Here is a 72,089-nt window from a genome sequence, read left to right on the forward strand (position 1 = left end):
ACATATACGTTCCTTCACACACACTATCACATGCATTTACATTACATGAGCTCTATACCCGGACTCTATCTCTCTTAGGAGAGAGTAAAGTACCTATGCTCTCATGAGATGATAATATCTGTAATGGCTAACGAAATACTCCCACTCGAATTGAATCTTTTTCGTTGATAGCCTATGATGGGTGAGGATTAGAATGCCTTGCTAGTCTATGATGGACTATGATGTAAGGAACAATTTGAGAACCTTTAGTTGTCAAAATCACCTAAACCTGCATATAATGTGCACTTAAGAGGCCACCTCTAAGATAGAGCCCTTCTTATCCATTGATAGATATAACCCGAAATAAAGACATAAGAAAGAATAATTTGTGACTTGCTAACCATTTTGATTGTCTAACTTTGTGCATCATTTTTATTGTCATATGTAACATTGTGCATCTACATCACTTTCATTTCATCCATGAAACTAACCATTTTGTTTGTCTAATTTTGTGCATCGTATCATTTCATTCTATGCATTGTTTTCATGATCACGTTTTAACAATATCATTTGCATCATTCTCATTTCATCCATGAAAATCCACATTCCATTCATGCATCAACATACTAAACATAAAGCATAGCATCTCATTTCTGATCATAATTTTGGTACTCAAAGTTCAAGGATAGCTCCACCAATCAAGAATCTCACACAATTAACTCACCAGTACAATACAAGAGCTCAAGCCAGACAAATGGAATAAAAAAATTTTAATCATCTCGAGAGGATAAATAAAGCTCAAGAGAAGCTAAAAATAGGTTAAATAGGATTTTGGATGCTTTGAACAAATTAAATAAGGGAAAGGGTATAAAAAAAAATACTAGCCAATAAGACCATCCATCACAAGAGGTGGATGACCTACTATACCCTCTTAGTTTTAGGCCACCTCAAGCCTAGTCCACACAAGACCCGTTACCACAATAGTTCACTCATTCTGTAAAGTACACATACTCTGAAATACCATAAACTTCAAACCTTGGATAATATCAGAGTTATATAAATCTTGTCTTTACAAAAAAGGTAGTAGAACCAGTTTAGATCCCTAATTTGAACGATCTAAAAGAGAACAAAAAGTTAAAATAAAAAAGGGATGAGTCATTGAGGGACTCAAAAACTGACTAGAAGATTAGTATGTTAGAAGAAAAGTTGCGAGCAGTAAAAAAAGTTAATTTTTATGGTTCTGTGGATGATATTAGGCTCTGTTTAGTCTTGATATAGTTATTTCTTTAAAGTTTAAAGTATCAAATTTTGAAAAATATGATGGTATAAAGTGTTCGAATACTCACATTATCATGTACTATTGAAAAATTATAGCCTATGCTAATAATGAAAAACTATTTATGCATGATAGCCTTACGGGCTTTGTTGCTATGTGGTATGTCTAATTGGATAAGATCCACATTCATTCTTGGAGTGATATGACCCATGATTTCATCAGTCAGTATCCACATATCATAAACTTAACCCCCGATCACTTGTCTTTATAGAATATAAAAAAAAGGTAAATAAATCATTTAAGGAATATACTTAGAGGTGGAAGGATGTAGCTTCTCAGGTGTAGCCTCTCCTAACTAAGAAAGAGACCATAGTGTTATTTGTTAGCACCCTGAAATCTTTCTATTATGAAAAGATGATAGAGAATGCAACAAAGAATTTTGTTGACATTGTGATCTCAGACAAAATCATTGAGAATGCCATTAAAAATGGTAAGTTGAAAGGAGGAGAAACCAAGAAAGCATCGAAAAGAAAGAGACCGAAACTTAAGTTATGAGTTTTGACAGATAATTCAAGGGATATCAACCATATCCATAAGGTTACTCCCCATACTATCTTACTGTGAATAATACTTCGTTCTACCCATCCCAACCCATACCATAACCATCTTACCCATCAATATATCAATCTATTTTTGGCCCTCAAGCTCCCATATACAGTCTTAACATTCAATCTCCCATAAAACCCCAAATTCATTCTGCTAGCCTAGAAGTGGTTCACGAGAGCAACGAATTACCTAAGAAAAACTTATATTTGATCCAATCCCTATGACTTATACGAAGTTATATCGAGAGCTCTATAACAACTACTTAATTACCCTCAACCGTGTGGAGCCACTCAATCCACCTTATCTCAAATGGTATGATCCTACAACCCATTATGACTACCTCTATGGAATTGCTGGCCATTTTATTGAAAATTACACTACTTTGAAACATAAGGTGCAATGGTTAATCAAGGATAGGATGATAAATTTTGATCAAGAAAAAGCAACAATACCTAATGTTAGTGGCAATCCATTGCCTAATCACAATGTCAATGCTCTGAGTGAGAATAAAAAATACATTGATCCTAAAAGACTTAAAGAGCTGCAATGAATTAAGGGGTAAATGTCGATAAAGATCTTTCACCTGATTGTACAAAGGTATAATTTTGATAAAGATGTTAAGGTTGGTTAAGAGTTGTTTGTCATTTTAGGATTTTTTTTTTTAAAGTAATGTTAGGATTTTTTTTATGCAATAGGATTTCATTTGTTATTATTTTAATAAAAGGCAAGGATAATGCATTTTATTACATTTTCTCTTTCATTCAACCATGGTTCTGTACTTTGTTACCTTTCATTCTTTTCATTTCCATTCTCAAATTTCAGATGATAAATGTTTAGACAATGATAATAATTTTGAGATTAATTTTGAGAACTCATTCACATTGATTTGATAAGAGTATTTAAGTAAAAAAAGCTAACTATTAGCAGATGTGGATATGTCTTGAAAATGTATAAAGATCTATGAGCTTATTTTTGTTTAATAGATAAAGTTCAAGGGAAGCATTCACATTTGAGATGAAAAATGATCATTTTTCTTTTACCATTCGAAAAACCATTCATTGCTACTCCTTTGAGCTTATTATGATTTTTTTTCTAAAAAACCATGACCAAAAATCACCCTCCACACTGAGAGGTATTTTTTTGAAAAAAAAAGAGATAAAAGATCGTAAAGGTTTCAAAAAGAGAAAGAAAAGCAAAATGAAAAAAAGAGAAAAAAGAAAAATGCCACAAATAAGTTAGGGTAAAGTAATGAGAATCTTTTTATGATGAATGGATGGAAAAATGAAAAAATAATGAAATGAAATAGAAAGGGGCAAAATACCAAGTTGTTTCAAATGACAAGAAATGATCTTCTGGTTTTGAACCCTTTAAACACATGTTTTGAGCTTATTTTATCCATTTCTTTCATGACCCTTCACCATGGCCTACATTACTACCTTTAAAAGTTTATTTGGATCAAATATGAATGCTTGAATTAAATGATCATATATTAGGCTAAGACATGCTTATAATGAGGTAATCGAATTGATACGTGTGTTAAAGATTAATGTAGAAGAGATATCAATAATAAAAATAAATAAAAAAATAAAAAAAATAAAAAAGATGAAAAAAAGAGAAAAAAAGACTCAGATTAAAAACTCAAAAAGGTAATTTGGGTAGAAAAATCTCTGAGTTAAGAGTTAGACACATGGATGAAAGGTCAAAGACATTTGAAGATCTCTTAAAGCTGACATAAAATTTGATGAGCTCAAAATGATTTTGGCAATTAATGTAATAAGTTTTTGAAAGAGAATCCTAGATTAATGTTCAGAGTTGTTTAAATATTCATTGTTTGGATATTGTTACTCCATTTGTGTCATTTATCCTAATGACATGCATCTAACTTATTTTTTCCCCATTTATTTGTACCAAACTTATTCTTCATTGATTATCTTTCTCTTAATTCACCTTGTGCTCCCTTATTGTTGCATCATCAGAATGAATCAAGAAAATGTATGATTGCATTGTGTTTGTCAAGAATTGAAATGATGATAAATAAATGATAATGTTCATGAAAGAGTCTTGTATTTCTTTGAAAATAAATCCAAGATGATAAAAGAAAAATGAAAAGATGGTAAAAACTTAAAAAAGATGATTTGAGACGACACACAGTGTGATCAAATGATGAATATGACGATAGGTTGGTCAACAAATGAAGAGAGTGTAAAAACCTAAAAAGGTGATATGACCAAGTGATGAATATAGGGATAAATTGGTCGACATAACTTGTGAGTTGTGGTCAAATGGTGAGAATAATGTGGACCAATGGATGGAATTTGTTCTAAAATGGTTAGTGCTGAGAAACCTATAATTGGTGACCAAGTGATAGGGGATAGAATTTATTCCAATATGGCTAGTACTGAGGGGCCTGTAAGTTGTGCTTAAATGATATGGGGCAATGGATGAAATTTATTTTGAAATTGCTAGTGCTGAGAAGCCTATGAATGATGATCAAGTGATGAAAATAATGATGATCAGTTGATGAAACTTGTTTCAAAGTGTTGAGAAGCTAAACAAGGAGAAAACGTGATATGGTGGAGTCTTGAGGATCATATTACCATATTTTGATTAGAATTTCGTAACATTGATATTTGCATTACATGCATTACATTGGCATTATTTTTTTGGAGAATGTTTAAAACTTTGGTTTGGATATGCATTATGCAGTAAACATTTGAATCATGGTTAAGAATATGGTATTGGGAGAATCTAAATTGCTGCATTTGCATTATTAAGAAAATATTTGTATTATTGATCATGACATTCATTGTATGCATAATTTTGAAAAATTATGAATCTTTTAATGAGAATTTTTTAGTTCTCAAATGATAATCTTTAAATTTCAAATGACAATCTTTGAAGTGTGAAACCCAAAATTTGTTGAATGTGAATCTTCGAACTCAAATGAGAGTCTTTGAATTTCAAATGACAATCTTTAAGGTGTGAAACCTAAAATTTGTTGAATGTGAATCTTTGAACTCAAATGAGAATCTTTGAATTTCGAATGAGAATCTTTGAGGTGTGAAATCCTAAGATTTATCAAATGTGAGCCTTTAAACTCGATTAAGAAGCTTTGAACTTTTGGATGTGAATCTTCAAAATTCAAATGAGAATATTTAAATGTTGGAAGTGAATTTTGCAATTTGCAAATGCGAATCTTAAGATCTTACAAATTTAAATCCTTATGAAACTGAAATTTTGATAATCAAATTTCAATGAATTCTTACGAAAATGAAAGGTTCTTGCAAATCTGAACCTTGATTTTTGAACTCAAATTGTGAATCTTTGAGTTTTTATTACAAATTCCTTCAGACACAATCTATGACTCCTCTGTTTAGAAGAGCAATTTATTTTCTAAAGTCTTTGTGTCTCCATTTATAGGAGCAATTTATTTTTCAAAGTTGTGGTGCCTCTGTTTAGAGAAGCAATTTATTTTTCAAAGTTATGATGCCTCTGTTTAAATAAACAATTTATTTTCCAAAGTTATGGTACTTTTATTTAGAGGAGCATTTTATTTTTTAAAGTCGTTGAGCTTCTGTTTAAAGGAATTTTGTTTACTTTTTAAAAATAAAAAATAAAAAAAAGGAAGAGTCAAGTTGATTGGGGTTGTCTATGTCTTTGCACAATTTATGTTTCACATAAAATATGCAAAGGGGGATAGCTGTAGACACCCTAATCTGTTCAGGGGTCTACATTTGATTTTTGTAAAAAAGGAAAAATTAAAAAAATGAAAAGGCTGAAAAAAATGAAAAAATAAGAGTTTAAATGGGATTGAAATTAGGAGTTTATGTGGGATTAAAAGTTGAAATTACAACTTAGAAAAGACTATTAGTTTAGGACTTTCGGATTACAATCTATAAATTCACAGACAGACAAAACAAATAGATCAGAAACACGCACAAAAAATATAAAAAAATACAAAAAGCAAACAGAGAGAAAAGAAAAGCAAAAAAAGGTGTTTAGAAAGTGCAGAAGTGGTATTTAGATTTTTAGGAATTTTTTTAAATTTTTAACGATTTTTTTCTGAAAAATTCCAGATTTCGATGAATTTTTCTGTGAAATTCAAGTTTTTCAACGACTTTTTCGATGAAAAACCCTCCAGCGATAAAACTCAGAAACCAGCGAGAATTCCATTATTGTTCTTCGTGTCTAGAGAGAGACAGAGAAAACTGAAGGGAAGAGAGAAAAAAGGGTGAAGCATCTGGCAAAAAAGAGAAATTTTTACCTTTTATACTACTTTAAAATGACACCGTTTTAGGGAAGTTGAAAGTAGGCAGGATCCATGTGTCACCCGAAATCTGACCTAACCCGTAGCGCTTCAACCCATTTACCTATTTTGCTTAGCAGTTGTTGAGCCGCTGAGCTGAGTCACATATCAAGCTGTCCAGTCACTTCTATCTCTCAAGCCGCTCTTCCGTCACGCTAAGTCGAGCTACTCCAAGGTTATTTTATTTTATTTATTTTGTTATTTATCTATTTTATATTTTATAGGTGAAATTTATATTTTGTTAAACATGTATACTATATTTTATAGGTGAAATTTGGCTAACCTCGATCTCTAAAACCTATAATATACAAAATTCAAGTGTATCCATATAAAATCAAATCATAATAACCAAAAAATCCAATTAATTAAGTTAGAATGTATATTACCAGAAGAGATGATTGGTTAAAAGCTTTCTCCATAAATTCATTTCCTATATTGTCGATAAATGATTAACCCATTTTGTAAGTTGCCATAGCTGTCAATTGTGCCTCCAATTCAGTAATTCATTCATTTTGCTAAACTATTATAGATTTCAATTCAACAATCTTAGATGTGCAAGGTTTAGGTTTTGTTTTGAAAATTTTGTTGGACAAATAAAGCTCACAACACCCTTAACATGGTCAGGTCTATCTTTAAAACTGAAAGCTAAGGTCAACTTATCTATGCCTTCACCAATTTTAATTTCATTGAATGTACATTTTATGACTAAGTCGTCTTTAAACACAAAATGTACATTTTATGACTAAGTCGTCTTTAAACACAAAATGCTTACATAAGTTAATATGATATATTAACATGCACAAGTGGGGAGTAGAAAACAAGATATTTTTAAACTTACCATCTGCTTAGCCTTTCATTAGCTGCTTCATTAGTATACTATTTAATTGTTTATGCATGTGCTTTTTTTTAAACATCTCATCTTGATATTTCGTTGCTTGAACCTAATGTTTCTTACAGTCGTATGAAAATATAAGTTTTGCAACTGAAATGTAAATGAATTTCAAATTCCCTAACCAAGTGTATAATACACAATAAAAAAAGCTTACAAGTTCATGTTTAACATTTGCATACCCTTTTCTTGATACTCAATGGTTATACTTTTTTTGGACCCTTATTTTATATTGGGCTTCTTTGATTTTTTGTGACAAAATAGAACAAGAATTACCACATATTAAGAACACATGAAACAAACAATTTTAATAACAATTGATCTTTAATAACTTTCTACAAAAAAAAAAAAGATTACTATGCATACATTGAATTCATCTTATAACCAAGTTAAAACAAATTTCGTCTATTCTACATCACTAATTGCATGTGAATATGTGGCCAGGGATAAGCCAAAAGTTTAAAATTGTCAACATTAGGTAATATATATTTTTAAGTCAATTTGCCTTTATGGTTTTTGAATTTCAAACCAGCAGATTGTAATATAACTTTCTTATACTTAGTCAGTACGTCAAAACGTTCCTATAAAGAATAAAATAATACATTGGAACAAAGCAGTGTACTTGCATTCCATAAGCAATAGACATCAACTGAGCAATAATTTTAATTTCATTAATATAACTTACCACAATCAATTTTCATATATAGTCTTTTTTCTTTGTTGGAATATTCCTCTAACTATTGTAGTTAATAGATATCGTCTCATTGACGAGACATTCAATATGGCTAATCATCTTCGACCCACACTTAAGATAGGTTGGTCATCTGCATTGAACTCGACATGTATTTTTTTCTCAATTACTTGAAACAATTTAGATCGTCCCCTAATTTTTTTTTTTTAACATGATGTGTCAACCAAACATTCTTCTTCATGTTTGGTTGAAGTAGACATGTGTTTTTAAAAATCCATCATATTAATTTATCTATATACAAATAAATATGGAATGGGATACTAGGCAAATAAAATAAGAACATTAAGAAAAAGACAAATAAAATAAGAACAATCTTCAAATACTTTCTTATTTACATTATTTCATAAAATAAAAACAATGAGAAAATGATTTGTTGCCTGAAATGATGACAACAGCAACGATGGCAAATATGGCTACAATGATTGAGATTCGACAATGTAAGGTTTAGGGTATAAAAAAATCAAAAGATGTCAAGAGACTCGTAATATGATTTTGGAAAAGAAGTTTATAAAAAAATATCAAACACTACATTTATCATTTGATAAACGTTGTGCTTGTTAAATCAAATATTTTTATGATTTGTTAAACACCACACTTCTAATGTTAGAAATGTGGTCTTTGTACATAGACTGCATTTATAGTTTTAAAACATTATGCTTGTTTAATTGTCAAACACTACGTTTATAATTCCATAAATGTCGTCTTTAATTAAAAGACTATGTTTATAAAACCAATATGTGGTGCACTTGTTTATAAACCAAAATGTAATGCTTGGTTCATTATTAAACATTGCTTTTTGTGAAAGAAACGTCATGTTTCTTATCAAATACTGCATTTATATAACAAAAACATCGTGGTTGTTTATAATAATTTTTTTATTTGTCAAAGATTACATTTATATTTTAAAAAACGTTGTCTTTGAACTTTATTATATGTATTTTTATTCATAATATACCACCATATTTTTAACATAATAAAAAATGAAAACCTTCTTTATTTTTGTTGTTTAATGGTTGTCACATATTTAATTTTAATAACATAATTGGCATTTTAAATGTTTATCAAGTGTTATTCACATGTAATGACGATTATTATAATAAAAAGTTTTTATTACGCAATTTGAGATTTTGTGAATCAAACATAGGAATCGAACATTCTATGACAGAAGAATCACCTCTTCCTAGGAATTCTCACTTCCTTGAAGATTACTTTCCCTTTTGAAATCTAAGATTTCAAAAATCAAACGCCTTTTAAAGGTTATTCAAAATATTTAAAGGCCAAGGCCCTTTCAGGCTTCACTTGCAATTCGTCATTAATAGTAAATATGATGAAATTGATGTGACAGTTCTGACAATTTAAATTATAATATGGTGAATCGATATAAACATGATATGAAAAAATATACGAAGATGATACGATTTAAAATTTTAATAATAACTATATAAGTTTAACAAAACCAAAAAATATATTTCATACTTTTATATCAACACGAATTATTATATATAATTTTCATATAAAATATGATATGTATACAAGAATTTTAATATTTTATATGATACAAATACACGAATCATCAGGTTTAAATGTAAAGACCATTACTTATGCATGTTGATTTTATCGAATTACACCTTTCATTTTGAGATATATCATAATAACATAATACAAAAATGATATAAAATAATTATAAAAATGATATATTAAAATTTTAACAAAAATTATTATGAATTTTTAAAAAAATCAAAAATATATAATTTATATTTTTTTTATATTAACACAATATATTTTTATATAAAATATAATATAAATATACAAATGATTAATATTTTATATTATATAAATACACTAGTTGTCCTATTTAATAGCAATGGACTGTTTTGTCGCGTAATAAGATTAGACTCTGCCATACCCAGGCGAAATAATGATGGCAAAACTGGACGAATCCTAGTAGCTACGTTACACACCTTTGTATTCTCCAGCTGAAGTTGCGCGAACAATAAATCTTACAAATTTGTGGCTAAAAAGGATACATGATCAAGTACAATACAACCAAAAAAAAAAAAAATAGAAAGAACGCACCCTTCACACTTTTGTCCTCAACTTTAGAAAAGCAACATGAAAGTATGGGAGAGAAAAAAATTGAAAATTAATTTATAATTATAATATTTGATTTGATTTGAATAAATTTTTTATTTGATTTGAATTAAATTTAAATATTAAATATATATTATATTTGAATTAAATTTTAAAATAAAAAATAAAAAAAATTAAATTAAATTAAATTATATATTTTTAATTGTATATAATATTATCAAAAATATATTTTGTGAAGAATAAAATATTATTTAACCCAACACGAGCATGACTCATTGTGTCAGTGACTAAGTAAGATTCTGCGAAAATCGTTCTTGATTTTCTGTCGTATCTCGCCTGCAAAACAGAAAAGAGTTTTGCTACTCTGTTACATAATTTTGCCATTGTAATATATCAAAGTCTGATCTTAGGTGAAATCCAGTAGGATAACTAACACCAATATCACAATAGTACCAGGGACTTTTCTCAATCAATAGACGGATAATGTTTTGCATGGGTGGCATGTTAAAAAAGCTAAAACCCCAATCATTATTAGCAGCAGGGACGGATGCACAGTGGGGGCATTGGAGGTAGTTGCCCCATTAAGATTTTTGTCCTTTTAAAAATATATTATAAAAATATTAAAAGAGTTTAATTTCTTTATAATGTTTCCACTAAAAATATATATAATATATATAATATATGTAAAAGTTAAACTTACATTAATTAGAAGTGATAGGTTTTTGAATAAAAAAATATTTTAAGATTATTATTAAAGAAAAAAAGCAAATGAATGGATTGTAAATAAAAATAATCAATTTTTCATTTTCCTCCGTCTATCCCACTTACAACTTTTAGTTTTTTAAACAAAAATAGAGACAATCAGAGAAGAAAATTAAAGAAGTAAAAAGAGGAAAAAGAAAGCCTTTAAAGTAAAGAAATAAATTACAAGTTGGTTATCTTCTTCTTCTAATTAGATATTTAAGTAAGTTACTTTTTTATATATTTTTATAATTAGTCAATCAATTTTTTTATATATTTTTATATATAATGTTTATTTATTATTTGAAATTTGTTATATTGATGAAATAATTTGATCATGTATTCATGTTATTGATAGCATTTATATTTTTTTATCATGTTTGAATTTTTTGTGTTTTATATTTTTCTTTATTTTTTTTAGTTATTTCTTATTCAATTAATAACTTTAAGTTTGACAAAGATTAATTTTTATATAGAGATTATAAAATTAGTTAGAAGTTTTATCCAATTTCTTGCATAGCAGTATGATTACAGTATATGAATTGCATTTTTGCTCATATATTTCAAATATAGGGTGAGTTGATTTTTATTAATATGCATAATTATATTTTGAATATGTGTTCTTATTTTTTATAAATTACATAAACTAAATTATTTAATTTAATTAGTTATGGAGAATATCTTATTAAGAGAAAATCAATTTTTAAAGAATCATTTGGAATTAATACTGGCGTCATACAACATTGGACAAAGCAAGTTCATGTTGAATTAAATTTAGATGATCTTTCTTCAAATCCTGGGTTACAAAAAAAAAATTTTGGATAATAATGCTAATAATAAAGACAAGGTTCAAATAGCTTATTTGCAAAAAGGTCTATGTCAACCTTATGAATATAATTTTTCTCAAAGAAAAATTGGAAAAGCATTACATTATTTTATTCTACGTAGTTCAAAGATTATGCTAATTGGTTGGAATATAGTATAGAGACGCTTTTTATTTGTGTTGTTATTTTTATAGAACATATATGGGAAAGCAAGCAGGTGGTGATTGTTTTGTTTCAAATTATTCACAAATTGAAAAAAGAAAAAAAAATTTGATACTCATGTTAAAGGTCCTAATAGTGCTCATAACAAAATTTGAAAGTGTTGTCAAGATTTGCTAAATCAAAAGCAACATATTCAATTTGCTTTTGCAAAATAATTTGATCAAGCATAAAAAGATTATTGAGTTCACTTAACTACGACACTTGATTATATTTGCTTTCTTTTATGTTAAGATTTGACATTTTGTGGTAGCGACGAAACTGAGAATTCTTATAATTAAGGAAATTTTCTTAAATTTTTTAAAATTTTTTGCCAATCATAATGAAACCATTAATAGTGTCATCTTGGAGAATGCACCAAAAAATTCAAATGTGATAGCACATGATATTAAAAAAGATCTTGTTCGTGCTGCAGCAATTGAGACTATTAATACTATCATGGAAGATCTTGGAGATCGATTATTTTTTATTTTACTTGATGAATCTCATGATGTTTCAATCAAAGAACAAGTTGCCATTACTTTGCATTATGTGGATTTTAAAAGGCATGTTATTGAACTTTTTTGGGTGTAATACATGTTAGTGATACAACTACTTTATCACTTAAAATAGCTATTAAAGCATTATTCTCTAAGCATAATTTGAGTATGTTAAGAATTCATGGGCAAGGTTATGATGGAGCAAGCAACATGCAAGGTGAATTCAATGGATTAAAAACTTTAATCATGAAAGATAATGCATATGCTTATTATGTTCATTGTTTTGCTTATCAACTTCAATTGACACTTGTAACTACAGCATAGAATCATGTTCAAATTGCTTTACTTTTCAACATTGTGACAAATATGGTGAATATATCAGGGCTTCATGTAAATGAAGAGATGTTCTTTGAGAAAAATAACTTGATAAAAGTTATTGAGGCATTACGAATCGATGAACTTTCTACGATAAGAGGTTTAAACCAAGAAATAAATCTTCAATAAGCTAGGGATACATGATGGGGTTCACATTATGAGACTCTGATAAATTTGATCCTTATGTTTAGTTCCATCATTGATGTGCTTGAAATTGTTGTGAAAAATGTGAATAGCTTAGAGTAAAGAGGTGAAGCTTCTACCTTATTAGATTTGACTCAATCTTTTGACTTTGCTTTTAACTTGCATTTGATGAAAAATATCTTGGGGATTACAAATGAATTATCCTTGGCATTATAAAAGCGAGATTAAGATATTATGAATGTGATGGCATTAGTAAAAGTAGCAAAGCAATAACTATAAACGATGAAAAATGATAGATAGGAATTTTTGCATAAAGATTTTTCTTTATTTTGTAAGAAAAACAATATTAGTATCCCAAATATGAATGATATGTTTGTAACTCGTGAAAGACCTTGATGCAATGCTATAACAATGACAAATTTACATTACTATCAAGTTGAGTTGTTTTATACAATGATTGATATACAACTTTAACAGCTCAGCAATCATTTTATTGAGGTAAATATGAAGTTATTTCTTTGTGTGACTTATTTAAATCCTTTGATTCTTTTACAAATTTTGATAAAGGAAAGTTGATTTGTCTTGCTCAATTTTATCCAACAGAATGTTCTAATGTGGAGCTATTAGTTCTTGATAATCAACTTGAAACTTACATTATTAATTTAAAATCTCATGTACAAGTTTGAAAAGTATTAGTGACCTTTTCATGAAACTTGTTGAGACAAACAAATATTTTGTGTATCCATTAGTATACTTACTTGTGGAATTAGTTTTGATATTATCAATTTCTATTCCATCAGATGAAAGAGTTTTTTTTGCTATGAAGATTGTGAAGAACCGTTTGTGCAATCGAATGGGAAATTCTTGGATGACTAATTGTTTGCTTACATATATAAAAATATATATATTTTGTAATATTAACAAATAAAAAGATTTTACATTGCTTTCAAAATATAAAAAATCGTAAAAAATAATTGTAACATATTATTTTCATGTATACTAAAATAACTCTTTTTATATGTTTTAGTTAACTTTTTTTTTTTTTTTTTTGCTATGAAGATTGTGAAGAACCGTTTGTGCAGTCGAATGGAAAATTCTTGGATGATTAATTGTTTGCTTACATATATAAAAAAAAATATATTTTGTAATATTAACAAATAAAAAGATTTTACATTGCTTTCAAAATATAAAAAATCGTAAAAATCAATTGTAACATATTATTTTCATGTATACTAAAATAACTCTTTTTATATATTTTAGTTAACTTATTATATATATTTTTCCCCCTACCGATTATAAATTCTAGGTCTATCCCTGATTAGCAGCCCATCGAAAATCCCCGTGATTCGTCCCAACGTGATGAAATGACCTCGCCCGTTTGATCTTTTCCGGTTGGGTTGATCCTTGAAAAAGCTCAAGAGCCTCTCACAATCATCATCGCGGGCTTTGGCGTTGGTTCAAATGTGATTGAACCAAAGATATTTACCTACCGCAAGCCCACCATAAAAAGGTATGTAAAAGGGCGAACCTGAATCTGGTTCTAATGTTACCGCATCGCGAAGGGACGTTCAGGGGTTTAAATTAACACAATCAAGCAACAAATTTTTGTTAAATATAGGTGGAAGATCATAGACAAACTTTACCTTCTTGACATGGATCGTCAAGGGAGGGGGAAGAGATGTTAATGGAGGGATAAGAGTCTGACGATTGGAAACGTTTGCGATAGAAGGCAAAGGAGAAGCAGAGGGATGAAGAGAAAAGGAAGAGAAATACCTGAAGGAGAAAGAATATTGCGGTAACGATTAAGACGAACCATTTAGGGTTAACTGAAAGAGAAAAGGCTAAGGTTTCTGTGCGGTCATGAGTTTGGGGTCTTTTTTTGGTGCCTAGCAGCAAGTTTCAGTAAAAGGTATGCAATGTTCAATTGTTCATGCAAGATTTGCTTTTGTTTGAATGTTTGATAGAAAATGAAAGAAAGATTACATTCATATTCATGTTCATATAATAAAAGAGGTGTATCAAACGCATTCAATGATTAGCATCTTATCCAACAACATGCTAATGAAGGGTCCATTCATAAGTAAACATAGAAATCAATAGAAATTTTGAATTATTGAAAAAATTATAAACATGATAAATTTAAATACGGTACAAAATGATACAAATATATATATATATATATGATTTAAACTTTTAAGAAAAATTGCATATAGATTTGGTAAAAATAAAAAATATGTTTTGTATTTGATATATAACACAAATTTGATAAAATAATTTTTCATGTTTTGTATGTTTTTAATGCAATACAAATACGATACAAATATACGAATTATTAAATCTAAGAAATTGATGTTTACAAGATAAAAAATATAAAAAATTGACATAATATATATATATATGTATATTGTTGGTACTATAGACTTTTTAATTGTTCATACATGGATGAGGTTATAGCATGAGAAGATTTCCTTTCTGATTTAGATGGATCTCATTTAATAGAAATGAATCAGAACACAACAATAAATAGTAATTTTTAAACATAATCTACAATCGCCTTCATCTTGAAAAGATAATAATATCATTCAATTTCCACTTATACTATATCAAATATGGCTACATGACTTTCATTTATCTGAATTAGACATATAATTAAATGATTTGCTACATATAAAACTTATGTTGTTTTTATTTATTTTTAGGAAATTTTACTTGTACAAATAACTTTTTTTATAAATTTATTATATTTTTTTGTTTACTAAATTTAAATTTTTATTTTGGATTGAAATGCAACTCTCTTCATTCAATCAAATTATGCCAAAGGTTTTTATATTTTGTGAAAATTTGAAATTTAGTCATTATATTGTATTTCATAAATATTTAATTCTTGAACTATTTTGATTTGATAATTTTAGTCAAATTACTAATTCTGTCAATTTTTGCCATTAAAAATATTGATGTGTTTGTTGACTTGATAACACAGGGTATTAACTTAGTTAATGTGATGTTGATTTGTAGATACGATAATTTAGATAAATGAAATTAATTGTTGAATTATGTAAATTATCACTATATTCATCGAAATTTGAAATTTAGTCCCTATGGTATAATTTCATAAAAATATCATCATTTTACAAGTTGAAATAATAATGTTGATACAATTAATAATAAAAATTATTTTTTTTATTTTTAATAAAAAATCAAGTCTCGAATTTTTTAAAAATTTTTCATATTTCAAAAAAAATAATTTAATATTTTAATTAAAAAAATGTATTTATGATTTGTTTAAAATCAGATTTAATTTTTTTAAAAATAAAAACTTTTTAAAAATTTTCTAGGTTTTTCAAAATATTAAATGCACATTTTCAATATTTTAATTTTTTAAATAAAAATAATTTCTTTTTATTATTTTCTTAAATTTTAACGTTTTGTTTTATCAAAATATTTAATTTTTTGTTTTTAATTTTTTGGAATTTTCATAATATTTTCTATATTTGTTATATTTTTATCCTTTTTAGAAATTTTCTATATTTTTAATTGTTAAATAAATAAATAAATAATAAAGAAGAGGGGTTTTTTAACCTTTTTTTATTTTGATATATATTGAGGTGGAAGAGCAAAAAATTTGAGGTAATAGTTTTTTATTTCAGTTTATTCTTTACTTGAATAAAATTAAAAAAAATGTAAAAACTTTAAAATTTATAATCTCTTAAAAATAAAATATTATAAAAACTTTTTAAAAAGTATAAAAATTATAAATATGAAAATTTTATAAAAATTTTGAAAAATTAAAAATACTAAAATTAAATATTTTTTTAAATAAAAATTTAAATTTCGAAAAAATACAAAAATTTTCAAAAAATAAAATTAAAAATTTTAAGATATTAAAAAAATAAATTTAATATTTTTAAAAATCCAAAAAATTTATAAAATTTAATTTTATACTAGAATAATTAAATTTTAAATTTTGTGTAAATATAAAAACTAAATTTTAAATTTTATATGAATATATTTACATAATTTAATAATTGATTTCATCCATCTAAGTTATCGCGTAAACATATTAACATTACATCAATAAAGTTAATCCTACATCATCAAATCAACTATCATATCAACATTTTTAATGAAAAAAATAACAAAATAAATTATTAAATTAAAATAATATAAAAATTAAATTTATATGAGTTACAAATTAAATTCTAAATTTTCGTAGAATACAAAGAGCTCTGATATTATTTGAACCTCTCCATTCTCATCCAAGCCCACTCCATTGGCTTACATGTCGATTTTACTATATAGCCCATGGATAATCGAGTCTAGCTGAAGCCCAAGGGGTAGGAAGAGGTAGTTGTTTTCCTCCTAAAGACAATTCTATATAATTATTATTTATTAATCTTTTAATTCCATATACGATTTATAATCTATAACCTGTAACTGTTTACAAAAGTAATCCCCATCTCCTTCAACTCCAATTTGTTATCCACGTAAGCAATGTCATTAAAAAATGCTGTGAGGATAGGTTTGGGGATAACGTATGTTTGGTTTAATTTTCGCCATTTCACAAGCATTTCCATGATTGTTCCCATAAGTTTCTAGTGGGAGAGTATGCCAAATAGCGGGAAGGCGGATTGAGGGATTTACCGGTGAAAAAAAGACGGTGGTGAGACAACAGCAAAAGGAATGAGGCCAGCATGATGAGGGATCTGGCAGGGTCATCGGAGAAGAGAGCGGAGCAGAGGTCGCTAAAGATGGCGGTGCTCAGCCTGATGTAGCCTTTTCTGATGCCAAAGGCTGGGTCATGATTGCGGTGGAAGTTATGGATGCATGTTACTAACACCGCCGTGTTCATGCATGTTGTGCTATTGCCTCTCATACATAGGAACATGCTCATCTTTAAGTAGCAAAATTGAAAAACTCAAAATTTTTGTTGAAATTGTAGAGATTTTGAATAGTGAAAAAGACTCATTTTAATTAATTTGTTGTTTGTTTACACATTTCTGAAACTCGTTTTAAACCCTAACGGGTAACAAGAAAAAGCGTCTCCGTTACTGGAATGCAAAGGTAACGATGAAATTTTAGTTTTTCCAAAGAGCAAAGGGAATGGCGAATAGTAATCTCCCCTGAAGAGTCATCAAGGTTCCTCTTTCGATTTTCCATCGATCTTTCCCGATTTCTCCAATTTGTTTATTTCTCGAGAAACGTCAATAAAATCTTAAACTTTTACATTTTTTGTCATTTTCTACTTTCTTTTTGGGTTTCCAGAGTTTGGTTTGATAGTTGAATTGTTTGGATTTTGGGTTACATGTTAACATGGTTCCTTCAATTTCTTATCTAAAACTCAGTGAATTTTCAAGCATCCTTGAAGATGAAATTAGAAGCTACCATCTCAAGACTTAACTGCTGCTTACAATTCTTAAACATCATGTCCATAAGTAAATTCTTGAGAGCCTTGACATTAAGACATTTATTTGTGTTGTAAAATGTATGGTGTTATCTCGTTTGTATCAACCATTTGCTGTGGTATGATGAAGTGTGGAAGAAATCATAATGCATTTCCTTTTTAGTATGATACAGTGCAACAGGATGCTTGGACTTTTATTCTTTTTGCGTATGGGTTGTTAATATTTGAAATTTTGTTTAATTGATTGCTTGATTCCCGGATGGCAGTATTTAATAATGTCTTAAACACACTCAAGTACCTTATTGGTGTGTGTTCAATAAGAAATAGCATATAAATGGAAGCTAAACCTGATTTTAGTTATTTAATTTTATGCCATTATTGATGAATGTTGGTTCATTTTCTGTAATTAGGTTTTGTCCTTTTTGACTTCTCTACATGTTCCAGATATGTAGTTGGATGTGTACCTCTGTATTCTTCCTTTATTTTTTTGCACCAATGCTAGAATTTCAATGTATTTCTCTTTTCTTGAACTAGCAATCAAGCAGCAGCATTTTTAAATTTGATTAAACTTAATAAATCACTGACTGATGCTGAGACAACAATCACATTGAATCCTCAATGGGAAAAGGTAGATTATATATATATATATATATATATATTTTTTTTTTTTTTTTTTTTTTTTTTTTTTTCTGGAGGGTGGTGATGGGGCCGATGGTGATTGCCTTCAGATAGTCATCCAATTTTAATTGTTTAATTTGTGTGTTTTGGTATATTTCCAGGGATATTTTCGGAAAGGATGCAAATTAGAGGCCATGGAACAAGATAATGATGTAAGTTCCTAGGTCCCTCCAAACTTTGATGAAGAGATGATGCTATTTGTTTATGATGCTGATATTCTAAATATTAAATTATTATAGGCTTTAACGGCCTTCCAAATAGCTTTGCAATACAACCCACGAAGTGCAGAAGTATCAAGAAAAATTAAGAGGCTTTCCCAGCTTGCAAAAGATAAAAAAGAGAGTTCAAGAAGTGCAAAACTTGCAATCTAATATAGATATGAAAAAAAGCTTGGAAACACTAAAGTCTGAAATGGTGAGTTCATTGAGCATAGTGTTATGATTTCCATGTTATATATGCGTAAAATGAGTTTGTATTTTCTTTGTTATTGGATCTTAGACGTGTAGCAAAATTTTATCTGGTGCTTTGTTTTTATTGGATGGATAGTTGTAGGAAAAAAAGGACTTACTTGTTCCTTGGCATCATCAGGTGCATAACCTATCAAAAATTATTTATTTGGCTCATTGGGTTGCAGTTTTGAGAGGTTTGAATGGGGTTGGACTTGCAATTGTCATACCCGCTATTCAGTCCCATGTTGTTGATTCAACTGATGAAAGTAACCATGATGTCGCTTTTGGGTGGCTACAACTAACAGGAAACATTGGCTCATCCTAGGTGGGCTGTGTTGTTCACTGACTCCACCAAAAACTATCATGGGGATACCTGGCTGGAGATTTGCTTTCCATTTGGTTTGGATAATCAATGTCGTAGTTGGTATCTTGGTCCATCTTTTGCTAAGGATCTACAATTTTCTGATAGCAATGATAAGCCAAAAAACATGTTTCACGTATGTCCTTTTCAAATCAAGTGAGGGACATAATAAAACAAGAAAAGTCAGTTATGAGAATCCCAACTTTCCAAATTATTGTTGCTCAAAGTGTTGCAGGATCATTCCCTCGGTCAGCTTGGTCGTTTGCCCCAATGTGGCTTGAACTTATTGGCTTCTCCCATGAAACAACAGCATTTATCATGACCCTTTTTCTAGTTTCAAATTTACTTGGTGGTCTCTTTGTTGGAAGGATGGGAGATATTTTAGTGAAAGGCTTGCCCAATTCTGGGAGAATTATACTTTCACAGATAAGCATAGGTTCTGCAATCCCTATAGCAGCAGTTCTGATGTTGGCATTACCTGATGATCCCTTCACTGCATTTATGCATGGTTTGGTTTTTTCAATCATGGGATTGTGCATATCCTGGAATGCTCCAGCAACTAACAAGTACATCTTCTTGGTCCATCTTACTTTTCAATATTTCCAATAACTAATTTGGTGATAAATTTATCATGTTTGGGTTTGACTGTAAAGACAATGAAGTCCAAAAAAATTGCTTTTTTATCGTTCATCACAGCACAATAATGCAAGTGACACTACTAGATATGGTGTCAAAATTAAACTATTTCACCTTAAAGACTATGTTTAAAGTAACATGGATTTGGCATGGATATTCAGTCAAAGGATAGTGATCACTGTAAGAAGTAGGACAAGAAAAATTACAAGTGGACTACATATCATTTTCTCTGAAAATATAGGTTCTAAATTGTATGACTTAACGCAGCCTCATATAGAACTTAGTTTAGATTCCCCACTCACTTACAGATGATGAAGATATTCATTTGAATTCGTGTAGAAATCTTTCAGGGACAAAAGAGTATGTTGCCTACATTGAAAACCACATTCAAACTGTAGATGTTGAATTTAACAAGTTTAGTAGTTTCAGTGCTCTGGTAGTGATAGTAAAATGATGGACCTAGAAGATGAATGGCATTGAATTGTGGAACCTAGGGGCACTATTCATAGGAAGCAATTGATCAATAGTTTCTAGATGCTTATTTCACTGAAAATTAAAAACTGTGCAAAATTAGTATTTGGTTTGACAAACAAACAATACCATGTTCTTTGGCTTTGCTGGTGCTATATTCAGATATTTTTATGCACAATTGTGGTATTATTCTATAGGCCAAATTGATCTAATCCTTTACTTGCAGTGCTGCTACATGTTGAGCATTCATTGATGCAAGCATTAGCCAATTGTTTCGTATTTTCATTGAATGTTCTAATTATAATTGCAATAATATATCTGCTTTTGATGAGATTGTGTGGTATATGAATGGTGTATACGATCCAATATTTGCAGAGATTGTCCATAAGAAATCTCAAACAAGCATCTATGCCTTGGATCAATCTTTCGAGTCTATACTGGCATCTTTTGCTCCACCTATATTTGGGTTTTGGCTCAGCATGTTTACAGCTATAAACCAATATGCAGAGGATCATCAGACTCCATGGTGATTGAGATGAATAGAGAGAATGCTGCATCACTCACTAAGGCACTTTACACAGCAAGTGGGATTCCAATGGCAATTTGTTGCCTTATTTACTCATTCCTTTACTGCACATATCCAAGTGACCGGGAGAAAGCAAGAATGCAAGCATTGATAGAATTAGAAATGCAACAACAAGAGGAAACTAATTCTCCATCAAGTGGCAAACAATCCAAATTTCATTCTGAAAACTCAAAAGATTTGGATGGCAAGGAAAGAAGTGAAGTTTATATAGAGCTTGAAGAGGAGGGGAGCCTCAATTTCGATGATAATGATGAGAAGTCCCATCTGAATCATCACCAACTTTACTCTCCAACTTAGAAGGCAGATGAACACGTTAGGTGGAAGTTGAGCTTGGTTTGATAGTAATTTTGGTTTGCTTACTTTTTGGGTCTGCTTGCTTTTCTGGGTTTCTAGAGTTTGGTTTGGTAGTAATTTTGGTTTGCTTAACAGTCAGGAATCTTCACTCATTGATTTTAAGCTAAGGAGATTGACTGATTGTACAGATGCACAGGATGGAAATTTTTTAAGGAAACTTCTGTTGTTTCTTTAGTTCGTCTAGCTTTGATGGTGAAGGAAACTCGAACGACAAGCTCAAATTTTCATACTCCTTGCTATTAAGTTTTTGGTTGTAACAAGGATCTTAGCTCCTCCAAAGATTATCACAAGAGGCATAAGGCTTGTGAGGCTCACTCTAAGACTGTCAAAGTCATTGTTAATGGAATTGAACAGATATTCTGTCAGCAGTACAGTAGATTATTTTTTTTTCTTCTTTTTTACAGCTTTTGCCCTTCAATTTGATATGATTGTATGAAATTTTCACCCGTTTTGTTGATATCGTTTTTGGAAGTACTCGGTGATAAGATATAAAGGATATATTTTAACAAATGAAAGGAGCTTGAACATGTTCATAGAGATACTCAAAGTTTCAAAGGAGGCAATGAAACCAATTCAGAAAAGTGGCTTAGAATGCAAATGAATTGGTACAGGTGTTACCTTTACAATTGTCTTGTCTTTCAGTCTACATTTAGGTTTGTTGCCGGCAAACTTTTTTTTTTTTTTGTGAAGAGAAAAAATAAAGTGGTTTTATATTATTTTACTTATTTAATATTTTATTTTATTTTATTTTATTTTCATTCTAAATATTTTTATATATTTATAAATTAATTTAATCAAATATTAATAATAGATCTGGATTGAAGTCCGAGCATCCTTATAGATCCACGAACTTTTAATACATTTTGTGGAGAACCTAAGCATTTTGAGTGTCACTGACGGGTCAGTGTGTATTAGAGCAAATACTTCTCATTGCATTGTAGCCGGTAACTTAGAAAGATCGCATTCAACAGGTTTCAACATAAATTTCACCTAGACCCACCAGTTGAAACAATTTAAATTTAGTGGCAAATCACATGCAGAAGCAGTTCAAGGGTTTCTACCCTTGATTGTCGCCGACGACTTTGGAACAAAAAAAAATGATCTAAATAATTTAATTAAAAAAAAAAAAAACCTTCTGTTCCACAGTATATATAGTAACTTTTAACTTTGGAAGACTACAATTGGCAAACAAAAATTTAAAAATTAGGTGATAGCTCCATTGTCTAGGGGCGAGCAATAGATTGATTCGATGGTTTCATCGGTTGGATTTAAAAAAGTTAATAATTAATTTAATTAATTTTTATTTAATAAATAATTAAATTGATCAAATATTTTTAAATAATTAATCATAATTAAATTAATTAAAATTAATTTAATTTAATCTGTTCACTTAAATAACTTATTTTTTTATCATATTTTTATGATGAATAATTATTTAATAACAAATTTAATTCAATAAAATTTAAATTTAAATATCATTCAAATTAAATGATTAAAAATTTTAATAATTTAAATAATATTTTACAAAAAAATAAATAAAAATATTTATTTTAATTTTTTTACTTTTACTTATTAAAAAATTAATTAATTCGATTAATACGGTTATCAGTTTTAAAAATTAAAAATCGACTAAATTAATCAATTTAATTAATTTAAAAAATCAATTATAATCAAAACTGAGTAAACCAAATCTATTCAATAAATTTCACTCAAAATACGATCGATTTAAAAATTTAAACTGATTTTTACTTACTCCTACCATTGTCGGTATTCACGAGAATTTTTTTATATTTAAAATTGTTAAAATTTAAACTTTTAATTATTAAAATTAAAATTTAGTATTCTATTAATAAATTACATTGACGCTGACACTTGAGCTTATATGATTTGTTCATATGGATATTATTTATCTCCTTTGCTTTGAAAAAGAAATTTTCTAAGGTTTGTTGATGTATTCGTTAATCATCTGTTTGCATAGGGAAGAGGAAGACATTGTTATTCAGAGAAATAGAAATATAAAATGGCCATTCTCTGTTTCCCATCCATTGAGATTTGAGACCACTTTGTATTTTCCACTTTGTTTTGAAAGTTGAAACTGATCTTCGACTCCACGTCTCTGTTGTACTGTTATAAAATTATTTGTCTTTTTCTAGTTAGTATATTATTGATTATTACTTACCCTACCAAAAAAGAATTTCCATTGTTAGTTCGACAAGAATGATTCATCCATCAGAGGCATTGTAATTTAATGTTCTTCTCTTTTTTTTTTTGGTGAAAGTGATTAAATGTATTTTTTTAATTAAAAAAGCTCATGCAATTCTATTGTTTTCCCCTTGTCGACAGGCCTACAATACTTTTCTATAGAAAAGAAAAGCAGTGCAGGAGTGGCTTGACACAGAAAAAGAAAAGAGAATTGAGAAAAGTCACAAAAGATTGAGATTCCTTGTTGCTTTTATGCCATTTTTCCCTAAGAGGCCCGCCATTAAAGATGTTCAAAGGTTATTACAATTTTTATGTAAAAAGCCGTTACCTACCAAACACTCTCTCAAGTCTCAACAAGAACCGATAGCAAATGCGATTCAAGACAAGTATAATAATGTATATATTATACGAGCTCTTTTTAACTTTTTTTTTTCACCTCTAATATGACAATTCCAATCATAAGCCAATTTGGGGAAGACCGATACCTTCTTCCAACTTCAGCTATTTGGGTGTTCAGTGCTGCTGCTGCTGCTGCGGACAAATTGTGCCACCTGCTCATTGCCCGATGTCCAATCCACCATTTTTTATGCTGCTACTACTACTACTACTTCTTCAACAACGAAACCAAACTAGAAAACGAACAAGGGAATAAAAGAAATAGTATAAAAATTTTCAACTAGACTAGACTAGACTGGAAAACCTTCAGAAAAAAGAAAAATGATTTTTTTTTTTTTATTTTAAGAAAGAAGAAAATTATAACAATTAAGATTGTGAAGCAGATATATCTTAACAAATTCATCGTAATCTTTCAAAGAAACCAATCCTAAATATCATAATTATACGTGCATGACCCTTCTGTAATTTCAGGAAGCAGGATTCAGTTTTCCCAAACCTCCTTGACCCTGTACCAAAAGAAAAAATAAAAATAATACTATTACATATGATTCCCACAAATCTAATTTGTCCTACCATGCTTAATATGTTTGTCCCACTCCTCCCATCCTTATTAGCCCGATCCTCTTCAATCTTCCAGCCAGCCAAAGATTGCAGGACCACCCCAAACATGGTGGTCCTTTCCCATTATCTCAAGATTCTCAGCCTTCTGGTAAAAGCCTAAAAGGGCAGCAGCAGCAGCAAGCACCATCCACTTCAACTCTAAAACCTCCCCAACTGCTGCTACAGTAATAATTCTGAAACTCTCATATGTATTTCCCCAACAAAAAATTTACATCTGTAATCGCCGTCGCCGCTCATAGAATAAACATCCACAAAAGAAAAAATATACTAGGAGTATATTATTATTATTATTATTATTATTATTGTCATTATTATTATTATTATTATACAAAAACACAAATACAACACTGTAAGACGAAAGAATAGATATGCCCCTATTCCAATCTTTAAAAATGAAAAAATTAAATATTCTGTATAATCCTATTTTCTCCACATTTTGTTTGAACCCTCACCTTCCACATTTTCATTTCCACTTGTATCCAGGCTGCTCTTGCTCCTTAATTCTCTTTAACACTCCATCAATTGCAACATCAAATGCATCTTTTATACTCTCCAAACCCTTTTGAGGTTTTGCATAAACTAACTTAGGAATATATTCAATCACTTTCTCCCTCATTTTCTTCACCTCTTCTCTACTGTAACTCTCAAGCACGCTTTTAATGGATGTTCCGTTTTTCACCTCGTTGCGGTGGATAAAAACAGAGTAACTCTCAGGATCACTTGGTAAAAACCATTGGTACTGAAGATAAGCCGTTCGATGCCAGAAAAAAACCGGGATCGAACCGGCCACCATGCAGTCAAATATTGACCTGCGGGTGAAACTATCGCCTCTCGGCTGCAAGCAAAAATCGGAATCCAAAAACGTTTCAAGGATCGCGGAAGTGCCGTTGGAGCAGCGGGTACCCGCACAGTCCACAGGCCGGCATAACCCGGACGCGTTCTTGCAATGGCTCAACAGCAAGCCCCTGAAATCGTTCTTGATGGTGCCACGTGGCGAACCAGCGAAGCAGAAGAGGGTTTTGCGGTTGCGGTTACGGACGAAGTCTTGCCATTGCAAGACGTCGGAGTCCGATCTGGGGTGGAATCCGGTGGGGTAAGGCACACCGACGTCAAAATAGTCCCAGGGGTTTCGTTCAATCAAAAGACGCGTGATGTTTCTCATACCTGGCATGTAGATACATCTAGAGCCCCAGTCTTCGTTTTCGGACCGCCGGAAATCCCATGTGATGCGCCCCATCGTCATGAAATGATCCCAGCCGTCGGAACGGCTCCAATGCGGTTGATCCTTCACCCACTTCAATATCATCTCGCAGTAACTATCACGATCTTTTGAACCATAATTAAACCACAAGTATTTTCCAACGGCGAGTCCCGCGTAAAATGGAACGTAAAACGCTGTCGCGGAATCGGGTTCCATCGCACGGCACTTGTGGTTTAAAATACGGTTGTGGTAAATAATTTCCATGGCGAACTGGTCGGTCCAGTACCATGCTGGGATCAAATCCTTCGGGACGACGCCGGATAACGCCGTGGCTTCTCTCCCGAATCCGTCGTTGGATAAAGCTTCGCAACGTGAATGCCATGGGTCCAACTCATCGCAATTATCTAATAACTCTTGGTTGAAAACAGCCGGTAAGTTGTAGACAAATATACGACCGGAGGAACACTGGTCGGATGGCGAAACAGTGGACGAAATCGAAATGTCGGTGGATTTTAGGTGGTGGGAGTAAGAGGGATTGGTTGATGAAAAGTTAGTCGATTTTTGGAGTAGTTTCTGATCGGCGGATAAAGGGGAAGGGAAGTGGGTTCGGCGATGGGAGAGAGGGAGGCCGCGAACCATGAGGAGGATGATTATCTGGAGTGAGATGATGAAAAGGAGCAGCCATAAGCGATTAAGGCTGGGTAAAATGAAATAAGGTTGCAAATGGAGAGAGTTAGAGGATGTTTTGCGTTCGACTGAATTCAGTTCGAGGGTTTTGGCTTTATTAGGGGAGGATATAGGGGCGCTGGAGTTAGGAAAAGAAGGGGATTTTGGGGTCGAGATTGGAAGCATCAAGATCTCTTTGGGAGCAGCTTTTTTTTGGAAGTTTTGGCCGAAGTAAGTGACAGGCAAAGATGGTGAGAGGATAGTACCTAGGAGCGAGGACTGCGGTTTTGGGGTTCTGACGCTGTGTGGCTCATGGAGCATTTAAAGTGGCAAAGTTGTGCTGATTTTTTGCAAGTTTTTTTTTGTTTTTTTTTTTCCTTTTATGAGCGTCGAGCCTTCGAGACTTTGGAGTAAGTTGTATTTGTATACGGGAGTTTGAATGGGTAGAAATTGGCTGCGGAGAGTAAAAAGGGCTTGTGGTTACTGGCTTCCAGGGCAACCGACAGGGTGTGTAGCGTCCGCTGATTCCCACCTTGCCGTAGATTAACTGAAAAGAGTTTCTCTCGAAGAATTTCAAATCAGGGTACTGCACCAAGAATAATTTGATTTTGCGCCACACCAGGAAATATTGATTGAAAATGAAATAAAATATCTAGCCGAAAAAAAAAAATAAAAAAAATATATATATATATATAATATGATATAAAATTTATTAAGATGGAAATCAAAAGTACTCATTCATCCTTACTTCAACTTCAATTTTTAACAAATTTCATCTTAACAAAAAGAGAGAATTTGAGGAGACACATCGTCAGCAATACCTTGCCATCAAGATAAACTGAAAGGAAGCTAAATTCAATTTGTTAAGATCAAATTTGATTATGGATAAAATTATCAACCTGCTAGATGTCGTCCAAAGCTAATCAATTTAAAACAAACATTTTATTGACAATTGAAAAGGAATAGTGAAAAAGTTAAAACAAAGTTGTTAAAATCATATTTAAATTTTAAATGGTCAAATTCCATTTTAAAAGACTATGTCAAGTTTACTTTTTAATTAAAAATGTCAAGAGTCAAATATTTATTAATTTTGAAATATTCATACTCAAATCTAATTATAAAAATATAATATCTATATCTTACTCGAATTCAATGAACAATATTTTGTTATAATTTGATTAAAACTTGAATATGTTTATTTGAATTAAAAATGCTACTACTCGTTAAAAAAATTGATTTGATTGAATTTAATAATAAAAATATACTTTTAATTATTTTATGTATTATATTAATTAAAATTGAATAAAAAAATTAAAAATAAAATTTATATTTAAACAATTTATATAATTTTAAAAATAATTTATCAATTATAAGCAATGCATACACTATTATAAAAAAATCATTATGCATACACTAAAAAATAAATATAAATATTAAAAATAAATTATTTATTATTGGATTCAGATATCAGATACTCTAAAATTATGTTTGATGTGTAAGATTGCTAATAGAATAAAATGATCATTATTTTATATCGTGCTTGATTTCTATCTAAAGAGAGAAATAAAGATTACAAAGATGATTAATATTTTTTTGGTATAGAATTATTCAATTCTTCTCAAGTGGAGATGATTATTTTTAATTCATAAGATTAAACTTATATGTCCAATTATACTTTTAAAAATTATATTAATAATTTAAATTATATAAACTTAAAAAAAATAATTTTGACAAATAAATAAATTATCTTATCATATCATAATTTTTGTATACATCAAATATAAAATATAATGATATTATTTAATATAATCTTCTTTATATTATCATTTTATCTTATCTTATTATATCTTATGTACCAAACATAAAGTTATTACCAATATCTTACTTGAATTCATTTATAAGATATATCCTAACCCAACCTAAACAAATCAGTGTATCTGTTATTATCTATCATTATAAAGTTTTATCATTGTATTAATTAATTAATCATAATCTAAAATTATATGAAATTCATTAAAATTTTATATAAAACTCACATTTATAAGTATGAATTTCTATATAATTTTGTATTATAATTAAATAATTATAAAATTATAATAAAAAATTATAGGAAAATAATCCCAACTTAATGCTACAAATATATGTCCTCGTTTTCCTTTCTCTCTCCTTTTGTTTTATTAAAACAAAAACAAGTTGAAATTTTAATTTAAAATTAAGGGTATAAAAATACTTTTGATTTATTTCTTAGTAAGTTTTAAAATGTATTTCCTTTTCAATGTATATATCATGGTATGGTGGCAAATTAAATTATTATGGTGTGCATTGTCCCAATTTGTAAGTTTCCTTTTCTCTTTTCAGGGAAAAGGAAAGTACTTTTGTGAGTTAAAATTTGCATTGAAATAATAGAGTTAGACAGCATAGATTCTGATGCAAAAGTAAATAGCGTAAAACTTACTTAGTTAATAAAGTTTATATTATTAATTAAAAATATACTAGTAATTACTAATTATTTAAGGTTTAAGTATCTTACTGTTTAATTCAAACGCTTATTTATTTATTCATGATTCCAGCTTCTTTTTTTTAAAATAAAAAATTATACTCTTAGCGGTTAATAAATGGTTAGGAAAAAAGTTATTATATTATATATTATATTTTTTTTATTTAATGAAGTCTAGCAACTCAATGATTTTCTTTTTAATTTTAACTTTTTTTTAATTTCTATTTCTTTGATATTTGAACTTCACTTAAATTATTTTTTTAGTACAAAAATATTGCAATTTATGGATAAAAAAATAAATATTGAAATTTTAATTTTAATTTTTTTAAATGTTATTTTTTTAGTAAGAACAATTGCATAAACAAAATCATTAACATACCATTTTGAAGGGCCAAAACACTCAGCTAATTATATTTTCGTTTTTACAATGCAAACCAAAAAAAATAAAAATGAAAAGAAGCTTTTCCACGGTCTAATAATCTGATGATCACAGATAAGCTGTCCGTACATTCAAATTTCCAAATCAACATTTCTAAATCCTCCTTCATCACAGTTAAATGGTGATGATGAAACACATAAAAGTCAAAAGCTCCGAAAATTGACTAATGATGCAACTTTCGCCGAGTGGAGGTCAAGCTACGGGGCATGACACGAAACCTTTACACCTGTTAGATCTGTCGTTGATGGGCGCGAAACCAGATCGTTTCAACCATTAATCTAATTACAAATTCAATTAAGCTGGCATTGGGAGGTGCTATCAGGTGCAGCTGTGGCTAGCTGTGAGGACATACGTGGCACTCTCTGATATGGGTTCCAGTAGAAAGATGGGACCGTTACCATTCCAAGATGAGTGGCGACAAATTTGCTTTTGGAATTTTGCAAGGGAAAGTGAAGAGAAATTATAGGGTGTGTGTCTGAAAATGGTGACAAATCGGCTAGTAATTGGACACTTGGCAGGACATAAATGGTAGAAGGGCTTCAAGTTGCGCCCACATCCAGAAACATCGTAAATGGGATCGTTTTTGCACATGATATTGCTTTGCCTTTGATGGATAAGGTAAATGCCCTTTGTTTTTTTTTTTTTTTGCCTTAACAACAATAATTTGCATATATTTTGGTGTATATTTGACAAAGTTGTTTTATAGAAGCAAGCAATTATTTGAGAAATGAAAGAATCATTTCAATTACATAAGTTTAAAAACTTGTGTATACATATTGTTTGATTGGAAGGAAAAGGATATATTCATTTGCTATCTTTTCCAATTAATTTACAAAACTGCCACTTTTTTTTTTTTGTGCAATTAATTGCTTGCAGTGTAAAATGATGAAATATTGCAACAAGCTTTTTATGTGAAGATAGCAATAACAAGTTTATAAACTTGGCGGTTGGATCATGTGATTCTTGGACAGCAATTGAAGGTTTGGTGAAACTTGATCATCGGAAACAAGTATCATTTTATCATATAATAAAATTAAAGCTAAAGAAAAAAAAATAAGAAAATAAAAAATCAATTTAAAATTATAACATTCATTCAATTTAAATTGATTTTTTTATTTAATTTAATTTTTTTCAAAATTTATTTTTAGATCATAAAGTAAGAAAATAAAAAAATTGAATTGAATTAAATAATATTTTTATTAGTTTTTTTTATAGTTTTTATAAAAAATAAATACTTCATATATAATTTTATTTAAATATATTAAAAATAATAAAAGTAAAAACAAAAAATTAAAAAAAAATAAATAAAATTATATTAAACCTATAAATTTTGATTTAGATCGATTCAATCTAACAAAATATTCAATTCAAATTTAAATTTAAATATAAAAGTTCAAAATAACTTATATTAAAAAATTAAACAAATTGATTTCGATTCGGTATAGTATTATTTGTCAAAAAAAAAAAAGATTTTATATAAAAAAAATTGGCGTATTGAAGTTTGACCCACCGACAAGAGAGAAGTAGATGACGTGGGCAGAAGTTGCCAAATTTTTCCGTCAATTTTATAGGGAAATAAATTGTTTTGCTATGAATTTAACAAGTGATGCAGAGAATAGTCTATGATATTAAGCAGAAGTGCTTAAGGAATTTCAACCAAAGTTAAAATAATGCATGATCTCTTATCTCTTATTCTTTAAATGTCCCTTTTTGTCCACCTCAAACAAAACACAAATAAGCAACAATCCATTATTATTAAAAAAAAAAATCAAAGACTTGTTATAATTTTTAAATATTTAATATTTGTAAAAAAATACTTTTAAACCGGGGCTTCTTATGGCTTAGGTTTAAACCAACCTAAATATTAAAAAAAAATATATACGTGGGTGTGTTTAGAGGTTAGCAGGTGGTTGCCTTTTAGGAAAGGAGAAGGGAAGGAATCTTCAAATGCTTTGTTTCTTGTTGGCAAAGAATTAATAGATGATCTATCAAGTACCGTGTATATTTACAACATAATAATAAGATATGGGAAGATTGAGATTAAATTAATAATAAATTTCATCGCTTTTTTTTGTCTGCTTAAATCGACATTAATCGTTTACTTTAATTATGCCACTATGGGTTCTTTAGACCCTTCAGTATCCAATGATGATAGAGCGTTGTCACTTTGAACATCACTTTATTTTTTTTTTCCTTTTGTCTTTAATGAACGGTTGGTTTTGTCCGGCTAATTAGTCGGTGGTGAAGTAATTCCAATAGTAGCACTAGTTAAATTGCCTCATCATATCTATCTTGGTTGATTTCAAAGTGGTCTAGATATTCATCTCTATATAAATATTAAAGGTTAGTTAATAGTTTCATTCTTAAATTATATTATTTATGTTAGATTGATACTTAAAAAAATGAAAAAAAAAAAAAAAAAGAGAAAGGGGGAGCCAAAATGAGAAAAAAAAAAAAAGGAACAAGAAATGTGCTGGTCGACCAGAGCCAAATCGGCGACAAATCTATTTCAGGGCACTAGATTAGTGGTAGGCCAATTTCACCTCTCTCCCGTAACCCTTTATATATCTCCTCCTTTCCTTTATTTTTTTTCCCCCTTTCTCCTTAAGTCTTTTTTTTCAAAGCTTCTATTGGTGGTTGATTTGATCGGTCCAAAACAGACCGATAATGGATCTATCTTAAGGCTAGCCAAGTGCCTCTTTCCTCTTCTTTCTCTCCTTTCCATTTCTTTATTTCCCTCTTTATCATTTTTGTTTTTTCCCACTTTTTTGATTCTTTTCTTCTTCCTTGCTTTCCTTATCTAGCAATTTATTGGCTAATCGGCTAGACACGATCATACAGAGTTAATCATCTGAAAAATAAATTCAATTATTTTGATTGAACTTATGTATCACCCCGTGATACTCAATGAGAAAAGGGAGGTTGCTTTCCTTGATGCCTTTCAAAGTTGTTTTTCTTTGGTATAAAGGTCAAAAAAATTTTCAAACAAAAATTTAATAATAATATTTTATTATAATTAATTAAATTTTAATTTTTTTTTAATTTCAAATCAAGTAAACTCTTAAATATTTATTATCCTCCAATTGTACTTTTATATGTATATATATTTCATTCAATTAAACTTTTCATTGGATGAAAACAATTAATTATTTTTTTAATAAGAATTCAATTAATGAAAATAAAGGTTTGACAATTTAATTGATAGAAAAAATAATAAAAATTTGAATAATTATTAAATTTTAATTTAAGGACTTTTTTATCCTTTTACATTTTTCTTTTTTGCTGGAAATTCAGTGGTGTTAATTTTGATCACATGGACGGCAGCTTATTCTAAAGATTGGAATAATTATAAGTGACATCGGTGCCTCCATCTTATGGTTTACTCTCATTAACTAACCCAACGTGAATTGCATAAATTTCAGTGATCTCCGCCTATGTTGTTAATAATTCAAAGGGAACCAAACTGATATCACCACCAATTTCTCCAATGTCATGTGCATAGGGGAGAAATAAAAATTAGAAAAAGTCAACTAGTACTCTTTTTTTTTTTTCGTTTCAAATAAAAAAAAGTCAAATACTTGAAATTTCATCAAAGCATAGACTATAGAGGCTTACAGGTTGATCAGTTCACATTTTTATTTTTAACAAATAGCAAAAATATAAATTGAACGTAAATGAAACCTTGGATGCTATTGGTCCTTGGTAGACAATTTAAATGAAATATATATTTTTATTATCAAGGGATTTTTGGATTTTGTTAAATATATTCTCACTCTTTGGTCGGATTTAAGATTTTTTATTTACATCTGACCTAATAAATTTATAAAAAAATATTTTCTTACAACTTCTCAACCTATTGAAATCTAAATAACAAAAAAAGAAAAAAAATTCTTTTTTCTAATGTATTGTTGGGGGAAATATAAAACCACTTGGGCTTTGATGGCATAGCTTATAAGCAGTGAGAGACCCCTGTAGTGCTAGGGTGACCATTGGGCCAAAATCCTTGGTCACATATCAGTTGACTATGCAACAATCCAAAACTCTTTCCTTCTAGTGTGGCTATACAAGGTAACCAAACCAAGTAGGGAAAAAGAACCAAAATCAATAACTAAGGCATACATCTTGGCATCACTTAAAGATTAACTAGGAGCCATGGCTTATTGCTTCTTTTTGTTCCAGTTATTAGAGTCAAGATGTCACAGTAGGTAATTAACTGCAAAATTCAAATCATCCCTTTCACAATAAATCATTCGTAAAACAAAAAAGGATTCCCACTCTCAGAGTCTTAATGTACTCCTTTGACATCATAACATCTACCGTTTCTTCTTATATTGTTACATGTCTGGCCGTCTAAGGTTTAAAGAGCAGCAATATTGCTTGCATTTGATGGTGTATGAAAACATAATTGAGGAAACACTAAGCAATATGAAAGCAGAGAGCTCAACCCAATCAAAAGACAAGCAACACAAACATCGTTCTCCAGATGAAAACTTTAGTAAACATTTCAGTAATCAAAATTAACATGAGAAACCAAAACCATGATAGAAAAACCAATTATAAATTGCTACTGCTTCTTCAAGAGCAAAGGCCCAACATTGTCCCCTGTAGCCTTGTTGTGCTTTACATGGCTTCCATCGCAAAGGGGGAAAGTTCCTGACCTCCAACATCTATGTTTAAACAATACAAAACCAAATAAACAGACCTTGAAGTATAATTAATGATATTATACTGAAATTCAGCCACATAAAAAATCAATATTATGGTAAGAAATACTTAATAAACAGTGAGAACCAACCTGCAATAAGCAGTAACCGGCTTGGCAAGCTCAGTGACCACAACAGAGTCAACCACCTTCTCTTCTGTCTTCCTTATTTCCGGGTTTATGGTTTGACCCTCTGCCCTGACCACCACAGCCGCTGAGCGCCTAGGCCTTGCATTAGTGGTAGCAACACCAACAGCAACACCAGGGCTTCGCTTGAGCCTCAGCCCCACAGCCATTGAAACATTTTGGAAGACGCCAGAACCGTAAGTGCTCATAGTCGACGCCATCCAAAGAGTTTATCTGAACTCTGAGTTGGATTGTTGAGAATTTTGCGATTGCGTCTCCGGCTTTGGATGGCAAATGCGGGGGTTATCTTTGCATAAAATTGGGTGACGAACTTGTGGAGAACACGCTCTCTCAATGCAGTGAATGCAACAAGTGACAGGTCATTTTACACATTGGTATGGGTGATACTGTGGAAATGGACCTTTTAGACTTTGTGAGTTGTGACAGATAGATGGATCGCGAGCCCAAAATTAGCCCGGTTGTTTCAGTCCATTTTCTAAAGTTAGCTCCTGCAGCCCAAAAGATTGGCAACGGATGTCACGACCCGCATTCTAAAGGATAAGTTCATGGCATTTTCAAAGGTTAATCATGTTTATTTATTTTTGGGTAATGAAGGGATTAAACATTTCAACATCTCCCTTGTAAATGTTGTAACGCACCAACCATAAACAACATTCTCATTTATGTGGGGTCTTAAAGGTTGACTTGTTGACGCATTGATAATTTTTATGTTTTTTACCAGCTGACGATATTAAATATTTATTCACCATTGTAAAAGAAAAAATTATTGATGATAAAAAAAAAATAGAGTTATTAATAAAGTGGAAGAACTCGGGTTTTTTTTTTTAGGAAGGACTAGAGTTACATATATTTTAAAAGCAAATAATCACATACTTATAGTCTTAATATAATTAAATTCTAATTTAATCAAAAAAATTATTAAATAAATTTATTCCAAAACTAAAAAAATATTAAAATTAATTTGAATTATTTTATTTTTAAAATTTTAATTTTAAAAATAATGATAAAAATATTAAAATTAAAATTAATATGATATATTTTGCATTGAAAAAAAAATTATAAACATAAAATTTATTAATATTTGAATGCGCAAAATAATAATAGTAATAATTTAGACGTAACAGGTACTAAGAACACTTAAAGTATAAGAGCTTGATTAATTCATCGTACTATTACAGTAGTAATTAAATTTAACTCGTGACATAAAAGTCTAATTCTAACAATGGAAACATAATAAAATGAATTTAACCAAAAACTTTCCAGGTTTTGAAATGGTTAGAAAATGTCTTTTCATCTTATTTCCCCTGTAATAATAATTAGCATTTTTTTTTTTAAAGAAAAACATTTTCTTTAATATTAATCGACCTGCTATCGTCACACATGTGATCCCGCCGGACAGTTAAATCCCAATTAACGAACCCAGCTACGTCTGTAAACCTCCCTCTCTTCGATCCAGATTTCAAATTAACCGACTTTCTCTAACACATTCCCTACTGCATTGCCTTTTTTTTTTTTTTTTTTCACTTTTCTCTGCAAATTTTGTTCCAAAGTAGAAGAAAAAGGGAGAGAGAGAGAGAGAGAGAGAGAGAGAGAGAGAGAGAGAGGGATTTACGGAATCGATGGCGATTATCTCCTCGAGACGTGGAGTGTTTGGATGCGTTTATTATTTGGTGTTGATACTGTTACACGCGAGGATATGCATAGTGGCGAGATCTGATAAGGAAATCCGAGAAAGGTTTTATGGTAACCTTGCGAATTCGTCGTCGACGAGTACCGGAGAAGGGAGTATTGCCAAAATGTTCGATCGGGTTCTTGAGAAAGAGTTCTCCGAAAATGATCAACCTGAAGGTTAGCTTTTGTACTTCTTTTTTTTTTTTTTTGGTTATAATAGTTCTTTCAAATGTTTGAATGCTTTAATATGCCGAGAAAAACTCAGGAAAAGAAAAAAAACGAACAAACCGTTGGATCATGATGCTTATGCTGGCAAGTCTAGCAATTTCACCAAACAATGCAGGCTCAATTTGAAATTTAAACTTTCAATAAAAGCGCCCATATATTCTACTAGAAGTTAAAATAAAGTTTTCATAAAAGGACACTGAAGTAAAAACATAGCAATGAGACTAGTTTGTTTTGTTTTTTGAATTCATGATGGAAAAGGATGGAAAAAAATGTTTGGTCTCGAAATTAAATTTGAGTCTCAATATCCTTTTCTCCATACATCTTTCTATCATCTTCTCTAGTTCTCTGTATGATGGGAAAAATGTTTGGTCTCGAAATTAAGCAAATTAGATTCTCAATTTCCTTTTGTTCATACATCTTTCTATCATCTTCTCTAGTTCTCTGTATGATTTAAGATTTGCAGTTAATTGATCAAGTGGTTGATTGGTTCTTTAAATGCTTTCTAGCTGATATCTATTTGCTTTTCTTTTTTTTTTTCTTAACTTTTGTTAGGATCTGATGCAAGCAGTTTCAATACTAGTGTAGCTGATCAGCAAGTAGGTTTGATTCTCCTTTGAAGTCCTTTCTCATTGTTTCAATACTAAGGAAACTGGACTGTAATGTTTCCTCTGTAGTTTCATTCTTCCATGCGCATATTGTTGACTCTACCCGATTTCTCTTTTTAATTTTTTCTAAATTTATGGTTTTGGATTGAGATCAACTATAAAAGTCTGCTATATTTGTTCTTTTCAAATCTTTCCGCAAACTTTAGTAGGCCTCTAAATTTAAAGGAATAAATAAAACAATCTTGTGAGGGATCTTGCTTATGTATATGCTTAGATCATGATATCCAAATATTGGTTAATGTAATGGCTAGTGATTGATGTTTCTATAATTGTTGAGGAAAGTTTGGGTTTGTATATCTTGCATGTTAGAAGTAGAATATGCCCTTAATTACCTTCTTTCCTAAGTAATCCATGTGTTTTCTGCGTAGTTGTTCATTTTTATTGTCTGTTTTAAAATGCTTCCTGATATGTTTCCAGGCTGTACTTGAGACTGTAGCTAAAATCACTCATGAGAAGGGGAAGAGAAATGATACTCAAGAGGCAAAGTATGGAAATGCATTTCTTTTTGGAGCAAAAAACATTTTATTGAATAGATAATGTTTTTTACTTTTATGACTTAACAATTTTTTCCACATACTAAATTTTCAATAGTGGCACAAGTTCATTCCAGATTCAAGATGTTTTTTCCCTGGAAAAAGAAGATTCGGATGAGACAACGACCTTGATTGACAAAAAGGTGGACCGTATGTTACCTCTTTCTCTTATGTTTATATGAGGATCTATAACACAGTTTGAAGTAGGTTGTTTTTTATAATTTAATCCTTTCTTTGATCGTAGGATAATGTCTTTGTAATCTCAAATAAAAAATCCAAGTATCCAGTACTCCAAGTTGATTTGAGGTTAGCATCTTCATCTCCTTTATCCTCGCATTATCCTTAGTAAATTGTTTAATATAAAATAAAACGAAGCTGTAATACATTGTATTACCCTTGGGCAGATTGATATCAGATTTGGTGGTTGTCATAGTCTCTGCTGCCATTGGTGGTATTATCTTTTCATGTCTGGGGCAACCGGTTTGCATCTCTGCAATTAGTATTTGTTTCACTTTGCATTGAATAACCATTTACTTTATCTTGAGTTTGATATGCAGCTATACCAAGGATGTTGTAATAACAGAAATTGCATTTCTTTGCTTTTCCTAAATGTATACATGGGATAGGTTATTGTGGGATATCTTCTAGCGGGTTCACTGATTGGACCAGGAGGTTTGAAATTCATTAGTGAAATGGTACAGGTTAGTTGTTATTAATAGCTTGAGATTGTTGTTTTTTAAAATCAAAATATTATATGACTCAGTCTTGGGGTATGCACTATTTTCTACTGTTGAGATAGCCTCACTGATGTGAAGGGGAACATGCTTTATGAGCCATCTGGCAAAGATGTTGCCTTGGAAGATCATTTTTCCTTTGTTAACAAATTCCTGAGACTCGCAGTTGAAATTTATATCCTCAAAAATGTTTTTTTTTTTCCTTTACATTTATACATTGAAAATTTTCAACTGATAGCAACTAATAATGCCTAAACTATATCATCCGAAAATTCATTCTTTGATGCCTGTTTGCAGAAATTTGCAATCAGTGATAGGGTTTTCCATATTGTTATTATTTTGGTGATATGATCGTTCTCTTTTCTTCTTTTGTAGGTTGAAACTGTTGCACAGTTTGGTGTTGTCTTTCTTCTTTTTGCACTTGGGCTAGAGTTTTCTTTGGCAAAGGTAGGATATTTTCAAATTCGTTGAGTTCTTATTTGTCAGATGCTTTAGCTTGCTTAGAAATTTCTGTATCTCATTTAAAGAAAGCTGTTCCAAATAATTTTTATTGCAGTTAAAAGTTGTGGGGCCAGTTGCTGTCTTTGGGGGACTAGTTCAAATTGTGATATTTTTGTTCTTGTCTGGCATAATTGCAGTGGTATGGTGTTGCAAGTGCTTGGGTTTCCAATTAAGAACAGCTGTAAAATGGATGCTAAATTTAGACATCTCTCAATCTTGCAGTTATGTGGAGCAAAATTGTCTGAGGGTGTATTTGTTGGCTCCTTCCTCTCAATGTCATCAACTGCAATTGTGTTTTTCTATACCATTTTACAATACTAGTATTTTTCTTTTATTCTTGGTTGCTACTTGTTGCATCTAATAGTCATCCATTCTTATATTTTTATCAGGTTGTGAAGTTTTTAGTTGAATAGAGTAGCACTAATGCTCTCCATGGTCAAGTTACTATTGGGACTCTAATTTTTCAGGTTGAAGAGAAGTGATGACCTATCAACAATTTAATTACAATTTGGATTCAGAACCTTGATTTTATTGCTGAGTTTCCATTCATTCCCTTAACTCTGGTCATTTCAGGATTGTGCTGTTGGCTTGTTATTTGCTTTGCTCCCAGTTTTGGGTGGTAGCAGTGGCTTACTACATGGGATGATTTCAATAGGAAAGTTGTAAGTTTCTTTTGGTTTTTCCACCTATTCCGTTTTTCTTATTGTGATCCTTCCTTTTCTATCCCTTCTTCCCAAAAGCAGCTTTTGATCTATTGTTGGTGGTTGACTTTACATAAAGGGTAGGTTTGGAATCTGACACTCACTAATGATCAATGTCAGGATGCTGGTATTATCGATATATCTTACTGTTGCATCTGTATTGTCTTGGTTGTTTGTTCCTCGCTTCCTAAAGTTAATGAACAGATATCATCTCAAGTAAGTTCTTTTAACATATTTATCTCACTCTTTGTAACCTTTTTTGTATAGTTTTTAAAATATTAATTCATTTTGGTTTCAATTTATGATCCAGACAAATGAACTTTATCAGCTTGCTGCTGTGGCTTTCTGCTTATTGTCTGCTTGGGTAATTGTTCTGCTTGCCATGATTACAACTGCTGTATCACTGCATGTAAAATCTCAGAACAACTTTTTAACACTCTTGAACTTTTGTAATCTTCACAGTGCAGTGATAAGCTGGGTCTCAGCCTTGAGTTGGGTTCATTTGTTGCTGGAGTTATGATATCTACTACTGACTTTGCACAGCATACTTTAGACCATGTAATCACTGGCTATGGACAGGGTCCTTACCTATGTCATTAATCTAATATTTTTAGCTTTCTCTGAAGGATTTTATGCTGTTTCACTTTTCAGTTAGTTACTTAAAAGTTTTTAAGGCTTACCTTGTTTGCTTTTTAGTCTATAGGGGCACAAATGAACGTCTATGAATGCACCTGGTCTGTTGTATTTTCAGTCAAGGGTTCATTCATTATTCATCTTAATTTATGCTAGTGGTTCACTTGTTTATGGACAATAGATAAAGTATGCAGTTTGTTATGGGAGATTGAGTCTTAAATAGGATAAGTGGCTCAAGTGGCTGCATTCCTTTGTTTAATGCAGGATTCTCTCTATTATGAGTCATGTTTCTATTCTAGGAGGAATGATGAAATTAATGCTTTTTCTGGATATGATACTTTTTTCAATTTGTAGGTGGAACCAATTCGCAATCTATTTTCTGCACTCTTCCTTTCTGGTATTGGGATGCTCATACATGTACGTTTTCTGTGGAACCATGTGGATATATTATTGGCAGCTGTTATTCTAGTTATTGTTGTTAAGACAGCTGTTGCTGCTGTGGTCATTAAGGCTTTCGGATATAGTTTCAGGACATCTTTCCATGTAAGTTTGTTTGCTCACTCAATGCAGAAAGAACATCTTGTTTTACATAGTTTGTGCATACTTGCTATTTGTACATCTATGATATAGTTTGGAGTGTTGCTTGCTCAAATTGGAGAATTTGCTTTTGTTCTTCTAAGTTCCGCCTCAAATCTTCACCTTGTTGAGGTACCTATCTCTTTCTTGCCCTGTAAAAATGTGCATGTTTGTGTCTTTGCATGTACGATAAAGTTTTTTCTTGTTTCTTTATGATTGATCTCATTACTTATCCTTGCATTATTCTTTTTAGAATCTTTATATAGACTGACATTTGACCATATTTTGTGCTTGAGGTAAGAATAAATATGTCAGATTATATGCAAAAATCATTTGAGAATCAAATATGCAAATTTAATACCAAAGAACTGGTCTAGTGTGAGTTGAAAACAACAACCAAGTGCATGGAGTTGTTGTTCTATGCTTTTATTACTATACTTGGAGGCCTTGAAGTTAAATCTGCTGTTGTTTGGAATTTGAAGTGGATAAGGGGCAGTGAGTGAATGAAGATGTCATATGCCTCTATGCAAGGTGGTTTTTGAGTGTGCATTTTGATTATTTATTTGGGAAGCAGGAGTGCCCAGTGAGGGGAGGGGGGTTTCTACTCAGAGAGCCTCATTACGACTGTTTCTACCACATAGAAGAAAAAGAAGAATAATTTTTTGTGATGCTTCAGTAATGCATGAAATGGTTCAGCAACAAATTACATTTAAATGAGGTTTTTTTTGCAATAAAATCTCATAGCAGTAGCATATTTCTTTTGTTGCTTCCATTCTGACACTTTCTAATAACTTATATTTTAATTTTTTTGAGAATGTGTTAACTTCATTATCATTGCAATTGTTTTCTTGCAATATTGACTTGAATTTGGCTGATGCTGAAGGGAAAGATGTATCTTCTTCTTCTTGGAATAACAGCTCTTAGTCTGGTAAGTTTCTCTGATATGAAAACTACTGTTTGAAGCTTTATGGTATGCTTTTCTTTACCCCCCTTTCTTGGCTGCAAGCCTGCAACATTACTGGTCGCAAATTATGATTCTGCAGGTGACAACTCCTCTTTTGTTCAAATTGATACCTAATGTGATGAACTTGGGTGTTCTTTTGCAATGGTTTCCCTCAGAGAGCAGCTCACAAAATGAGGTCTCTTTCTCTTCTTTCTGTTTTTATGCATGTACATTATTCTCACATGTGCACCCTCAGCGTGTCAAGATCCCCAGTGGGAGTGGTGAATCCCACATCAGCAATCTAATAGAGTTCAACTGGGTATATAAGTTCAACTGGGCATATAAGTGTTCACACCATCTTTAATTTAAGATGTGCCTTCTGTGGGAAAAACCATGATGCCTAATGCGTAGAGGCGAACATACCTTGCAGAATGGTGTGGACCGTGACAAAAATGACAGATCTTTGTTTATAAGGTTAAGCCATCATGAACTACCATTAAGTTATCTACCTTTTTCCTCTGCTTATAGACTTCCATCAAAACAAATTTAAACCTGGATATGAGCATTTGTCTTCTTTTAGTATCTATAGTGATATCACTTCACCCATTGACTCTGTCTACCGAAGTTTTCATGCTACTCCAGGTGAAGATCCATATTAACAGAAAGTATTTAATAGATAGATTCTAGCTAAAGCGAACTTAAAGTATTTAATGTAGGAAGGCCTTTTAGTTGTTTTCAGCTTTAAATCAGAGTTGCATAATTGTACAAACGAAACCTTTGGTGTTTACTGAAATAAACATTGCATGGCAATCTTTTTCGATTTAAACATTCTCAAATGTTGAGCAGTTAAAACAGTAACTGCTTTTTAGAGAATATAGATTCATGTGTTTATATCATTTTATTTACTAATGTTTTGCAGGAGAAAGGTTCCATCATTGAAGCACATAACAGATTATTGTGACCTACCATGTTATGGTCGTCAGGTTATACTGGTGTTACACCATAGAGCTTAGTCATCTGCAAGTATTTAGGGTTTAATAGCACTACCAATATCATTGTTGGGGTTTCTGATAACACTTCACGGTGTCGGTTCCATTGGAAGTCAGCTGAAAGTTCTCTTGTACATTTATATATATTCTTTATTATTCTTTGTATATGATTTTGTATTTTGACCACTCACGAGTTCAATCTAATCCTTGTGTCATGCTGTGCGTTGTAATCCCTATGCACAAATTACTGCTGGAGGGTTACTCGAGCTCGACAAAAATGAGTTACAGTCGATTATAATTTACAAAAGATGTCTCCTTTTGTGACAAATTTATGAATCTGTGCTGTACCCAGCTACATATTTCGATTGTACAAATTATAATAGGGGTGATTTGTTATTAGAATGTTTGGATTTTTTTTTGAGATTTAATCTTCAGTAATGTCAAATATAAAAAAAAAAAAAAAATCTACATCTTTATCGAGCTATATTTAACAGGGTCATTGAGTTTGTTACAGTTTATAGTGATTTATAATTTTGGGTCAATTGTTATTTCAAAAAAGTAATAATAATAATAATTTTGAGTCAATTGATGACTGCATTTCTTTTATTTATATGCGAAGGATGTATATATACTGTTGTAGTCATCTAGGGACTGTTTCAGATGTAGAATTCATTGAGCTGTCCGGTTGGCTCATTGTTTTGCTAGATTAAGCCTGCGGATTATTCAATTTTAGCTTTGCATTTTAGATAACAGATTTTGTAATATACATATCAGTTATTAAATTTTCATTTGGTATTGCTGGTGAAAGTAGTTTTTTTGGTTTAAAAACTGTTTTTACTCAAACATAATATTAAACTATAAAGAATTTTGACAAACCAAAAAACTTCCTAAATGATGAAAAAGTGCTTTTAAAATGAAAATTATTTTATTATCTCTATATTTTTAATATTTTAATATTTTATATATAAATTTAAATATTTTAATTATTTACAACACCTTTTACTAAATACTTAAAAATTTTAATCGTATTTTTTTCACAATACCTTTTAAATATATTTTTTTCAATGAAAATAATGGTTTAGATTGTATCGGATTAAGTTTAATTTTTTAATATTATATAATATTATGAAAATTTAAAATTTGATCCAAATCAAAATCAAATTTTTATTCAGTCTGAATCAAATTTTACAATTCGATTCGATTTATCGATTTTTAAATTTTAAATTTTTATATATAATTTTAATATATATAAGTAAATTTTGATATAAAATTATTATTTTTATTTTATAAAAATTTAAAAAATATATAAAATTTGATTTAATTTGATTTTTTTTTTCAATTTTTTATCTTCTAATTCAAAATCTGATTTAAACATAATATATACATTTAATATTTAAATTTAATCTAAATTAAATAAAAAATTAATCTAAACTAAATCGAATACTATAATTTTAAATCAATTTCTAATTTTCTTTTTTTTTTTCACCTTTACTTTTTTCGACACGCGTAAGAAATGCTAAACTAACTCATCTATTTTGGTTTTTCTGGTTCTTTCTGTTTTCATATTTTTTTAGATGGGTCTTGAAAACTTTAAAGCCCAAGAGTTGATGGGCTTCAATGCGTTTCTATATAAAAATAAAATAAAATAACTTCTATTCAAAGAAAGAGCAAAGCAATGCAAATTTTAAGCTCGCTTGCAAACCGTTGATACTGTCGGCAGAAAAAAATAACGAGGAAAACAAAATTCGATAAACGGCCAAGATGTTTCCACGTGGCATTCTAGAAAGATCGATGGAAAGGAGGGCCAGTACCAGAGCAGCGAATCTGAAGTCCCAGGTAAACACAGGAAACCATAAACTTTTAGAAAATACAGCTCGCATGACTTTCCATTTCCCCACCATTCCGTAAAAGAGAAAAATGGCAGATCAACCTGTTAAGCATCGGTGCCAGCGAATCGGCTGCAACGCTACGTTCACCGAAGACGATAATCCAGAAGGTTCCTGCACATACCACGATTCGGTATGCCTCTCATTTTACCCATTCTAAATCTTTGTTATTCTTTTTTTCCTTTTTTTTTTTTGATAGCTTGTGATTGAATTACCAATTATCGGTGCGTTACATCACTTCAATACAACGACTTGATGTATTGACCATTTAATTGAAACATTCGAATAAAAAATCAGAATCTATTGAACCACTTGTTGACCAATATTTTTAGTCTTGAAATGCGACAATTTGAATTTTTTTTTTCTTATAGATTACGAAGATACTTTTGATTTTTTGCTTGCATAGTTTAGACCTAGATTTGGCTAAAATAATGTTTCCTCATGTGATTTTCGGTTCCCAGTTATAACTTGGGCAAGTTTGCGTTATCCCTCTTCTTTTCTATCCTTGCAGTTTCGGAAATGTAACCGTGGATTTATGCGAAATGTTTGCCAAAATTTGACTGAATAACTTGTTCTTTTTGTTATTAATTGCAAAAGCTTATAGTTTTAACTAATTCTATTACTTTTTCTACAATGAGTGATAACTTTCAGCTTGTGTTTATGGTTTATCCTTTTTTTTGTCCCTACTGGAATCAGGGTTACTAATCATAAACAGTGATGACTTTTACAGTGCCTGACATGATATTAGTGTTGTTTTTTTTTTTTTTTTTAATATGAATTTTGGAATGTCATTATGTCATGTGGATCAGGCTGACTTTTTTTTTTTTTTTTTTTTTTTTTGTTTATTGTCTTGCATGTTGGCTTGGTTCCGCTGCATGGGCAAATTTATGCAATCAGGCCGTAAATAGAAATTTATGAAAATAAATGGTTTTATTATTTTAAAAATATCCTATGCATCTTCATTTTCAGCTGATAACGCAAATTTAATTTCTTTTTCCAGCCTATATTTCATGATGGAATTAAAGAGTGGAGTTGTTGCAAAAAAAGAAGTCATGATTTCAGCTTATTCCTAGAAATTCCAGGGTATGTACCTGTGTTGATTCCTTTAGGTCTTGGACTATGATTCATGCTGCTGTTCTTGAGTAGGTAATATAGGAAGAGGAAGTTCAATGCTTGATAACTTTAATCATCTATTTGCATCTAGTTAATATTAGTTTCTCTTCAATTTTTTTTTTACTGCAGATGTAAGACAGGTAAGCACACAATCGAGAAACCAGTGTTAACTAAGCCAGCTGCTTCGAAGAACTATCCAACTTCTAGTCCTGCTTTTACTCTTGCTTCCACTCCAACATCAAAAGAATCTTGCCCTAGGTGTCGTCAGGGTTTCTTTTGCTCTGATCATGGTATCGGTGGCTCTTTCTCACTCCAATATTTTAGACTATCAGCAATTCATGTCTGATTTACCATATTAAAAAAAATTGTCATTTAGGTCTCTTATTTTCATGGATATAATCTTAAATAGGGTACAATGGCACATTATGATCTCACTGAGAAAAAGCTTAATATGTTGTTATATGGGCATGGTATCAGTAGCTCTTTCTCACTTACTGTTTTAGACTATCAGCAATTCATGTCTGCTTTACCATATTAAAAAATAAAAAGTTGTTATTTAGGTGTCTTATTTTCATGGATATGATCTTAAATAGGCACAATGGCACATTATGATTTTACTGATAAAAAGCTGAATACGTTGTTATATAGGTACTCCTTTTCCTTGGTCAATATACTAACTTCATGTGTCAAGTGGTTAAAAGAAATTTGCTAGTGCATCATCCTTCTCTTATCTTTGGTGAGAGTAAATGCCATTTTTGTCTTGAGAGATTGGCAAGTCATTTAATTATCTCTCAAAATTAAATATTTTAGTTTGTAATTTTATTGTGTGGTAATCTTCCAACAATAATACTTGCTGCAAAAGGAAACTATTGGAGTCTTTGATTCAAACCATGGTTTCCTTCAGAAACCTGAATACGATTAATGGTTGGTTTCCAAGGAAAGCTGAACTTTCACTGGGTCATGTTGTTCAGTTTTGGGGTTTACTTTTTGCAAGCGTTAAGTGATAATATCTGAATATTCTGGATATCTTAGAAGTTGAAGTCATTAATTATTTATTCTAGTAGGGAAAATAATTGATCTTGTTCAAATACGTTGCTATGCAATCATATATAGAGCTGAAGCATGTTACTGTACTTTGTAGGTTCACAGCCCAATGAACTGAACTCTACCCCAGCTGCACTGGCTGAGGGCAGTGCAGATTTTCAGGGGTCTTCTCCTCCACCAAAGAAGATAATTGATATAAACCAGACTCAGACTTGCAAAAATAAAGGATGTGGTAAAGTTTTCAAAGAAAAAGATAACCATGATACTGCATGCAATTACCATCCTGGGCCTGCTGTTTTCCATGACCGAATGAGAGGGGTAAGCAATAATCTTTCGTTATGATGAAATGTTGTTAGTCATTACAATATTTTAAATATTGTTAGCATGTCCTTTTCCTTTTTACCAACCTTTATTGACTCCCTATCTCTTTGCAGTGGAAGTGCTGCGATATTCATGTAAAGGAATTTGATGAGTTCATGACCATTCCACCATGCACCAAGGGGTGGCACAATGCTGAGCCAGTGTCCTAGACCATAGGCACGAGGAATGAGTTCCTGTTATATTAAAAGGTTTCCTTTTTCTTTTCTTCTATTATTTTTCTGAGGGAGGTGGGGTTGGTTGGTAACTTGAACATTCCCTCCCTCACATGAACACATGCTCTACATTTTTAGATTACGAACAGCAACTGCAATCTAGGATGAATTATCAATGTGTTGGAACTGTTTTGCACTCATCTTGCGACTAAAACGTTGAGCCTATTGACCGTTGTGATTGTGGTATATGGACGTGCTACATTTTTGAAATAGATTCATAATGTGAAGTCATGTTCATGTGCCGGTTCCGCGATCTGAAATTCAATAGGTTACACTATTGAACTTTATCAAGTTTCCAATCTGCCAAGTGCGGGCTTTTTTTTCAAAGCGTTCAGGCTGTGGCATGTCCGAGGTGACCATGGATCATTCGACCTTAAAAGACCAGGCCGATAAAGCCTGGATTTGCGAAGCCCGTAAAGCTGGAAGTTCTTCATTTTGTAGTAAAGGTAGAAGTTCTACATTTGGTGGTCTGGTGTAGTTGGTGTTAATTTGGTTAGACTGGTTAATTTTGAAGTGAATCGAAATATTTAAAATTGAATTAATTAAATTTTATTATTTTATTTTTGTTCATCAAATTTATTCGAAAATTAATCATCCAATTAAATTTGATTAATTCTGTTAATTTTTTTAGTTAATTGAATAATAAATATATTTAATTTAAATTATATTTTAAATTATAATTTTATTTTATATTTAAAATAAATTAAATAAAATCATTCAATAAAATATTAAGGTAAAAATTATAACATTTAAAATAAATTAAATAAAATTATTAAATAAAATGTTCAAATATTAAAATATTAAGTTAAAGATTTTAACAATTTTTAAAATAAAATAATTTATTTTATGTATTTTTAGTTCTATATTCGAAATTTATTATATTTCAATTAAAATTTTTGTTAATTTGATTTGAGTCAAATTAATTGGAAATTGAAAATTTTTTAAAATTATTTTTTTAATAAATTAAAATTAATTTAATAATTAATCTATTAATTGAATTAAATTAATTTGATTTATTAATTTAATTAAAATTAAATTTTGAATATTCATAAATAACAACAGTAACTTTCAACTTCTCAAATGAAAGAATGAAACAATGAAATTTGGTCTAACCTGGTTATAACGCACTTGGGTCTTAGTTTATTACACATCAAACCCAAATCTCAATTATGTCCAAAAGTAGAGGAGCGCATACCAGAGGCAATTACCACCAATAATGGCTTCACGGGTCCTATGAGCGTACACAAGGATTATTGCCTCCTCCGCTCCGCCCCGCCCCGGATATGAATAATAAAATTTAAATAATTTAATTTATTTATTAAATCAAATTTAAATATTTTTATATATAATTAAAGTAATTTATGAACTTAATCAAATTTTTATATTTTAATATATTTTAATAATTTTAATTAAATAATATTTTTATTTAAATATAAATAATTAATTTTTTTATCTAATATAAAAATTAAAATTATTTTTATATATTAATCAAATTTAATTGAATAAATTTAAATAATTTAATTTTTATTTTAAATTAAATTTAAATTAAAGTAATAAAATATAATCGAATTCAAATTTAATTTTAAACTAAGTTGAAGCTCGAGTTTAATTCGAGTCAATCTCAATGGATTATATCCGTACATTGGCCTCTCACTTGCCTAACCTTCACTCTTTCTCAAACGGCAAATTTCTCCTCTCCCGCAGGTCATGACCCAGACCCGCTCTCTCCAACACCTCAACCCAGAACTAGAAGTTCAACTCCGAAAACCCAACGGAGCGACCGCGGCTCGATTGGACTGGTTCGCAAAACCGAACGACTCGCCGTATTATATCGAGTTGGATAGGGCCTCGGAAATCCGTATGATAGAATAGGTAACCCGGATGAGTTTATCCAGCTTGGCTTGTCAGAGAATAGATTAAGCATTGCTTTTAAGTTTTAAACATAGTTCTATAGCGTGGCGTATATTAATTGTAATTGTTTATTTTTTGTTTCTTTCTTTTAAATTTTTTTTTCCCAGTTGTGTTTTGATTTAATTGAGAAATGGATGTTCGATAATGGGAAGAGAGGATGGTGATTTGAGCATTAGCGTGATTGCCACTTACCATCCTTTTGATGGAATAATGGAACTCAAACTGGTAATTTCGACATCTCTATAATTCTTTAAAAAATTTTTATTGGTTTTATTGAACGTTTAACATTTTGGAACAATGGATCTTTAACATTTTAAACCTTCCCTCTAAAGTAATCACTCAAATTGTTGCTTTTTGGAATGAATTAGATATTTGGGGTTGAATTATTTCTTGTCAGTCTATGGGTGAAAATGTTATCAATCATAAGTTAAAATATTCATTGGGAATAATGAACGATTTCTTAGAACTTTTGTGTATCATCTTTGGTGGAAAAGAGAGGTTAAAATGTGTGGAGGGATACAAATTTGTATGTTTTCCTGTGTTAATTGTTATCATATAAGGACACATGGAAAATGAATAAATCTAATTGGTTTAAGAGCTTAAGAATCAGAGATGCTATGTAAGAACAATTTCTTAGTTTAGCTTTAAACCAGTGAATGTTGTCAAAATCTGATTATGGGGCCCAACATTTTTTGGAACTGTGAGATGGTTGCAAACTGAATATTTGCATTTGTATTTCATAGACTGTTGAGTCTTTCTATAATGGAGCTAACTTTCATATCTTTTTCTCACATTCATTTATATTGGTGGTGGAGATTAAGAGATGTGGGGCTATGATGGAAGCAGTATGCTTTTGTAGTTTATCCTTTCGATTATCACGTTTAGCAACAATCATTTTATACATAAAGAATTAGACTGATGCACTGGGAATGCCTTTGAGACTGTCTGGTGTTATTTCTATTTATTCTGTTATTTGGATTTTGCAAGCTATGGCAGGTTTTATGTCTCGTGTTATGGGAGGAGCTGTCTCATTTGAACTTTCACAGATGGTTTTAACTGCTAGTGTATCTCCGGCAATTGAGACATTATGCTTCTGCCTAGCAGATCATGGAAATGCATTTCTTGTTCCCACACCTTATAACTATTTGACCTTCGTTCCGAGACTTTATATGATTATAAATACTCTTTTCTGAACTGGAAAGCACTTCCCCCCCCCCCAAAAAAAAAAAAAAAAACATGCACACGCACAAACAAAAGGGTATAGTAAGAAAGAAAGGAAAAACAATGGTCCTATTAGATTAATTAGAAAAAGTCTCTGCAGTTTTGACAAGGATGTGAAATGGCGAACATGAGTGGAGCTAATACCTGTCCATTGTCGCAGAACTGACAATTTCATGTTTAAGTATCACTGCACTTGATCAAGCATTCAACCAGACAAGAAAATGAGAAACAAAAATTCAGGGAATTCTCCTTTCATACCTGCAAATCCTGTTGGCAGTCTACTTTCTCAGAAGATGTTTTATGATCTTTTGGACTTTGCTCGAGAAAAGATTATCCATATCATATCAGATGAAATATTTGCAGGGTCTATGTGTGGGAATGAAGACTTTGTCAGCATGGCTGAAGTTCTTGATTCAGAGGATTTTGATAAAAACAGGGTTCATATAGCTTATGGGCTATCAAAGGACCTCTCTCTTCCAGGATTTACGGTTAGAATGATCTATTCATTTAATGAGAATGTTTTGGCTGCTTCTAGAAAGTTAACTAGGTTTTCTTCTATTTTTGCTCCGATCCAAAAGTTATTAGTTTCAATGCTTTTGGATACAAGATTCATTGAGGAATATATTGAGACCAATAAAAAGTGGATACAAAATATGCTCGGGAAGTATGAGGCATTAGATGTGCAGATAGCAGTGCTGGCTTGTATTGTTGGGCTGATATGAGCAAATTAATCCCCTCTTACAGTGAGAAAGGGGAACTTGAGCTATGGGATAAGCTATTGAATGTGGCTAATATCAATGTAACTCCTGGTTCAGCTTGCCATCACATAGAACCAGGATGGTTGTCAGGAGGATATTCCTGTAGTTGTGGAATGGACTAGAAAAGTTGCTGATAACCGTACATCATGCAGTTGAAAATACTTTATATCTTTTAAATTCAAGCTAATTGCATTGATCACTGGTAGGATTTCTCTGTCATAGATATTCCTTCTGTGGCTAAACAAGAGGGTTTAGGCATGCACAATTTCTAGGTTGGATCTTCAACATAGAGGATTCCCTTGAAGTTTTGCAGCTTGATTATAACATTGTTACATTCCAGGCTTGTAAAATCATTTACATCCTAATTTTCTGAAGCAAGACTAATGATTTTGAAGTTCTTGGTGTACTGTTTTTAGGGTGGTCTTGAACAGTAAAGCCGATTGAACCTCTTGGCCTCTTCTACAAGAATTTCAGTTTTGGTTGGAACTTCTTCAATTGCAATCCTTCGATCAATTTGATGCCAGTTCCAAAGATGCAGCATCCGGGAGCTCTTTCCTTAAGAAATTCCTTTCATAGTTTCATCCAAGCAAGAGTAGAATGTCATTAGCAGATCTTGAGCAAAGTAGTAGATAATTAGAAATACAACTTTTTTGTTTCTATGCTAGTTCCAAAAGGGGATGGTTTTTGGACAAAAGAAAAGAAAGATCATTTGAAATGCATAATTTTTTGCTCCTTTAATGAAAAAGCAGTTTTGTTTTAGAGTTTAGACATACTTCCCAGTTGTTCTATAGCAGCTTAATCAGGCAATAGTAATGGCAAAACAAGGAACGGGAATATTTAGAATTACCATTGATAGATGCTTCTCTCTTATTTGAACAGCCTTTCTTTGATAACTCTTCCTTCTGCTCATCATTATCAACTCTCCTAGTGTTGGTGGCCTCCTTATGACTACAGTGTTATTATTCCCACAATCAAAATCACTTTGTGCATGAGACACCTGGTCATGGTACCTGACCTTTTCAAGGAAACCAGAATTAGGTGGAAGCAATGGAAAAAGGCGTTCCAAGAAAGAAGCCCCTACAAGGCTTGAAGTGCTAGTTGCATAGCTGCTTGTACTACTTTCAGTATCCGAAGCTGGTGAGGGAGGTGTTTCCAGATAACTACTGTTATCTGTCTGGTAAGTTTTCTGCACTGGAACAGCAGTGGAAATCGCCGTTGATGCTACAAGGCAATTTGCCAAGAGGGATGGAGCTGAGCTAAAGGAATCATCTGTTTCAAAACCAAATGCTTCGAGATCCATTTCAAACACCACTTGTTGTTCATCACTGCCATCACTTCCATCATCATTGCTGTTGCAGCCGTTAAAATAGGCTGGAGAGTATACTGGAGGTGGAGGCAGAGTCATGAGCATTGCTGATGGGGGCACAGCTGCTGGTTCCACCGGAGGCTGGGAGAAGCTGGATAATGGTGTACCGGGCTTTTCCTCCCAATTAAAGGGAACTGAGGCTATAAGCTTGATTGGAGTTGGAGGTGGTAATGTTGTAGTAACTGAAGAAGCTGTTGGTTTCCAATCTTTCTTTGCTATTCCTGGCCTCACTTCCCAAAGGAATGGAACTGAAGGTGGCTGCCTGATTTTCCTTTTGTTAGAATGTCCTGTGGCTTCCTTCTCTGCCATTCCGAAATAACTCCAATGGTCCGTTCTACATTAGACTTTGTATGCAATCTTTTCCTATATATTGTTGGTGCTAAGTGGATTAGAAGAGTTTGCTACAATACCAAACCTCCGAACTGCACCATTCCTGAGCTTGAAAAGGTTTGTTCACCTGCTCTCTGTATGTCTCGTGTCAAAGAGGGATTTGAGAATTCAGAGCACCTTGGTTTTGGATTTGGTCGGTCAAACTTCGCTAAAAGTGGTCGTACTAACTTTATTCAGCATTATTTCGAGTTAATAGATACTAATTTTAGTTTCAGTTTTGTGGTTTAAAGGTTAGGAACATTAATTTAAGAAACAGCCAATGCAAAATAAAGATAGGCCCCGAGACCCACAACTTGGCACTGATTTGTGAGTTACAGACTTAAGATGAAAAACATCAATGGCATCCATTTTTAACCTTGCCACCTTTGCTTCTATGTTCCCTCTGGTGGGCGTTCATGATCAACTAAGATATAATCCACAAGCACGAGAGAGACCTAAAGCCCCTTTCATTATTCAACATGCCTTGCCTGTTCTTTTTACGCGTCTCAGTTTTCATTTCATGCACTCCCATTGTATTTCACATAAAACCCTAATTCATTAAGAGACTTAACGTTTGCTTCAGCGATAAAAATTTGATTCCCTGCTCTTCAAAAGGGTGAGGATCATGCCTGTTTCCTTAAACTTCCATCAAGCTGCTGCGGCAGCCACTGGTGGACGCTAGCAGAGAATTCGTCCAGAGATACGCTGGCTGGCTTCGAGATTTTATTATTAAATAACCTAAAGATAAGGTAATCCATTTAAGACGAATATTTTATAAAGTAAGAAAAAGAATTCATGGAATGGGGGCGGCGCAAATTTGTATCGTAAGATGCCCATCACATGTTATCTCTAACAATCTTTTTGGATATTATTAGAAACCAATCGCTTGTAGCAGATGGGATATCAGGGGCCATAAAGAGGAGACGAAAGAGTGGGAAAACTGGGAGCATCCACTTAACCTATAATTTAATTCAATTGGTATATGCCATCAGAGAAGTATTATTCACGATTCGAATTACAACGTTTACGATCTTTTCTCATATTTTCCTTCTCTTCTCAGGATAAGACTTTGTATGTAAAAAAATAAAAATAAATAAATAAAAAAAGAATATTGATTAAGTTAGTAAGAATGCGAGCAATCCTCTTTGATGGATGATTCTATAAATTGAATGCAAATCTTTGTTAAAAACCGTGATATGCTGTAATCTTAGAATTTGATAACCTCTTCTTACTTAATTTTTTTTTTTTTATAAAAAAATTAAGAACATTTATGAGAAAAACTAAATCTTAATTAGTCAATCGTGAAACTATGAGCTGTACAATGTCAATATGAACATAATATAATGAAGATGCCACGAGAGGAGGAATTTGTGCTAGCTAGATCCTTTATGAAAATTAAAAGATTAATAGCATTCGTAGTATTTAAATTTTATTTTGATTTTTAATTTTAAAAAAATTCAAATCAAATCCTCAATTGCCTAAAATCGTTTTATTTATTTATTTTTTTTTTATGAAACCATCTAATTTGACATTAAATTTCAATTGATATCATATTAATGACAACAATTAGCGTCTCACATAACAGAGAGAGGGATCAAAATAAAATTGCATTCAAAGTTTAAGGAATAATGATATTACAATCTCAAAATTTTTATATTTTAGATGTATTATAAAGTATTAAATTTAAAATATATTTTTATTTTTATTGTAATATAATTTATTAATTAAATATTTTTAATAGAAAATTAGTTTTTTAAAATTAAAAATAATTTAAAATTTTCTAAATCCTTTTGAAAAAATTCCATATCATTTTAAAATATTAAACAAAAATTTCTATATCAGTTTAAAGAATTGATTTATTAATCTATTCATAATTTTTTTCTATTGAAAAATTTTATTTTAAATATATTCTTTATTAAAACTTTATATTTATAAAAAGTAAAATATTGATAATTTAAACGGCCATTATCGTTGCTGATTCAATAAGGGAAAGAAATCAGGTTACTAAAAATAATATTTTTATTTTATCTAAATATAAAATTTTTAATAAAAATTAAATTCAAAATGGACTTTTTGGATAGAAAATATATTTTTTAATCGATTAATTTCTTTTTAAATGAAATGAAAATTTTTAATTAATATTTTAAAATGATATGTGTTTTTTTATTTAATTTTTTATGCTCGATATAGAAATATTTATTTATTTATTTATAAATGTATAGAAATTTTTAAAAAGGATTTTGAATTCTTTAATTTAATTTTAATTTTTTAAAATATATTTTCTATTAAAAATATTATTTTACTAATAAATCAAATCATAATAAAAATAAAAAATTATTTTAAATTATAATATGTTATAAAATTATATGAAATATAAAAATATTTGAAATATAGGAATATTTTTTCTTTAATTATTTTTATTTTTTCTTTTTCCTTCTTTATAAAATATATTTTACAAAATATATTTGAAAAAAAGAAAAAAAAAGATATGTAATATTTTAATAAAAACCCAACTAGGCTTTCTTTTTCCCTTTTATTGCTACATAAAAATAAATCCAACGAGGCTTGAAAGAGCACTTGAACTTCAATAATAATGTTATTAATTAGATGACGAATAGTACACCAAATGCTTTACTAAATTTGGGGAATTACAAAATACCAATTTTTTATAAAAACTTACCAAAAAAAACCAAAAATATTTTCTATTATGTAAATTTATTTTAATTTTATATTGTTTAATTTGCCTAAAGTATAAGAATCTAGTAAGTATAAGCTAAGTGTTTCATTCATCATGGTCCATCATTCGTCGCCAAGCTCTATATTAATTATCTACTGTATCCAAAAACAATGTGTCTAGATCTAATAATTCGTATTTTTATATCGTATTTGATATATATAAATTATACGAATTATTAAAATACGAATATAACATGAATTATAAAATATATTTAACTCATAAATAAAAATATGATACATTTATTATATTTATTATACGTGACACGACACGATTAATACATCTATAATTAATTCATTTAAATATGACATAAATAAATACGAATGATAATATACATTAGTAAACACAATTAATATGAATGCATATGAATAGACACGATTAATACGAATATAAACAAAAATATGACTAAAATAATAAATAATTATAAACTATATATTATTTACAACTTAATAAACTTGACATATATTAATATAAAAAAGTACTTATATATTAAAATAATAAAAAAATTTAATACCCATTTAATATATGTTACATAACTATATTAACTTTTAGTATCAAATTCGAAATGATAAACTTTTAAAGATTAAAAAATAAAATAATAATTCATAGGATTAATATTAATATTTATATTTATATTGTATTTATATTATTAATATAAAAAATAATTTTATAATAATTATTAAATAAGTATCATAATTAAATACGTAAAATAATTTTTATATGATATTAAATAACTAATTAAGTATCATAATTAAAAAATTAAAAATTAAAATAATCTTTATATGTTTTATTAAATTAAAATAAATATAAAAAATATGTTAAATGTATGCTCATATAACAGAATTAAATTAAATGTATTATTCATGTCATATCATATGTTCAGATATGTCAACACGTATAAGACACGAATTATATTGTATTGAAATTTGTATCGATACGAATAAATATAAAATATATTTTTTAATATATATAACTTTTTTCGTATTATTTTTATATCATATTATTATATTATATCTGAAATTATCAAATTTAAATGAGTCAAGTCAGATAATGATGAAATACAAATAGTATTGCTCTTACACCTTGATTCCATGAGTCACAATATTTATTATATTATATTTTGTCTTAAGTTTTTTATTATTTTAGTAAATATTTTAATATTATTTTTTCAACACTTAAATATCTTTTTTATATCTAAAATTTTTTTTGACAATTTTTTACTTTTTAATATTAGAAATTATGAACTATTAAATTTATTAAAAAATTAATGTTATATACTAAAACCAAATTTTATTTTTTAACTTTGTAAAAATCAATATAAAACTAACGATTTGGGACAAAAAATATGGAATAGAGTTATATGAAATTTTATAAGTGAAATTCGTGAAATTTTTTATTAGAAATGAGTAAATAAAAATAAAATCGATAGATTAAAAAAATCTCATCACATAAATCAAGCTTATAAATTTTGAAAAAAATTTAATAAATTTTGATATATTTATTAAATTGATGTTTTTAATAAAAATATTAACTGAATTTTTTTTATTGAATAAGTATCGATCAAATTTAAATTATAAACAATATTTTTAATAATTTTTTGTATATTATTAATTTTCACATTACATTCTCTCAATCTATTAGTTTGAATTTTTTTATTAAAGTTTTTATTTACTCTTTTTTTAATAAATAATTTCACAAATTTTACCTATAAATCTTCACGTAATTTTTGTCTCGAAAAATGTATATCTCACCTACTAGCTTGCTCCAATTTGTTTATATCTGAAATGACCTTTTCGGAGAAAAACTAATGAAAAAACCATTTCATAAATTTAAGAGATCAACAAATAGGATTAAAATAAAAGGAATATCTATAAGACATGATTTATGAAAGGCCATGCAATATTGTGAAATGTCGCTCAATTCATGTCATTTACTTTATACATCTATAATATTATGCCATATACATATCAGGGCTTGGAATTGCAAAACGAACCTTTGAAAGATCTGAAACCTAATGAGTTCAATCTAAAATAAATCATGATATAAAAATTGCAGAAAACAATAATTAAAGCCCAAAAGGAAGAAACCAGAAAGGAATTAAACCCATCTCTCTCCTTAGCTGGAACTTTGCAAATTCATCGACCCATTAAAGTTGCTACACTCTAACAAGGCCTTTGCAGTCATTTCCCTTTCGAATCTCCGAATGTAATTCAAACCGGCCATCAGCAGCTTAATGATGGCTGCTTCTGTCTTCATTTTATTTCCAAAGATTAGAGTTTGCAAAAGAACATTTGTTTTGGGCATCCTTCCCAGAGATGTTCTCATTTAAGAAAAAATAAATAAGATAATAGAAATAATAATAAAAAAAATTTAGTTTTGAGACGTGAAAACTACTTTTCTAAAGATAATTATATCTTTAAAATACAATAAAACCTCAAAACTTTTCAAGTAGAAGTAATAAAAATAGTTATATTAAAAAATTTATTTATATTAAATGAACAGATATAAACTTCTATTCAAATGATTATAACCCTTTTATATAATCATGACATTTATGAATAATAATTTATTTATATTAAAATAGTTATGATTATTTATCGTATGATAATTATTTGTATTCAAATATAATTCTTTAAAATATGAATAAAATTAATACAAAAATTAATTTTATTCATCAATAATTAAATCTTTTTATTCAATGTAGGATACACCACATTCTAAACTATCAACAATCCACCACATTATATTCAAATAAATATTATGAATATAAGAAGGTATCTGTTGATTTAAACCTTCAATTAACATATATATCTTAGAATTCTTAAAAAATTGATGGTGTTTACAAATTAAACCTCAACTCTTAGTATTAAAATTGAATATATAACAAACATAATCACTTTAGCACTATTATGGCCATATACTTATTTTATTCATAAATATTTACAAGAGAGACCTCGAATTTTCTTGTTGTAGTAACACTACTTCTATATTTATATAAGTAGAGTTTTTATTATATCTCTACTGTTTTAAACATTTAAATAATAAACTCTATTAAGAGTATAAAACCTCATCCTCTTCAGGCAATGGATCACACTAGTTTCTAAAATTTGAATAGATTTTAGTAGTGCTTAACAAACACATAACAATAACTTATTTTTACTCATTAATCTGTGTAATTAGAGGTTACTAATTCAAAGTTGGGTTCCCATTTTAAATTTATTTTACTTGTAGTACTACTAACAAAATATCTTGGAATTCAATTTTCTTTTATGGTAATTAACCCCAAATGAGATTGAATTTCTAATATAATCATTTCAGGCTAATATGTTTAAACTTTTTATTTTGCATATCATTTATATGCTCTAGACACTGTTATCTCATTCTTGTCATTTTAAGAAATAATTGGTATTGGTTGTTGCCACAACACTATACTCATAAATTTCAACCATTCAATTTCCATACTTCTATAAATCTTTAATACAATTATATTTTTAGTACAATTGGATAAATTTAATGAATAAACCAAGTCATTTTTGTCCTTTTAAGGTTTTTAAAAATCTTTTTATGATTTTACTTTTATAAGTGTACTAAACTTACTAGCTTGTATAATTTGTTCATAAAATTATACTTAAAATCTTATAACACTATGATGGTGAGTTTCATTTCTTTTGATTCTTATCATCCCACCATGTGAAAATATGCATTCTTTTATTAAAGAATGTCCCATTAAATTACCAAGATATCTTATATACTCAATCAAGTTGTCATTTCATTTATCCTTTCACTACTAGGTGATTTTTTTTTTTAAGTAGGAGACTTCCAAATCCACTCTTAGTGAAAGATAATTAGTAAATATTATATATCTTGATATTTCTTTTCCTCATAAAAGTTCCAAAACTTTTATTTAAACTCAATATAAAAGTATATATTAATAAGAATAATATTAAATATAATCACTCTTAAAATTATTTTTTCTTTTTATAAACTCATGCTTTCTATAGTATCTTTTTAAAACTTTCATGCCATATAATGAAACTTATGAATCTATTTCATCATGGACACTGTTAACCATTTTATTACCATGAGCAAACCCATGTCCATCACCCAAATGGGTCAAACAGAATTCACCTTGCTATAAATGTTTTTTATTCACAAAATATTTGAATCACTATCTCAAAACTTTTAATAAAACCATGAAATGTAAATAATTTATGCAAGTCATGAATTAGACCATGTACATAACCAAATATTAGCAAAACATGATCAAGATTGTGGCATCAATTTTAGCTTATGGCAATTCTAAGCCAACCACAATAATCAACATCATACCTTAAATCATGTAGATTTTGTTATTAAGGCTATCTCATTTATACTTATGACTTTTAGTGAAAACTAACTGTCTCAAATGTTATCCACAAGTTTCTGATAGACATAATAACTGTCCAATTGCCAATTTCAAGTTCATGGCTATTGAAAACCTCAAATTTCAAATACTTTTACAATTATTTTGTGATCAATATATTTAAATCTAGATCACCATACCAAAGCAAGTCATGAAACATGATTCCAAAGAATCATTATGCATAAAATAGTATCATTTGGTCAAACTTATAACCATTATATAACACATTTCAATAAAAGATTTTATTTTCATCAAATAGTGCACTTGGTTATAAAAGTATATGCTTTTCCGTCACACTATTTTGCCTTTGACTAAAAAATTAATCATAGAAATCGTATATGATTTTTTTTTAATTTTTAAGTCAAAATCACTTTTTTATTGATAATAACATTTGTAAAATACTCTAACCTCTTCTTTTATAAAGCCCATATAAATTCATTTGTCCAATAATGAAATGGGTTAAATAATTCTAAAATCATAATTTTGCTTAACCCTTTAATAACATGGACTTTATTTAGGAATGTGTTATCTTTTCATTCTTTTTCTTGGTTAAAATATAGTTTAACTTTTTCAAGTGTAATGCTTTCACAATAATAATCCATAATCATCGAGTGATTGTGTCATACCATGGATAAACTACAATCAATTTAATAGTAATCTCATGTTTCAATGGTCTCTTTCAAAAACTCAAAATCCAAGATATGTGCAATTAATAAAAATAAATTTATGTTCTTCATAGCATGCATACCATGGTAATTATTCAAATATATGAGTATTTTAATTTTCATGAAACATATATCTTAACAATTTAAACAATTAGGTTTTATTAAAAAATTTTCAATGTCTTATATGGCAAACCATGCCCATGATCTTGATGTTATTACTAATTAAATGGAATTAAACACACACATTTGTGCCAGATAATAGATGCTACAATTACACATAACTCTTACTACAGTTAAGATAGCAAGGATTTAAGGCAATAGGGTTTTTTTTTTTTAGGGACTATTCGATAATAGTATACTTTAGTCATATTTCACTTCTAGCTTAAGGTCCATAAAATATATCGAAGTATTTCTAGTAATATCGTAATAGTTATAAAATATGTACAGATGGATCAAATCAAGTTAGAGCATATACTTGGATTTGCATTATAATAATTTTTTTTAAACACCTTGGTAGAGGTTTAATCTAGATTATTACAATCATATTCAGATATCAACATCAATGCAATTCAATAAATACTCAATTCAATGAATTTATAACCTAAAATTTATTAATAAAAAAATACCTTATACTTGTTACGAAAATTTTGTTATCCCAAAAGAATTCAAGTGAATTGCTAATAAAACAAGCTAGGATATAATTTTTGTTTCAATTCGAAATGTCTTTGTCTTTGTCTACCATTATTCCCTTCAATCTTATAAACATGAATGTCTCAAAAGTCAATTTTACCAATTAATATTTCCTTGTATCTTTCTCATATGAAATATGAATTTCACATAATTGCCTTTAAATTGTTTAAAAAAATATATAAGAAATAGAAATAATAGAAAAGAAATTTTCTTTTAAGGCATAAAGAACACTTTTTAAAGGCAATTATGCCTCTAAGATGCAATAAAATCTCAAAACTCTCTAATTAGAAGTAGTGAAAATGATTGTACTAAAAAATCTATTTATAATGAATTAACAAATATAAATTTTCATTCAAACGGTTGTGACCTTTTGCATAATCATGACATTTATAAATAATAATCTATTTATATTCAAATAGTTATGATCATTTATCATATAATAATTATTTCTATTCAAACATAATTATTTAAAATATAAATAAAATTAAATCAAAAATTAATTTTAATTTTATTCATCAATAATTAAATCTTTTTATCCAATGTGGAATGCACCACATTTTAAACTACCAACAGATAATGCTTAATATCCAAAACCATCAACCTTTCCCCAATTTTTTTTATTTCTAGGGTTTTGGTTAAGAAAAAAGCAATCTTACCTTAAATTAAAATAACCTTAGCTTTGCCATGGATGAAGGTGAAAAGAATTTTTGGTTGAGTCAAAGCTTTGTAACTCTAATTTAAGGTTGAACTTATATGGTTTTGTCAAATCTAATTGCTGGAAATGAGATTGGTAGTGCTTAGGCTATTAAGTTTTTGTTGATTTGAAAAACATTGGAAAATGATAGAGATTTTTTTACGATAAACAAGCAAGGCAAATGACCGAAAGTTGCCAAAAGTTATAAGAGTTTATGGAGGAGGCAACTTGAGGAAAAATGAAGAGATATTTTTTTTTAGAAGTAAATTAATTAAACTAGAAATTTTTTCTCAAAATTATGATTTAAACTAATAGTTTATCATCTTAAATATGTAGACAATATTGCCACATCAGCAAAAAAAACCCTATTGGCTTATTGTGCTGAGTAATTCAATGTCTCACTTGAGTTGACGGTGTTTGTAGTGCACTTTCTCAATTTTGTCAGAAAAAATCTTATATTATTACAACTCGATAACGTTTAATCCTTATTCGTATAAAGCAAAAGTTTAGTCTTAAATTAAGCAATCATCTAAAATGTTTTAATCTTAAATTGAGCAATTAACCTTTTTTAGTCTATTTGGAAGAAAAAAAACACTTTTTTTTTAGATGTTATTTTGTTTTGTTTTTTTTCCCTACAATGAAGTAAGGTCATATCATAATTTTTTTTTTCTTTTTGAATTTTTATAAGCATCATCTTTTTTCTTATTAGTTGGTTTTTTTATGCACATTATTAATTGAGTTAAATCAATAACTTTATCAAAAGAACAATGTTTATTTTATCTTATCAATCTCCTGTTGATTTGGATTAGTTTGATTGTTGAAAATTTTTAGGCGAAATTTGAATGTTACTTCATAAAAATGATTTAATAAAAATTTTAACAAAAGGTCCAAATCAATAAATTGATGAAATTTAATATGAAGATCAATAATATATATAAATGATTAAAATATCATTTATAATTCAAATTTGATATATATTTATTCAACATTTAAAATTTTGTCAAAATTTTTACTAAAAATATCTATCTAAAAAATATATCAAAATTTATTATCTTTTTTCAAATTTTGTATACTTAATATATGTAACAAGACTTTTCAATTTATATAGTTTGATTTTTTTTCCTTATTAGTTTCATGCCTCCATTGTTATGACTTAAAATGGTACACTTCTTTTGAGATTTTTATAATAATGTTAATAATTTGCTTTAATTAATTCTTTCATCATTTACAAAGTTTTTTTTGCTCTCTAAAAATGCGATATCACAAGTAACCGAAGTGAGAAAAGGCATTTTTAATGAAATAAAATTAAAAAAAAAAAGATAGAGACTAGAGCTACCTTTCACACAATTAAACTAATCTTGTTTTATATATAGAATGCATAACAAATCTACCTTAGTAAAGATATAGGCATAAATGAAAAAAAGAAGTCAGTGGAAGAAAATTTGACTGAACCAAGGGAGATGTGATGCTTAATTTGAGATTAAGAAAAAGGGTGCACTTGAACTTTATCATGATTGAATGAGATTAGTTGACTAATTGGAAGCAAAGCTAATGATGATGAAATTACATCATCTGTGAAAAAAAAAAGATAGTGTTTGTACCAAGTTCTGGTCTTTAGTTATTCTCAGAAAGGCAGCAGAGAAGGGTGCTTAGACGTAAAGGTAGGGAGTGTTCTCTATATTTGTACTTCAACATGTAAATTAGAAAGAATAAGGTCAAAAGGAGAGTAATAGGAAAAAGATAGAGTGGTATGTGTTACCTTCATAGTGTTTAGACCTTTATATTTATAAATAAGTGATAGGAAACCATTAAAGGATAATAACGACACTACTGAGTTGACTGGCACTGAGAATGTTACACCGACCTGACATGTCAAGTCAATACAAATATCAAAATTACCTCTGGTTGTCTGTTGAAAGCTTCTAATAAGAAAAAAAAAATACTACTATGCCATATTGACAACTAAATGCCTACAATATTTTGTCCCTTAATCAATTAGTCTAAGTATTAGACTACTTGATGTATGATTAGTACGCTCCACATAGATAAGGTAGGTAGAGAAAGATGACATGGCACGTGATTCTTCAAAGCCGACGTCATAGAAGAGATCGATATCAAGAGATAAATAGCCAAGAGTCATCGTCTGATCTAGTGAGGGTTTAATCTTACGCATATGTCTTGAGTTGAATGGATGGTCGGCTTGAAGGTCACCGAGATGTTAATTATCTAGAATGATCCAAGGTTAGTAATAAAGTTCATTCGATTGATGTAAGACTTGTGTTTTATTCCATGAGTTTGAATTTGGGTCTTTACTTTGAACTCTGGTGACAAGCTGGGCATCTGATCCATTTTAAGAAGTTGCCCAATTTGATCGATTTAAGTTAGGATTCATCCAATCTAGTTTATCTAACCTGGGGTTTGTCTGGTCTGGTCAATCTAACTGTATTAAATAAGGAGATAAGTAGTTTGAGGGAAAAATTTTAGACAAAGAAGATAAAAAGATGTTTGTTCATCTTTAATCTGATGCATGGCATGATTTATGCCATACATCTGATTTGTCACACGGCTATATAAAAGGTTGTTGGGGCCTCAGTTTTCTACATTTTTACTTTTTTTACTCTAAATCTTATTTAATTTTTTTTACCTTAAAAGCTTTTTGGCCTTAAAGTTTTTTTACACTTTCTTCAATATGTATTTTTAACTATGTCTTCTAGAGTAAGTTCTAGGGAGGTCGAGAGTTACAAGGTAGAACCTAAATGGGTCAGCTCAAGCAAGATGACGATATGATTCCACTAATCATCGAAGGTCATAATTATAAGAGGATAGCCTACTGGTTTAACTTGATGTCCAAGGAAAGACAGCGATAAAATGAAAAAAATGTTCAAGCAAAAGGAGAACGAATTTTGATCATAGAGGAATTGTGTGTTCAGATAAATTTTAACTTGTAGAATCCACTAGTTTTTTGTATCTCTTATGTTGGTCCCTCTTTTATGGTCGACCTTCCTTCATCTTTGATCATTTTTTTTTTTGGGTTTGATCTCATCAATTTTTTACTTCTATTCTTTCCCCTAATGATGCTCTCATTGTCACTTTTATCCCATCTCAATTAATTCTTATTGAGATTTCTTCCTCTTTTAAGGGGTTTTCACCTTATTTTTTTCCCTAGAGTTGAGTTACTTTTAGCTATAGTTTCACTTTAAAATCTTAGTCTTTCTCACAAGTTAAAGTCTTCTGTCTGTAAAGATTTTGATGAGAAAGGTTTCAAAGAGAACTAAGGAAAGGAAGTACCTCGGTTAGAAAAAATGATGGCGATGCAAGATGAACTGATCAAAATCCCTGTATATACTTCTTATGATCTCAATATGATCCTCAAGGATGTGATGAGTAAATTAAAGGGTTGGGCAAATCCTAAAGCCTATCCTAACATGTGTTTAGCTCAACACTTTCGTACTTTGGTGATGACTTTTTTTTTTTTTAAAGAGGTACAATATAATAATGTCAAACTTCTTAGATTGGGTCACTGATAGATTGAAGCCATATAAGCTCTTTGTGTATTGGGATTTTTTCATGGTCGGTCTAAGGTTTTCACTTCATTCTTTATTTGTTTTAATTTTTAATTATTATAATTTAATTATCACCCAGCTTACCCCTAATTTTGTATGGTACCTAGTTGTTTTTATCATTCTTTGTCAACATTTGCATATAGTTTCTTTTTTTCCATTAAAACGTACCTCAGTGATAGGAGGTGGTATTATGTAATAGTTTGATCCAATAAGAAGTTATTGGTCGATTGTCCAAGCATAATAAAAAACTGAAAGCTATTTTTTTTGCCTTCAGAAACAAAAAATAAATAAAAATGGCCAATTTAAGGTTGAAGTCATTACCGAGGTTGAGGCTAGGAAATAAGAAGTATGCCGGATGCTTTTATGGACTTATCAGTAGCTCTCTCCATCCTAAATCTATTAGATTACGATAAAATAACAAAGTACATATATAAAGAGAGCTCGTTATTGATGCTTATAGGCTGACCTCTTTTGAAGTAATAAACAAGATAAAGTATTGTGGTAGGTTTAAAGTAATCTTGTAGGATTTTATTTTAACATAATTTTATCTAACTATTAGCTTGGTTTTGCAAAGATGGCTACTAATGATGATTTTGACTTTGACTTGTACCAGCATGTCTCGAGGCCCTAGAAAGGCAAAAAAAAATTCAATTTTGGGCCTAGTCTTACGAGGGGGACGAGGTTGTCAACCTTTCACTGCATCATTTTTTTATAGCTTGAAAGACTAAGGCTAGGGCTAGTCAAGATCTTTCATCAACATCAACACTAGCACCAGCACCTTGTCTTACCAAAAAACTAAAGGTAGGGGTTTCTTTTTCTATTCTAGAGAATTTTGAGGCTAGAGTGTTAAAGCCTAGCTTGGAAAAAATTTGTACAAGCTAGGAGTGCACTCTTGTTAATGACCTAATCCTCAACTTGACCATAGCAAGGAGGTTTGCAAAGTTATGGTCCATCATCTTGGTAAGTACTAACTATATTTAGCTCAATTTTCTTATTATTTTTCATTTCGCTAAGTTTAAGCTCGTTCTACATAGTCCAACAGAAATTACCACCTCAACTCTTAAAGAACGGTAGCCAGGCCTTCCACCACACCTACCTCACTATGGTCTATTTACTTAAGGCCAAGAAAAATATGGCTATCCTGGATGAAGAACACAAGAAAAGCTTGGATACTTTGGGCAATGTCAGGTCCAGCCTCAGTGCGTCACACAAAAAAGAGGCTGAGTTGAGAAAAATGAATGACAAACTGACAGCAAAGCTAAAGATCATCTTGGTTGATAAAGCCTTAGCTGAGTCAATGAAGGAGTAGCTTAAGCTTAAGCTCAACAATGCTCAGGTTAAGATAATAAGGCTGAGGTCTGAGCTGAAAGACAATGAGAGAAAAAGAAAAGAATTGAAGAAAAAGGATGTAGAGAAGTTTAGGGCCTTTAATAAATTCTTTCAAATAAAAGTAGAGTTCTCTTGAAAAAATATGATGAACGCCTTCTAGTTGGCCAAAGATGAGGCATAATTTTAATTTTTTGCCTTTAACCTTGACCTCTTTGATATTAATATCAATACTATCACATCAAGACCTCTTTCAAATCAGTTTAAAGAGAGGATGAAAAGGAAAAAAATAATAATGTTGAGCTTGAGGTCATTTTGGGTGCCGAGCATGAAATGAAAGAGGCTAAAGTCGTCACTGCTACTCCTGTTGATGAGGACACTGTTACTGCTGACATGTGATTCTTTTTTTTTTTTAACTTTTGTATATTTTTGCTAATGCATGAGGTTAGTTTTTGTAATGACCTCGGATAGGAATGATCTGCTTGACATTTTTTGTACTTAATAAAAAATTAAATAAAAACTTTTGTTCAATTTAGTCCAAGCTTTAGCTCATTCTGTTATAATTATTTTCTTTACTCGCACAAGTTTAAGCATGGTTTAAAGAAATTTGAGTCTGATTAATTGAATTGAAGATTTATGTAATCACTTGGATTAAATTAACTTGAGAATCCATCTAAGTTCTAGGTTAACTTTTGTTAGATCAGTTAGGCATAAACTCATTGAGCATAATTTAATTTTTGCATTCAAATACAATATACAAGTGTAAGCTCAGTTTAGACTGAGCTATTGAAAGTAGACCTTTAAATTATTTGCATCCCATGTCCTTGAAAAATTGTTGCCATTCATATCCTGTAGTTGGTAGGTCGAGTCATGGACAATCTTTTTAACTATATGTGATCCTTCTCAGGTTAGAGCTAATTTACCACCTCGGTCATCTACTTTTAAAGTTTTAATTTTTCTATGTACTAGGTCACCCTTCCCGATGTGCTTATGTAGAACCTTTTTATTATAATAACTGGCCACATTTTGCTGATAAGCTACTATCCGTGTTAGGGCTATATCCCTATATTCTTCGATGAGGTCTAGGTTAGCCCTAAGCTCTTTGTCATTTTCTTCTTCTAACCCTAATTAAACTTTCAAGCTTGAAATATTGATATTAACAGGTACCACAACCTCTATCTCAAATGTCTGATAGAATGGAATTTCACCTGTTGGTACCTTCATGGTTGTTCTCAAGGCCTATAGCAACCATGGTAGGTCATTGGCTCACTTTTCTTTCGCTGCATTAAGTATCTTCTTCAAAGTTTCTAATATTGTCTTGTTCATAGCTTTGGCCTATCCATTGGATTGAAGGTGGGTAACCAACATGAACCTAAGGTCAATGTGAAGGTTTGAACACCATTTCTTGAACCTTAGGTTTTCAAATTATTTGTCATTATCTATTATTATGGATAAAGGTAAGCCAAATTTATAGACTATATTCTTTCATATAAATTTCTCAACTTGGGCCTCTATAGTAGTGGCTAAGGCCTTGGATTCAAGCTATTTTGTAAAGTAATCTACTACTACTAAGATAAATATCTTTTAGCCCGTGAACGGGTGAATGGTCCAAGAACGTCCATTCCTCACTCATGAAGAGCCATGAGCTGATGATAAGGGTGAGCTCAGCCAAAGAGAGATGTTGCATGTGAGCAAACCTCTGACATTTATCATATCTTTTTACTAGTTCAATTGCATCCTTTCTAATAATGAGCCAATAATAGCCTTGCCTAGGTAAGTTGTAGGCTACTGGCTGAGGTCTAACGTTGGTTCTGCATATTTTTTTCATGAATTTCTTGTAGGACGTAATCTACTTCTTTCTCATCAATACATCTTAGATAAGATAGACTAAATGATTTTTTGTATAATTTTTCCTTAATCATCATGTACTGAGGAGCCTTTTTTATCAAAGCTTTAGCTCAAATTCTTTCTTTAGGTAGTGTTTCAGTGGCCAAATATACCTTAATCGATGTCATCCGGGTTTTTTTTTATGATCTATCTTACGAGCTTATCTTGGGTGCTTTTATGTGTCAACTCTTTTATCAAGACTTGATCTAGACTTTCTATTATTATTCTTAAAGTCAACTTAGATAAAGAGTCCGTTAGCAAATTTTTTAACCTCTATATTTTCTCTACCTCAGCCTTCTTGAAGGCAGCCACTAATGCCAATTCTTTATCCATATATTTTTGAATTTCATCTTTTTGAGCTCTAAATTCCTTATTTATTTAGCCGACTACTAGCTAAGAATCACTATATGCAGTTATATATTGAACATTAAGCTCAATTGCCAACCTTAAGCTAGCATTAATGCCTCATATTCTATCTCAATGTTAGATGCTCTGAACTTATAACTCAAAGCATATGGGTATTGTAATCTTTCCAGGTTGATTAGAATAAAGTTGACTTTTTTGCTATGGTCCATGGTCGAACCATCAACATAAAGCTTCCAACTTTTGAATTTCAAGGTTTTGTTTTTCCTCAAGTTATCTTTCAGTTTGTACCAAGATAAGCTCTATGGCAAAGTCTGCTAGCACTTAGGATTTTAAGGTCAACTTAGGTAGAATATATAGGTCAAATTCGTTGAGCTCTACTACTTATTTGATTAACCTCCCATACATTTCTAACTTCTATAAGACCTATCTCAATGGTTGGTTGATCAATACATGGATCACATGGGCTTGAAAATATGGCTTGAATTTTTTGGCCAAAGCGACAACTGTATAAGCTATCTTTTCTATATCGCTATAGTTAATTTTTTGCCTTGTTAGTACTTTGCTCACAAAATACACTGATCTTTGCTTTTCTTCTTCCCCTCATACCAAAATCGAGCTGATGGCTTAGTCCATAATGGCCAAGTATAGTTATAAAGTTTTGTCAAGCCTTGGCTTAACATAATGGGTAGAAAGGATAAAAAATTTTTGAGTTCTTCAAAAGCTTTTTGACACTGAAGGGTCTACCTAAAGTCAAAGACATTTTTGAAAATTTTGAAAAATAACAAGCATTGTTCTACTGACCTAAACATAAATCGGCTCAGGATAGCTATTCTGCTAGTTAACCTCTACACTTTTTTCACTGAAGTCAGTGCTTTTATCTTTAAGATTGTCTGAACCTTTTTTGGGTTTGCCTTTATCCCCCTTTCGTTAATCATGTAACCTAAAAACTTACCTAATGTGACCCTAAAGGCACATTTGCTTAAGTTAAGCCTCATATTGTATTTTTTTTAAAGTGTTGAACCTCTCTCTAAGGTCTTTCAGGTGCTCAATCAAGCTCTTACTTTCGACTATCATATCATCCATATATACTTTCATATTACAACTAATCTAATTTTTAAATAGCTTATTTACTAGCCTTTGATAAGTCTCCCTTACATTGTTTAGTTTGAAAGGCATCACCTAATAGCAATAAAGGTCTTTCTCAGTAACAAAGGCTATCTTTTCCTCGTCATCCTTTGGCATTTTAATTTGATTGTAATTAGAATAGGCATCTATAAAACTGAAGAGGCCATGCTCAGCACTATCATCCACCAGTCGATCAATGCTAAGGAAAAAAAAGTTATCTTTTGGGTATACTTTATTTAGGTCAATAAAGTGGATGCATATCTTTCATTTTTTACTGTATTTTTTTACCATGACCACATTGGCTATTCATTTAAGGTAGTAGACCTTTTTGATAAAGCCTGCTTGTAGTAATCGATTGACCTCCTCCTCAATAGCCCTTTTTTTTTAGGATAAATGTTTTCTTCTTTTGCTGAACTAATTTTACGATTAGTATATAGCCTATGGACCATCACTTCGATATCAATACTAGGCATATTTGATAGTGTCTAGGTAAACAAGTTGATATTATATTTTAGGAGTTGAATTGATTGATCTTTATGTTAAAGTTTAGTTTTAATCTGCATATACTTTTCAGGGACACTATCCTAAAATGGAATTGCTACAAGAGATTTGGCTTACTCATGATGATTTTTGTTTGAGTCCATTCTTTGATCAATTATCTCTTTTTGTTCTGTTAGGTCGAAATCATTTTTTGTGAAAAAATATCTCAACGTGATAATTAGTGTATTGTGGATAACTTACTGAGTATGTATATAGTGAAATTGGTAGGTATTTTTCATTTCATACTGTATTTTGGCTGACAAATAGACGCAACAATGTTAGCTTCGGGTCTTTAATTGTAGAGCTTTCAGGTTAAAATGTGTGACATAGCTCTTTAAAATTTCATTTCGACCTTGGTAGATTGACATCAAACTTAGAGTCATCTTTTTCACTCTTTGACTACTCACAAACCTAAATAAAAAATAGTGGCTGAGCTTCTTGAACGTCAAGATTGATGTTGGTTTCAGGCTATTGTTCCAGGATTAAGCCATGCACTCAGTGTGGTAGCCAGACTTTTGTACATTAGAGCCTTGTTTATCTTTTGCATCATTATGTTAGTTCTATAAATTTTCAAATAATCAAAGAGGTCAGAAGTACCATTGTAGGTTTCTAAGGTTGGTATTTTGACCCCTTTGAGAGGTATGGCTCTATCAATTTCTTTGATAAAGGACAAGGTCTCTAGGAACTTAAGCTCATCTTTAAATGCCATTATTTTCATTTTTAGCTCTTTTTTCATGGGCTACATCTAAGCTTCCATGTTCTTGTTTGGTTAGGTTTGGGGTTTATTTGTTTGGATTTTTAGGTTATAACATGTGTTGAATTATGTCTAGAGTGATGGTGGGCTAGGGTGTTGTGCGCCTCTTCTTTTGATGCTGAGGAGGCTTCCACCTTTTCATAGCTTAGTTGTCTGATAATGGCTTCTCAGCCAAGGGTGATTAGGTTAGACACTTTTGAAACTTGTGACAGGGTTATGATTTATAACATCTGCTTGAAAGCTTGTACCTATTCAATCAAGGCTTGAAATTATTCCATGGTTGATCTTGCCTATGGTTGGACAAGTCAAACGAAATGTTGGCTATGATAGGTTTTTATATTCTAGTTAAGACGATCATCTCTTCTTCCTCTAAGGTTCTCTTCTTTGGCATCATTACTTTGTGCTTGACTAATGAATGAAA

At 30.2% G+C, this 72,089-nt stretch overlaps 4 protein-coding genes and 3 pseudogenes across 24 annotated transcripts; 4 read left to right on the forward strand and 3 right to left on the reverse strand.

Moving 5' to 3' along the window:
* Positions 1-17,098: 17,098 nt before the first annotated feature.
* Positions 17,099-21,984, forward strand: LOC111281451 (uncharacterized; annotated as a pseudogene). Its single transcript, XR_016329191.1, has 5 exons — positions 17,099-18,709; positions 18,861-18,911; positions 18,999-19,173; positions 19,348-20,134; positions 21,037-21,984. The product of XR_016329191.1 is annotated as an uncharacterized LOC111281451 (transcript).
* Positions 21,985-25,100: 3,116 nt separating this feature from the next.
* On the reverse strand, positions 25,101-27,160 carry LOC111288400 (xyloglucan galactosyltransferase XLT2 pseudogene; annotated as a pseudogene). The gene has a single exon (XR_016329192.1). The product of XR_016329192.1 is annotated as a xyloglucan galactosyltransferase XLT2 pseudogene (transcript).
* A 6,895-nt stretch (positions 27,161-34,055) lies between these two features.
* On the reverse strand, positions 34,056-34,847 carry LOC111288410 (CDGSH iron-sulfur domain-containing protein NEET-like). Its single transcript, XM_022879295.2, has 2 exons — positions 34,434-34,847; positions 34,056-34,305 (listed from the first exon to the last, which is right to left on the reverse strand). Exons 1-2 carry the CDS (start codon positions 34,685-34,687, stop codon positions 34,203-34,205), a joined length of 357 nt encoding a protein of 118 aa, XP_022735030.1. The 5' UTR covers positions 34,688-34,847; the 3' UTR covers positions 34,056-34,202.
* Positions 34,848-35,869: 1,022 nt separating this feature from the next.
* Positions 35,870-42,989, forward strand: LOC111281458 (K(+) efflux antiporter 5-like). Of its 18 annotated transcripts, XM_089746430.1 has the most exons (20): positions 35,870-36,335; positions 36,939-36,982; positions 37,469-37,536; positions 37,643-37,727; positions 37,829-37,890; positions 37,989-38,064; positions 38,211-38,285; positions 38,694-38,765; positions 38,875-38,958; positions 39,042-39,110; positions 39,209-39,286; positions 39,393-39,481; positions 39,641-39,736; positions 39,831-39,884; positions 39,983-40,078; positions 40,508-40,696; positions 40,784-40,861; positions 41,613-41,657; positions 41,773-41,868; positions 42,592-42,989. In XM_089746430.1, exons 15-20 carry the CDS (start codon positions 40,037-40,039, stop codon positions 42,631-42,633), a joined length of 492 nt encoding a protein of 163 aa, XP_089602556.1. In that variant the 5' UTR covers positions 35,870-36,335; positions 36,939-36,982; positions 37,469-37,536; positions 37,643-37,727; positions 37,829-37,890; positions 37,989-38,064; positions 38,211-38,285; positions 38,694-38,765; positions 38,875-38,958; positions 39,042-39,110; positions 39,209-39,286; positions 39,393-39,481; positions 39,641-39,736; positions 39,831-39,884; positions 39,983-40,036; the 3' UTR covers positions 42,634-42,989. The 18 variants fall into 18 exon arrangements, with proteins under 18 accessions (XP_089602556.1, XP_089602555.1, XP_089602562.1 ...); XM_089746429.1 differs by having other exon boundaries at positions 39,641-39,884; XM_089746436.1 differs by lacking the exons at positions 39,831-39,884; positions 39,983-40,078; positions 40,784-40,861; ... (1 more) ...; positions 41,773-41,868; positions 42,592-42,989 and having other exon boundaries at positions 40,508-40,551.
* A 1,511-nt stretch (positions 42,990-44,500) lies between these two features.
* Positions 44,501-47,528, forward strand: PBS2 (cysteine and histidine-rich domain-containing protein RAR1). The gene is made up of 5 exons (XM_022869257.2): positions 44,501-44,680; positions 45,548-45,630; positions 45,790-45,950; positions 46,802-47,022; positions 47,139-47,528. The coding sequence occupies exons 1-5, from the start codon at positions 44,579-44,581 to the stop codon at positions 47,232-47,234; spliced, it is 663 nt and encodes a 220-aa protein (XP_022724992.2). The 5' UTR covers positions 44,501-44,578; the 3' UTR covers positions 47,235-47,528.
* A 1,186-nt stretch (positions 47,529-48,714) lies between these two features.
* Positions 48,715-51,946, forward strand: LOC149514014 (putative aminotransferase ACS12 pseudogene; annotated as a pseudogene). Its single transcript, XR_016329194.1, has 2 exons — positions 48,715-49,433; positions 50,205-51,946. The product of XR_016329194.1 is annotated as a putative aminotransferase ACS12 pseudogene (transcript).
* LOC111281492 (uncharacterized) lies at positions 51,502-53,981 on the reverse strand. The gene is made up of 2 exons (XM_022869245.2): positions 52,035-53,981; positions 51,502-51,754 (listed from the first exon to the last, which is right to left on the reverse strand). The coding sequence occupies exons 1-2, from the start codon at positions 52,860-52,862 to the stop codon at positions 51,647-51,649; spliced, it is 936 nt and encodes a 311-aa protein (XP_022724980.2). The 5' UTR covers positions 52,863-53,981; the 3' UTR covers positions 51,502-51,646.
* Between the last annotated feature and the right edge of the window lie 18,108 nt (positions 53,982-72,089).

This window comes from Durio zibethinus, chromosome 17 (assembly GCF_047325235.1).
Source record: "Durio zibethinus cultivar Kanyao isolate XHJ-2024 chromosome 17, ASM4732523v1, whole genome shotgun sequence".
Lineage (NCBI taxonomy): Eukaryota > Viridiplantae > Streptophyta > Magnoliopsida > Malvales > Malvaceae > Durio > Durio zibethinus.

Excerpts from the sequence above, each read along its gene's own strand:
- LOC111288410 (XM_022879295.2), bottom strand. The coding sequence starts at position 34,687 with ATGGCGTCGACTATGAGCACTTACGGTTCTGGCGTCTTCCAAAATGTT. Across the intron at positions 34,306-34,433 it reads CCGGTTACTGCTTATTGCAG|ATGTTGGAGGTCAGGAACTT; the intron begins GTTGGTTCTCAC and ends GTTTAAACATAG.
- LOC111281458 (XM_089746431.1), top strand. The coding sequence starts at position 36,107 with ATGGCGATTATCTCCTCGAGACGTGGAGTGTTTGGATGCGTTTATTAT. Across the intron at positions 37,537-37,642 it reads AATGATACTCAAGAGGCAAA|TGGCACAAGTTCATTCCAGA; the intron begins GTATGGAAATGC and ends AATTTTCAATAG. Across the intron at positions 38,065-38,210 it reads TTTCATGTCTGGGGCAACCG|GTTATTGTGGGATATCTTCT; the intron begins GTTTGCATCTCT and ends TACATGGGATAG.
- PBS2 (XM_022869257.2), top strand. The coding sequence starts at position 44,579 with ATGGCAGATCAACCTGTTAAGCATCGGTGCCAGCGAATCGGCTGCAAC. Across the intron at positions 45,951-46,801 it reads TTTCTTTTGCTCTGATCATG|GTTCACAGCCCAATGAACTG; the intron begins GTATCGGTGGCT and ends TGTACTTTGTAG. Across the intron at positions 47,023-47,138 it reads TCCATGACCGAATGAGAGGG|TGGAAGTGCTGCGATATTCA; the intron begins GTAAGCAATAAT and ends ATCTCTTTGCAG.
- LOC111281492 (XM_022869245.2), bottom strand. The coding sequence starts at position 52,862 with ATGGCAGAGAAGGAAGCCACAGGACATTCTAACAAAAGGAAAATCAGG. Across the intron at positions 51,755-52,034 it reads GAGAGAAGCATCTATCAATG|GAATTTCTTAAGGAAAGAGC; the intron begins GTAATTCTAAAT and ends AAACTATGAAAG.